General features: G+C 36.8%; 2 protein-coding genes across 3 annotated transcripts; both read left to right on the top strand.

The window, feature by feature from the left end:
- The first annotated feature begins 204 nt into the window (after positions 1-204).
- wars2 (tryptophanyl tRNA synthetase 2, mitochondrial) lies at positions 205-15,337 on the top strand. Of its 2 annotated transcripts, none has more exons than XM_042731381.1 (6): positions 205-352; positions 8,430-8,687; positions 11,176-11,256; positions 12,452-12,534; positions 12,628-12,746; positions 14,716-15,337. In XM_042731381.1, exons 1-6 carry the CDS (start codon positions 269-271, stop codon positions 15,162-15,164), a joined length of 1,074 nt encoding a protein of 357 aa, XP_042587315.1. In that variant the 5' UTR covers positions 205-268; the 3' UTR covers positions 15,165-15,337. The 2 variants fall into 2 exon arrangements, with proteins under 2 accessions (XP_042587315.1, XP_042587313.1); XM_042731379.1 differs by lacking the exon at positions 205-352 and adding an exon at positions 484-819.
- Positions 15,338-18,976: 3,639 nt separating this feature from the next.
- tbx15 (T-box transcription factor 15) lies at positions 18,977-40,604 on the top strand. The gene is made up of 8 exons (XM_042731382.1): positions 18,977-19,513; positions 23,702-23,909; positions 26,612-26,713; positions 29,309-29,480; positions 33,517-33,684; positions 34,346-34,410; positions 35,645-35,742; positions 38,833-40,604. Exons 1-8 carry the CDS (start codon positions 19,312-19,314, stop codon positions 39,657-39,659), a joined length of 1,842 nt encoding a protein of 613 aa, XP_042587316.1. The 5' UTR covers positions 18,977-19,311; the 3' UTR covers positions 39,660-40,604.
- Positions 40,605-72,089: the final 31,485 nt, after the last annotated feature.

A 72,089-nucleotide genomic window follows, 5' to 3' on the forward strand; every position in this document is an offset into this window, starting at 1 on the left:
TAATACCCACAATCCAATGCGCTTTGACGAATGATTCGGTTGAGAACTACAAACACGAATAAAAAGCGTTAAAAAATCTACAGACATGCGGATGCGCGCGACCGACGGTTAAGTAAAGGGGTTTAGATAAAGGGGTTTAAGTTACTAATAATCATTTAACCTGGTAAAATAATATTTATTTAATCTTATCTATGTTATATTTCATCTGCAACAGCAATGCAAACTTTTATAAACATCCGTTTGGTCGTTAACTTTTAAATGCATCATTATGCAGAAAATATATGAGCAGAATTATCTGCATGAAGACCCGCGGACCGCAGATCGACGTGCTACTTCTTTTCTCTCCAGTATGGTAGGAAGTTAAATGAAAGAAATGTGGAGGATGTTAACTGTGACAAGATGATTGTACAGTGACAGGATGCGTGTAATTATGCGACATTAAAGACGCAATTGTATGACGTGATATGTCCTAAAGTTTGCGTACTCTTCTACTACACACTCGAAGTGTGTAGCCTACTTTTTCTTCACTAAAAAGTACATACTTTACGGGCGTAGTAGGCACCTTGGGAAGCAGCATATGATTACTGCGCGTTCTCGTGTTCTCCCTAAAGGGCAGTTCTTTCCAAGTTAAGCTTGAGCTGCTGCCCTGAGTGTGTGTTTTGGCCGTATGTCCCTTATTGGACACCGTACGCGTGTGTTTATGAATAAGTCAAGATGGCGCTCTCCATGAGGTTTAACGTGAAATCTGTCTTTCGTTGTGTTTATAAGTCTAATTCCCACGGAAGACTATTTAAAGCTGGGAAAGCGACGGGAACGACGGTAAGAAAGTCTTCTCTTTTTACCATTTTATAATTTGCCAGTTTGGCAGCTTTACGGAGGATCTGTTACATGGTTCACCTTCAGTGGAAACCTTCTGTAATACATTGAAAGTATCCGACAGCTGTAATGTTCAATCTAAACACATTACAGTAACATTAGTCTTTACAGTATTTTCAGATAAAGGCTAATAGAGTGTAAATAACGGCGTTGTTTAAAAAGAGCCTCTGTAATTGCTTGTGACATTGTTATGAGTGCATAGTTGTTAAAGCTTATTAATGTCAAGAATAGTTTAATGATAGTGGCAGTTTAATTTATTTAGCTGTAACATGCAGTTAAGCGTCTTGACATGGTTATCTGTAAGGAAATTGGGTTCTGCTGTCCTGCAGATTTGAAGCTTTAAAAACGTGGTGATATGTTGTGAGATATACTGTATATGTAATAGGAAAATTCAGCATTGCCATCACACGAATTAACTGCATTTTAAAACATGTTCAAATAGAAAACAGTTGTGAAACAATTTTAAATTATAATAATAGAGTTTTTTTTTCTTTTTTTTTTAAAGAGCTGGAACTTTTTTTGCTCATATCCATAAATCTTTCACTTCTTGTGTGGTAACAATAACAAAATTAAGATTATCTAATTTTATTCTCATTCTGTAAAAAAAAAAACAACAACAGTGGAACTGTTTTAGACATGTTTTGCATTGGAGTTTGATGTGTTTATAAGTTAATGAATTCCATTATTCCAAAGACTAAAGATAATGAGGTTCAGTGTTTGAATAGCAGGATACAGTATGAAAATTGATATGTAATTCAGTTTTAGATTACAGCAGTCTGTAGACTTGTTTTTATAAAATATGTTCTGAGAGGAGTAGAACACAATTCTATAAATTTGATTTCCCTTGTGCTGGATGTTCATCATGAAAGTAGCATTACTATTTCCATGTTAAATCATGAAAACCGTAAAAGAAAAGAATAAAAAATTGTATTTTTAATTTTTTTTTTTTGGATGAAGATTACTTACAGGACTGTCCTTGTCTCTGCGACTTGGCATATGAGTTCTAGAGAATATGATTTTAATCAGATTTCTTTACTTTTGCTAAACAATAATGATTACTAAACAACTAAGATTGCCTCACTTTTTTATTACAATATGTTTAAGCATTTGAATTTTACTGTGTAGATATGTGATTTGCCAGTAGACAGAAATATTTGAATGCTTTTTGAAATGGGTAAGTGACATAGAACATTTCCAGAACTACTTGTTATTATTAATATAACCATTTTAGTAAAAATAAAACCTTTTATATTTGGATTATCCTGGCCCTCATTGCAAAGCTCAGTTGCTCCTTCTTGCTCAATTAGCCATGTCTCCCTGTTATAAACCATCCTAAAATGACACTATTTATAACAGCCATCACAGCCCTTTATACATATTGAAATTCCAGCTTTTAAAGTGAACCAGAATATGTAAAGAAACTGTTAATTAACAGTGCAATTCCCTGAGTGTATGTAATGCTAACTGGACCTGAGCACAGTAAATTATAGCTAGTGAGCCTTTTACAGAGCATGTGAAGCCCACTCTGCCTTGACTTGATTGACAACCCGGTTTTATTTGATGACTTCAGCACACTTGCCGTGTAGGAATGTGCGTCCACCGCTGGCAGCCAGTCTCTGTTTTGTTAACTACAGGCAGTGTGTCGTTTGGGACGCTAAAGTGCAGAGAGCTGCGACTGTGGGAGTGAGGTTACAGAAAGACGTCAAAACCATCCCAGCAGTCCTTTATTACCAGCAGCAACATTTGAAATGAGGTGTTGGTTTTCATTCGTTTTAATTTTCTCCAAATGTCAGGCACTGCGTGCTAATCTGGACGTTCACAATGCTGCTAGGTGTGATTTACGTCAAATCATGGAGCATATTTTTTTGGCAAAGAAAGGGTTATGAAAAGTCATTTAGCTGCAGTGTGAAAAGATGAGCACAGATTTTTCTTTCCAAGTATAAGTGAGAGGGAAATTTGACCTATGGAATCCATGCCTATAAATAAATATTATTGATGAAACGTGTCAAATAGTGGCAAGAGGATAAAAGGAGCATGTTAGATTTTCTCACCACCAAAACCAGCAAGATTCAGCGAGCAAATGCAAAATAAATTCAGCATTAACCTTTCACTCTGTGTTGAAAACTCTTGTTCTGTTTCTGGAGCTGTTGAAATACCCCTGTTGTGTGAGTGTTTTACGCAGTTGTTTAGATGGTTTTAAGCTTTTGTTCCGATCATATCCTGAAACTTCCCTGATTATCCTTCCATACGTTGCAGCATGAGGCAGCAGGATGCAGTGGGCCCTCGCTCCAAGCTGCGTTATAAAACATGACGCTCCCTATCCGGCCCTTAATCGCCTGTGGTCTTAATGGCTGATATCAGTCATCTCAGTCTTGTGTTGCACAAAAAGGAAACGGCTCTTAATTCTCCTTCAGGTCTAAATGCTCTAACTCTCATGTCAGCTAAAACCATTAAACCTACTCCCAGAGCCCCCCGGAGAGGAAACCATAGGAAAGCAGGAGCACATGAGCCGGGCTTGATTGTATTTATTAATTAGACGATTTGTTTTTACATGTCAGCTAGGCACTTTTTCACACTCCGCTGTGTAATTCGGTTCATCATTCTGAAGGATGAACGTAATATATGCTGAATAACTCCTCAAGCGATTATAATTTTTTAGATAATTTAATGTATTTTGGCTCTAAATTCCTGTAGAGTAATGCTGCGCTGTGAAAAATAGTTTTTCAAGTTAAAGTTCCAAGTTTTTTGGAGAAAATAGTTTTATTTTGAATCTTTTCTACTTCAAAATTTTGCATTTAATTCAGTGTGTTTGTGAAATTTACTAGCAGTTTCTGAGTGAATTAGGGCTGCACAATTAATCAAATTTCTAATCACCGATTACAATTATGGATGCCACAATTACATAATTGTTCAAAGCGACAATCAATCGTTCAAAGTCCAGTTATGTTATTCTGGATGCTTAAGATGCGTTTTTTCTTTCTACAGGATTTTCCCATTATTTTAATTTTAGTTTTAGTATAACATTATAATACCATTCATATTTTTACTTTTTTATAATTTAAAGAAGAAACCAATCCGATGTATGGTTGACATTTGAGGCTTAATACTGTAGAAACGCACTAAAGGTTTTTCAGGTAGTGTTTTCAGCTTGTTTACTTACATATAAAAATACGACATGCAGTTGCGTCAAACAATGGTATAAACATCATTCAGTGTAAACTGTGATAATCGTAATTAAAAATCACAATTACAATTTCAAGGGAATAATCGACACTTATGAGTTTTGTCATAATCGTGCAGCCCTAGAGTGAATATTGTTTTAAAGTAAATCCTATCAATCTTTTTTCAGTGTGGAGTTTTGCACCATACCCTGTAGACTTACGGTTACTGAAAATCTGACGTAGTTAATTGAATAGCACCCACTATCTGGTATCAAGCTTCTGGGTTCTGCTCAAAACAACACGCAGCGCTGGAGGAAATTAGAGGGAACAAGGAAAAAACTGTGGCTCAAGAGTTCCTGAGTGTTACCATAATTACACATTGATAAATTTATGAGGTGTGTGCAGGTTATTTCTGCTTCGTTGTGACTTTTATGTGTTTAATTTGTCATTAGTAGGCTAGCGCCTCTGTTTTTTTTCCTGTCAAGGCTCAAAAGGGGATAAGGCAGAAGTGGCTCTGTACTTTATTTGCTTAGTATAGTTTATATAGAGTGTCCAAATATCGCAATATAATTCATGCAAGACATTTATCATTCTGCGTGCCAGGCGTTGGGTTTTGGTTTGAGATTTCGGCAGGCTTTTCTGTGCAGCTTGCAAATAATTATATTTCATGTCAGACTAAGCGTAACCTATCTTTTAATATGTAATGCGATCAGCAGAGGGAGGATTGTAGTGAAACAAAAGCGATTGGTCCTAAACGGTTCACGGTTTGGCCTCCAAGCCGCAGTCCGTAGTGGAGCGGCTGTCCCATCCTGGTTATTTTTGGAGCACGGTGCGGCCCTTTCTGCTGGGAGCGCTGTTTTTGAAGGGACTCCAGCCCCATTAATCAGGCCGGGGACCCCACGGTGTGAGAGGGCCCCCAGCCCTGGCTCTCCACACTGCGTGTTTCTGTTCCTCTCCCTGCGCTCTCCGCACAGTGTGAAGCGTAGAGGAACCTCATCAATCTCACCTGTCCGAAACGTCAACCGCAGATTTAATCAAACGCTCCGTCTCCTGCCCCCCTGCCACCTCCTGTACGCTGCACTCCTCCCCACAAATACCTCTTCTTTTGCCCTGTCTCCTGCTCATTCTTTCACTGCTTTTTTGGCTTTGTCACTCACGCTTTCTCTAATGTGTTTTCCCTTCGAATCGGGTCTTATTCCTGTTTTATTTTCAGCCGTTCGCACTTCGCTTCAAGCTGAGTGTGTTTCGGTACGGCAAAAACACACATTCCCCACCGTCTCAGGCAGGGGAAGGTGCCTATACTTCACCAAAGCAGGGCTTTGTTGGTAGTCCAGCGGAGAGTGGCAGGATTAAGGCATGTGTTTCCTCTGTTCAGCGTGATGTCTGTTTTAATAGGGCGAGTGAGGCGATGCAGATAGACACCATAACAGTAGGTTCTGTGTGTCTGAAGCTTAGTGGGGGACAAATGGACTGGGGCGGGAGGGTCAGAGGTGCCATTCAGATCTGGTCTCACGCTCCCTCTCTGATATCAGCTCCTGTGGAGAGCTTCTCCACATTTACTGAGCTGCTGATGCTTTCCTGCAGAACCATAAAGGGTGGTGAAAGGCAGTGTTGGAAGTGGCATGCAAAGATGGGCGTCTCTCTGCCAGGATGTTCCTGGAGTTAAGCTATGGATGGCTCTATAGAGTCCTTATCGTTTCTTCATGTATAGTACGGATTTTGAGTTTAAAGAGCTCAAATCGAAGAACTTTATTAAATCTGAATGGCCAGTTGTAATTACATGCTCATTGTGTCAGTACCTTACCCAAATTTACATTGAACATCAAATGCCCCTAAAATTAAACTTTGCAATTATTAATTCATTGTTATATATTTATTCTTTTTTTATGGTTTGTAGGTGCCTGCCTAATTTGGCTGGCTCTTACCAAGTGAAAAATATGTAGTTTTTGATTGGATACACAACAACAAAAAATATGAAAAGTGTTTTAAAAGCTGATAAGCTAATTATATTAGTTGCATGTTATCATTTACATTTATCATTGTTTTTTCTCTGCTCTATGTGACCCCATTTATAAACCACTGGCTTAAACAAAAAACATAAGTTCTCACAACAAATACTGTCTGAGCATGGTATTTTGCGAAATGTAAGATATTGTTTTCACATCTAATATGTTTGCAGTGAAGATTAAGTGTTGTTCTGTCTCATGGTGGCCTTGGAGCTGTATTTGACATAACCTAGCTTCTGTTTTTCCATAGCTGTATTGCAATATTTTCACTATGTTAATACAAAAGGGTCAATCCATCTCAAATGGTCAAATGGAGGTTGCCATGTATTTAGTTGTTTCTAGACTTACTTATTAAATCTTACACCAACTGGAACACACACAGATAGTTTTACAATTAAATACTCCTACAAAGTGCCTACATGAGTGTAAGAACAGGGATTGTAGGTGTACTGTGTAACTCTATCAGCTTGTGCACACACACATACGATTTAATGTCTACTCCATATGGTAGACATGGAGGATTTTTTTGCTACTTTGCTGCACTGTTGTATAACAGTGTTGCGTTTGTCAGTGTAAAAAAATAGGAGAGAAGTTGCTGCTCCTGCCAAGTGTCATGAGGAAGTAGTTTGTGCTGGTGCATGGGACAGCTGAGGAGAGCGAGCAAGTCCAAGTGAATCTGAGTAAAAGAAAAACTGAGCAATTACTGCAGGTGAGAATGGAAGAGTGTTGTGTCATTATTTCATTTATAAAATAAAGGATTTTATTTCACTTTATACATTAACTTGGATGCTGTCTAACATCTGTGTGTGACATAAGCATTGCTTATTCTTGACACATTTGCTTTTACAATTTAGGACCTCAACGCTTGTATATTTGAGATTATTTTATGAATTCAAATTTACATTTGAAAACACAGGCCTTTCCATTTGACTACTTAGTAAAGAAGGTGCTTGTATTTTTTGCATTATTTTTTATGGCATCAACACAGCGAAATAAACCCTCATATGTATATACACCGAACATATAAATTAAACATATAAATAAAGATTTTGGATTTATTGTATTATGTATCTGATTAGAAAATGTCCCCATCAATGTTAAAACCATAGCTACACCCTAATAAATAATGAAGAATGACATTGAAATGGGCATTTCTAAGGTTACTATGTAATGTACCTCCTGAATAAAATTCCCCCATCATCACGCCAGTTGCCAAAAAAATTAATATAAAAAATCAGATTTTTCAGACATTCCTTCTTGTCGGTAGATGGGAGGTGCGATAGGTTGATTATTCCTTCGGTAGTTGGGCCTAGTGTTGTTTCAGCTTATGTGTGATTGTCTCAAATGACACCATTACCATGTCTGGATGTTTAATGATCGGCCGGAGGGGAAGAGGGGAACAACGCAAGGTGAGAACACACATGAACCAGGCTCCGTTCTGCCCCAAATCACTTCTGACACCTCAGAGAGGCCCTGTGCATTCGGGCCACTGCACTGCAATTACTCACCCAGTAATGGCATAAATAGCCTGCTCCTTTCCTAAAACTAGCTAATGACTTTGGATCAGTGATTCTATTCCCCTGGCTATAGGCTTCCCTGAAGCCAGACTGATTTCAGATCAGCCATAGATCTCAGATTGTATATGGGCCCCAAAGTAAGACACCTCATACATAGCCATGCAGGTGTTCACAACTCTTTTCATGTGTGTTTTTCCCATTTTGAATGTTATGTAACAAAGTTAACCTTTTTATGAAGTACAAAGATTATTTGGCAGTTGTAGTAAGTTGTTTGGAAGTTGACTATTGGAAATGGAAATTTGGAAGTTTTGAATCAGATGCAAAACTTCCAAACTTCAGAAGTCTCGGCCTGCTAGTAACACAATATTTGTCCAGCAATCAGCGGGCATGAATCTTTTTTTGTTTTTTAATAAAGACTAAGGGGTAGTGGGCTTCCTTCTCAGTCCAAACATTTAAAAATGACCCCTTTGTTTTATTCTTCCCAATCTTTAATATACTTCATAGGTTTATAGCATTGCACTGCTTTCTTCTGTTGCTGTTTAGGGCAGGACCACTACTGTGATTGTTATTCCACGACTGTATCACTCTTAAAAGCTGCTATTGGCTGGCTGTGAACTGTGGAGTGTTTTCATTGGCTATGGTGAAGTTCCGCTCTAGCACTCTCTCACCCGGTAGGGTGCTCTGTTAGTGTGAAACATGCCTTGGATTTATCGCTTCGATAACATTCATAAAACTGTATAGGGTGTCTCCTTTCTAGCTGTATGCATACCACCAACTTTCTTTGCCTTCACTTTTATGCCCTCCTTTGTTTGAATGTGTGTCTTTCTTTTTAACAGATTTGGTCTCAAACTCTCTCTTTTTCTTTACAGAGCCTCCCTAAAGCACAGGTTTTCTCAGGAATCCAGCCCACAGGTGTTCCTCACTTGGGGAACTATCTGGGAGCTCTAGAGAGCTGGGTGGCCCTGCAGGACAAGTATAGCACAGTCATGTATAGCATCGTAGACCTTCATTCCATCACCCAGCCTCAGGACCCTCAGATGCTCCGAGAAAACATCCTGGACATGGCCGCCAGTCTGTTGGCCTGTGGCATAGACCCGACTCGCTCTATCCTTTTCCAGCAGTCTCAAGTGAGTTCTGCTTTGAAGACTTTCTTTTAAGAATGGAACATGTATTAAATCACCTTAATTAAGGATTGTTTACACAAATATGCATATTTGGTCATCATTTAGTCACCCTCATGTTGTTCCAAACCTGTATGACCTTCTTTCTTCTGTTGAACTCATAAGAAAATTTTAATGAACTCTTTTTGGTCACACAATGAAAGTCAGTGGGGTTCAAAGCAACACTTTCAATGTGTGGACAAAAAGGTTTAGGATGACATGAGGGTGAGTAAATGATGAATTTTAATTTTGGGTTGAACTATCACAAAATGCTTCTAGTATTCTAGTTTTAAAGTGTGCACATCTTTATTCAACCTTTCTGCCTAAACAATGTCAAAATATGTGGAAGGTACCTTTCAAATAACTTCAAAAGTCTCATTCTAAATAGCCGTCCGGTTGTTTTATTTGGCTGAACTACTGGCAGTAAGCTAAAACATATTTTTCATTGCCAAATATTTATTTAATGGAAGCTGGCTTTAAATGCTTATTTTACCAAACCGATTCCTATCTCTACAAATTCTCAGGATAGGGGAAAACACACAGATTCGTTTTCACGGTTCACTTCAAAGCGACCACATGAAGCAGAAAGAGGAGGATAATAATAGATTTTACTGTACGCAGCAACTCGCTAGCTGTCCAGCACATTTTCTCTCGAATTGAGCAACTTTTGAAGGGTAACTATAATAAGTGTGGACATGTTCTTCCTCTCAGCCACCTGATATGCTTTCAACAGTGTGTTTGTGTGTGTTGTGCAGCAGAGTGTAAGTGTGTCGGGATTTTGTGTGTTTTCTCACTGAAACTTTGCAGCGAGCATGTGAAAACCTGCACGCACGCACACACACACACACACTCCCCTGATTTTATTCCATTTTAACTTCATGCCACATATCTTGGCAGGACTAAAGACCTCCCATCGAACATACGAGCTCAAGACTGTTCCACATGTGAAAATAATACCCTGGCCCAAGGAAAACACTTGACTTCATTGAAAAAATGGTGACAAGCTAAAATCAATCGGATCTTAAGTATAGTGCTTCGTGTTATAGCTGTATGTGTGTTTGGGACGTATTGCACTAGAAACTTTTTTACCAGAATAACATCCACACATCAGAGAGATTTATATGTATGTTTCTGGCAGACTCGCGTAATTGAACTTTGTGTGTAAATCTAAACAAATATGACCCTTTTTCACACTTTGCACTTCTTTTCAATTTCTTTTCACGTATGTTTCTGAGGAATAATCAGTTTAGGTTTAATGCTCTATTGTTTCACTTACTATTTCTGTGTCTCAGTTGATTGCACAAATCTGACCTATGAAGTCATCTAAGATATCCACCACCACTATATCAGATTTTCTGATACAGATTTTCTCAGTCATCTTCATATCCGCCGTCTTACCCTCACACGTAGATTAGCTAGCTGTAATAAATATCTCTTTCAGCGCTGTGCCATAAAATCACGTTTTATGTTCGTTCCTCTCTGGGTTTACGTCAGATGCCTCGGAATCCTTTTGTGAGTATGAGAGATGGCGGCCGTGTCGCCAGCACTCATAAAGTTTAATTCTCTGAAGCAGAACGATTTTGAGGAGTGTTTTTCTTTTGAATGTGTGTCTGTGTGCGTGCACACTCTCTTGGGAATTGTGCAGATTTCACAATGCCAATCAAATGAGCTCTATCACATGATTTTGTAACAAGAGAAGGACTAGTTTGAGTACTTGTGATATAGTATTGATGTAGAAAGGCCTTCATACTGTGCCAGTCTGCACCTGTTGGGAGGTGAGGAATATCTTGTTCTCTTCACTGCCACACAGGGGCGCTACGAAGATACCTAGTTTATGTGTAAAGTGCTGTCACTCTGCATATCAAGAGATATCAATGATAATTTAATTGCATGATGGTAATATATGTGTCCACAATAAAAAGAGAAACAATATTTTTGTTTTTTTAATGGTGTGCCAAGTTCTTAGACACTTACTTTTTGACTTCATGTTGATCATGAATAATTTTTATTTTTATTAAAGTTTAAAAATATGGTGTAGCACACACATTATCAGTTTTGGGGGAGTTACACTGAATTTTACAATCTAAACTTTCCATGTCATGAAAACATCAAACTATCTGAAGAGACTTATTAATTTTGACACGTTTATGAAGGTATCCAGGGGTTTGCGTATTCCCATGTTTCTGTATGTTTGTCACACCAAATTTAATTTATCGGACAGAGGATTTTCAAATTATTTGTTAATTTGTTAAAAAAGATACCATCAAAATGAATTTTAAATTCAGAAATTAAAAACATACACATCAAAGAAGATGTGTTCAAAGCATTGCATGTATTCACTGTACTTTTAATATATTTCTGAATAAATTGATTGATAAATGAAATGAGAAACGAGCACCATTTACAATTTTTTTTTTTTTTTTTCTGAAAATGTAATCATATAATTACTCTGCAGGTCTCAGAACATGCTGAGCTCTCATGGATCCTTGGCTGCCTTACCAGCATGCCTCGTTTACGACACCTGCCTCAATGGAAGGTAATTACAGCACATTTGTTTTTGCTGTGTTTTATCTGCTTGTGAGAGTATGTTAAAGTACCCCTATTATGGGTGATGAATGGTTCCTATTTTGGTTTAGGGAGTCCCCAACAACAGGTTCACATGCGTGCAAGGTCAAAAAACACTTTCATTGTCTTATAATATGCATTTATTTTGACCTTATTTGCTCGATTTGTTTAACGATTCATTTTTCCAAACCCCTCCTTTGCGTGATGCTAATCTGCTCATAAAGCGCTTGGTCTCATTTTCATTACATCATGCCTGTAATGCCTGATAAAGCAGTTTTGTGAGCGCAGTGCTGCTTTGTGTACAGCATTACCGGGGAGACCACTATTTTTTCCGCTCCAAAAGCTGCACCTAGTGGCAAAGAATGAATTTGCATTTTCATTCAGACCATCTGAAAAGACCAACAAGTGGTCAGGCAATATGCTAATGTTTCATGTTGACGTCAACATGAAACGGCTTGGGATTCGTTTTAAAAACGACTCGTTTCAATGATTCAGAGTCGACTCTTTCTTTTAAGAGACAATAACTTTATACACGGTGCATTTCAGATTTAAAACTTTGCCATATGTTTTCATTCACTTAGAGCTGTGTCACACACTGAATGAGAGGTCATTTTCAAAAATCCATAATAGGGGCACTTTAAATAAAAAGACACATGATATATTAGAGCCCTCTCTAGAAGATGGTAACATGCCAGTCTGATTGCTCAGGCCTGCCTCCCTCTGTTTGCTGTCCATGTGGCACGGCGACAGGCTTTTCCTGTGCCGGTCATGAGGGTGGGCGGACCTGGCAGGGAGAGACAGGGCTTGATAATGACTGTGATTCACCCAGAGAGGACAACCCTTTTATATTGCTGCTGAAGGAGAGCTCGGCCAGAAGCCTCCCACCACTGCAGGGAAAACACCTAGCTGTTTACTCAACAGCTGAGTGCATGTGAAACGTGGCGGAAAGTGGCCTTTAGATGCTGTCTGTGTGCGTTAATGTGGCAAAACTCCTTCATTCAGCCGATGTGGGAAACTGAGAAAGGGCTTGATGTTAGACCTCATTGTAATAAGAAAACAAATAGACAGTTGCAGCCAGATGTAATGAAAGGTGCTTCAGATTCATTTCAAACTTTCCTCTCCATCTGTCCGTCCAGCGGTAAATCCTCTGTTTCTTTTCTTTACAGATGAAGAGCAAGCAGAAGAATGAAGGCAGTGTGGGGCTTTACACGTACCCAGTGTTACAAGCAGCAGACATTCTGCTCTACAAGTACGGCTGGCTGTGCTATTCATGTGTTTTATTCTTAGCGTGGTTATAGTCCAAGCTTTGTGTTTGAGAGAGAGTGATGTTATTGTTGTGCAGATCTACACATGTGCCAGTAGGGGAGGACCAGATCCAGCATTTGGAGCTCGCCCAGGACTTGGCCCGCATCTTTAACAACCAGTACGGAGAGTTCTTCCCAGAGCCTCGTGCCCTGCTCAGTATGTTTGGGAGTTTTCATTTTTACCTCATGACATTAACTTCCTGTTTAAATCAGTCTGTTTTTCTCATAAAGATTCACCTGAGCACAAACCCTGAAAAGTGGAAAAGTAAGACAAATTACTCCGTGTCATTCAGCGAACACACAAATAAGTCAGTGCTCTCAAGTGTTTTCTCCAGCTCCCTGCTTTCCTCGCTGTATGTTACACACACGCACAGCAACGTACCCTTGCGCAAAAAGTTGTGTGCAACACATGGCTGGCATGTTGAATCGTCAGTTTGAGCTTCAGTCTTTCATTCACTGTAATTATCGCCATCATAAAAGCACAATATGAAACCAGTCATGTGTGCGATGGCACTTTGATTAAAGGATTGTTCTCTTCCTCCTCTATCTGAGTGATGGGGTGATAATGGATTTGGGGGGTTTCCCTATAGTGACTTCACAAAGGACCGGTTCACATCACTCTTCTTACATGAGAAGGAAGACTGCGCCTGCATCCTAGAGCCAAAGCTAAAGAAGCCAAACAATATCTGTTGCCTGAAACTAAATCAAAGATCCAACTGTTAGAGCCCATCTGTGTTGTGATTCCACAAAGAAATAATATTTACACAACCCAGTTGCTTTCCAGAGGTTCTTCATTTCAGTCTGATTAGTGTGCAACCAGTGGTCGCTATATGTAATGCTAATTTACTGAAATTTATCTTATAAAAATTGGAAAATTGCATCCTATGATTACTTTTATATTGAAATGGTTAGGCAGTATTGTAAAGGAAGCTTTTAAAAGAAAGTGATATTAAATAGCATGTTTCCTGCACCGTTTTTTTGGCAGTGGTGGAAATGAGCCGGTTCATTTAGTCAACAGTTTAAAAAAAAAAGGCAAATTCTTTACTGAACTAAATCTATCAGAGTGGTTAAGTTTTTATGGGATGTGTCTTAACCAAGGCTGCATTTATTTAACCAAAAACAAATTAAAAAAAATTTATATAGTTTTTATGGGATGTGTCTTATGCTCACCAAGGCTGCATTTATTTGTTCAAAAACACAGTAAAATAAAGTGACGTTTTACTGTTTAAAAGAACTGTTTTCTATTTTAATATATTTTAAAATCTAATATGTTCCTGTGTTGGCAAAGTGGAATTTTCAGCAGTCATTATTCTAGTCTTCAGTGTCACATGATCATTTAGAAATTATATTATTCTTTATTATTCTTCACCTCTTTAATTATCAATCTTATTAATATCAGTGCTTGAAACAGATGTGCTGCTTAATATTTTTGTGGAAACCATGATATTTTTCTTTTCTTTTGAATTTTCTAAACAGCATTTATTTGAAATATAAATATTTTGTAACATTGTAAAACTCCTTACTGTCACTTTTGATGTCCTTATTGAGTAAAACTATTATTTTAACACTTTAACTATGTGACCCTGGACCACAAAACCAGTCATAAGTAGCAAGGGTGTACATTGTATGTGTCAAAATTATCATTTTTTTCTTTATGCCAAAAAATCATTAGGATATACTAACTTAATCATGTTCCATGAAGATATTTAGTAAATTTACTACCTTAAATACATGAAAACCTAATTTTTGATTTGTAATATGCTTGGCTAAGAGCTTCATTTAGACAACCCAAAAATCAACCTACCAAAAAAAACCAAACATTTTATTTTTTTGCACGCTCAGAATCCAGATTTTCAAATAGTTGTATCTCGGCTAAATATTATCCTATCATAACAAACAATACATCAATGGAAAGCATATTTATTCAGCTTTCAGATTGTGTATTCTATAGGGGTCACATATAGTTAACTCTTACCTGTATATAATTATATATAATATTGTAATTATATATTTTATTATATTATAGTTAACTATTAACTATTATAATGGACGTGAATAGGAAACTATAGGAAATACTCACTCGGCATGGATTAAATGTTTAACTTTTCCTATTGTTTAACTCTCAGGTGACACTCGAAAGGTGAAATCTCTGAGGGATCCATCTTCTAAGATGTCCAAGTCAGACCCCCAAAAGTTAGCTACAGTCTTCCTGACCGATACGCCTGATGACATTGTCCTTAAGATTCGCAGAGCTGTGACTGACTTCACTTCTGAAGTGACCTATGAGCCTGAGAGTCGGCCAGGTGTATCAAACCTAGTCTCCATGCACGCGGCTGTGTCTGGACAGAGCGTGGAGGAGGTGGTGAGGCTGGCTGAAGGTATGGACACTGGACAATACAAGAATGTGGTGGCTGAGGCTATTGTACAGAAACTGCAACCCATTCGGCTGGAGATCCAAAGACTGAGGGCCGACAGGGGCTATCTTGAGAGTCTCTTAGCCAAAGGAGCAGAGAAAGCTTGCAGCCTCGCAGCTCCTGTGATGACAGAAGTCAGAAAACTGGTGGGCTTCTATTAAGCCTTTATAAACTGTGAAATGCAATGAACTCTTCTTTGTCTGTGTTAGATTCATTCAGTTTACTAGTGAAAACATTTGGTAAGTAAATTACACCACTGTCACAGATTACTCAGTTTTGTTTGGTTTCATCTTGTATTTTGTCCATTTTTTAAGCAAATAAATATTTTTATTTTTATTTATTGTCATATGAATAACATAAGTTCAAAACCCTTTTCAATCTCACATGTGCCTCAACAAATACATGCTGTGCAGGAAAAACTGCAAGTCTAGCCAACTCCAAGTCTGTTCAAGGCTGCTAGTTGACATATAGTAGGCACCTCATACATGCACTATGCACGAATGGAGCAATTTGTGCTTGTGTAAGGATGTTTTTATTGTATTGTGCTGTTTTTTCCCTTGTAAGAAAGTATCTGTGAGGAGGTGGCAAGATTGTCTGTCCATTAGGAAAAGTAAAATTACAAGGCAGGGCAACTAAATTACATGCATTACCAGAATTCAAAGTTGATTCACTTAGTTATAATGTTACACAAGACTTTATATCCATTTATCCCTGAAAAAAAAAAAAAAAAAGGAATGTAACGCATAAATTCACTTAATATGCTCCTGTCTACCTTTTAAAGAGAAAAAGTGTATTACGGAAAATTCTGAAAAATATAAGTAAATAAATAAATAAAAATAAAAAAAGTCTGCATTAACTAGAATATAAAAATACACAGGCCAGAATTGATTTGTTGTTATATATTTAAAATAATGAGTTATGCACCTAATTTTCATTTGGAAATAATTTCAGATCCTTCGTCTGACGTCTTTCATATATTCACTTAAAAAAAAAAAACATTTCCTGCTTTATGACTTAAGCTTTATAAACTTCTTTGCTCTGAAATAATTCTAAAAGAACTCATCATAAATCATGAAATGAGAAAACATCATTAACTCTACCCGCATTTTCTCTGCATTTTCTTCTTTAAACTGCAATTGAAAAGGTTTCCAGCGTCATTTGCTGCACAAACATGCATTATTCTCCAAGCTGTGTTCTGAATTTAAGGATATATGGGAGGATTAGGTGGGAAGTTTATTCGTTCCACGGGGCAATTAGTGATCAGCCCAGCAAAATGAATCGTTTGTTTAGAGCAGCTTTTTCGCTCTCTGTAATATATGCTGACGGAATGGCGAGGAGCAGTCACTTGTTATTTGACAGTATTTCACGTTACTCTTCGCTTTGATGTGTCATTCATTTTCGCCTTGTTCAAATGCGCTATTTTTAGCAGAAGAGTTCTGTGCCAGGTTTGTACCGTTGGTATAGACTCCATATGTGCTGCAAAATAGAAATAATAGCAAAAGTGCAAGCATGGTTACTTAGCAATATTGAATTACGGGAGAAAAATAATGAGCAAAATGATAACAAAACGTGTCCGACATTTAGTAGGTGTTTTATCATAACAATCCATGGACAGTGTGCTAATCGAATGCAGCGCTCATGATACCAAGCGATGCGCGGTCAAGTGTGTGTTGAGTTAGTTGGGTAATGGCTCATGTGATGTGAATGTTGTGAGCCCTTGAGCTCTTTTTCTGAGGACAGTGGTCATCCTTTTTTCTCTAATTATGCGTTAATAATCATCAAAATATACTACATTCAGTGACCAAGCAATGGAACGGCTGTCAAACCGGCTTAATTGACATTTCCTTGGGAAAAGGATCCCGTGTGTTTGGGAAATGTTCATTCCAGCGAGAGTACAGCAGAGTCCGTCTAATGAGACTTACCGCGAATAGACGATCTCCCTTGAGACCTTCAGTCTGTCCATTTATAATTACACTAAAAACAATGTTTATTTATTTATTTATTTATTTTTGGTGAGACATTCAAAACAGGACTGCGTGTAGCCAAACTATTTTATCCATTCTTTATTTCGGCTAATTAAGAGCATCTTCACTAATAAATCAGTAAACAATTAAATAGCCTAAATAAGTTATGAAAGAGTAAAATATTGTGTTTTCAGAATAACGCACGGTAAGAAATAGGCTATTTAGCTACCAACTACCGAATCCTATTAAAACCACTCTCTAAGGAAATAGGCTATAATTGCTATCACTGAAAACTAAAAAATAGGTTTTACCGTTTCGAAGTGAATTTAGGATTTCACAGATAAAACGGGTTAAACTTAAATAATCAGCTCATTAGTAGCCTTTAATGATATGTGCGCTTCAACAACGTATCTGATAAATAAAATAAATTAATTGAATTTAAATAATAAAGTGTAATTAAAATAAAGTAATAAAGGATAAATATCTTAATCACTTGCAGGAAAAGCCTCAGCAGGGTTTATACTTTAATAGATGGAGGCTCCACTATGAATTTCTGCATTTTATAGGCTACATCAGGCACTCGCGGTAAGGAATTAAAGTCTCAACACTGAAAGTCTTTTTGTGAGTTTCTTTAGCACATTTATAGTACATTTCTTTTAAATTGCTCTATAATTTCTCTATACTATTTCCGTGTTTTAAATAATTATTTACGTTATATTAAATATGTATCGACTTGTTTCCAATGCTGATTGTGCTTTTATTAAATCGGTTTTTACAGTTTATTACTATTTTGTTGTTATTTTATTGTATTTTATTGTTTTGCTATTTGTCGGCAATTAAACTTTAATTATTGTTCGTTATTTTGTTCTACACAATAAGCAAACCATTATAAATAAGCTAAATATTAATTAATTTAGCATAGTCATTGTTTGAGCACTTACCAATTTTAGTAGCCTAATATTTAATATTAATATGCTGTTAATTGTTTGGCAACAATCTTGATTAAAAAGCATGAAACAATTAGCATTGATTTAATGCCCTATTTATTTTTATAGAGATTCTCACGTTAACGTGCCATTCATCTTATTGCTTTTTGTTATATTAGGCTACACTACGAAGATAAAACTTCAGTTTTCCAGTTTTATTCCAATTTGAGCTAACAACAGATTCCGGGAGCCAACAGAACTCGTGTTAATATGGTCTTGACACTTTTATATGAAGCTTAATTACAACAGTATTCCTCTCTGCAAATTTTATAGAAAGCCTACACATGCACTCACTTGTTTTCAATAACTTATTACAGTGAAATTTAACATTTGTTTAACAGTGAACGTAGTCTATTGGTGCTTAAGCTTCACAAGGTGATGATATTTTATTATGCAATCTGTATTCATAAAACGGAGTAGGCTACAAGAAATCTTTAAGGGAAAGCTATATGAAAGCACCATAAAGTCTTAGACCAGTAGGTGTAGCTTTCTTGTTGTATTGATCAAGGTTGATACTAACCAAAATATGCTTTAGTCAAAACGGAAAACGCAATCAAGTTTAACCAGACATGTCATTTACGAGAGAGAGAAAGAGAGAAAAAAGAAAAATAGAAAACATTTTATGCGTGCAAATTGATAAGCAGCAGTTTTAAAGGTCATATAGGTTGCTTAATTTTACAATGACCCACAGGGACGAATGACAAAAACTTAATATTGCTAGTGAAATATTGTTTAAAATTATTTATCGCGTAGCTAATGATACGAACTAAAAGCGGATTGATTTTTTTCGCCAAAGGAACAGAACCAAATGTTTTCAAAACAGATAGCAACTTTATCCGCTTTGTTAACTCGAATGAGGTTAATTCACTGTAAGATGGCCATCTCCAGATCCCAGCTTAGAGTTTCTCCACCATGCTTGTTATTTCCCTCTTCTTCCATTGGACGACATATTTTGGCTCTTTCCTTTCCTGCGTTTCCCATTGGTCGTGCTGGACTTGACAAACACTGAGAGGGTTGCCCCTAACGCTTCGAAAAAAGTTTTCCAGAAGTGAATATCAATCAGAGAGGACTCGACGACAGAAAAAGAGACGTGGAGAAGTTGGACGGAGACTCAAAACATCGAGATATATTAACAAACTATCTTCTCGGACAAGGTATTGAGCCAAAGTCTCTTCGTTGGGGATGGGTGCTTTTATTTTTAAGCCTTTAAAGGGCATAAATTAGACTTGGGTTTGGATTACCGTCGTCACCGGAGACCTAAATCCACCCGTTATAAACATTTTGCGTGTGCGGCATTCCTGCGCCTGCCGCCCGGACGGAGTTTCTATTTATCCTCCGTTGGATTTGCAGTGGGAGAGATGAGTGACAGGAGACGATCCGCTGCTGCTCTGAGTTCACGAGCGCACGCCTTTTCGGTAGAAGCCCTGATCGGGACAAACAAGAAGCGGAAGCTCCGGGGCTGGGAAGAAAAGGAACTGGAGCTGTCTATGGAGAGCCTCGCGAGCAACGGACAATTGGGAGACGGCGAGGATCCTGCTAATTGTCTGGACATCGATCCGGGTTAGTGCGTGGTTACATGGCAAACTGAATTGCCATGCACTCAGTTAACATCCCGTATAACATTTGACCGCATTTGCAGATTACCGTTTTGCCCTGGAATAAAATGTTTCAATTAGGCAATGGGCCTATGCAGTGAGCCCAAATGTCACTTTAATTCAGTAAAGCAATATTATAAATAATACTGAACAACATTTTTTATTGCTAAATTACTCTGCACAAACTTGTTAAAGCTATGATGTTGAGTAAGTGAAATTTAAATTTAAAAGCCTATTTTTTTAGACAAATCCAAAAGAAAGTCTTCAAATAGGTTCAATAATTCATGACAGACAAATAGTGTTGGAAAACCACAGCTTTCATTGTTCTAAAGTACAAAAAATCAAAATACAATAGAAAATTAAAATAAAAAATCAGGAAAAGGAACGGTGTTTTAATTCCGACTAGGAGCAAGTGAATTAATTAAAATTTAGTGGTGGGTTAAATTTAGGGTAATCCATACTTTCAAATCTTGCTCTTGTGTTTTATTAGGTCAAAAGAAGAGTATGCCTTTATACAAATTATTTGGAAATATGAACGCTCAGTTTAAAACTATTCCCTGTAGGTGTCAGTTTGTGCCCCGTCTCCAGATCGCCTAAAAAGATAAGCGCTCTTGTGAGTTCACGCTTGCAGGCGCTCGCGCACATGTGAGTGTGTGTGTGTTTCTTGGTTTCATCGCTGTAGTTCAACTGTTGCAACGTTAGTCATCACTTCATTAGTCTCGCTTCAGAAGCATTTGCCATTAAGCAGACCATTAAGTCCCACACAAGCTGCTGACTGATCATTCTGTACATATTCTGATATAGCCCTCTATTGACTTTGGATTTCAAATATGACTATTCGCCTCATTTTTAAAAATAATGGTGAGCACAGATAGACAGTAGTTAGTTCGGCAATTCTGAAACCGAAGAGCAGCATTTTTCAGAGGAGGACGAAAATTGCGACAGGTGAGTAGGCCTATCCTTATAACAAAAAATAAATAATTGTATTTTTTAAAAAAGGACAACTGTCAGACAGCTTGTAGTAGGTTACTTTTTAATAATGAACAATGTTTAATTTGATTTCTTTGAGATTCCACATTTTGGCCCAACAGGTCACGTAGGCCTCCATGTGCACAGATAACGGATTGCATTCATACTAAAACAACAATAATAGCAGAAATAATGAAACGTCATTTTTTTTCACGTCAAACTGTAGACCATTGGTGCAAATTCTACGGAAATCCCAAAATTTGCGTTAACTTATAAGTAGGCCTATAATAAATGGAGACCTTTAGGTAGCTATTCTGTAATATAATGACACTTATAGGTTGGATGGTAAGTCCAGGTCATATCGATAGCCTACATTTGAAATAAAATATCTGAATTATTTCACAAAGAATGTTAACTTAACTGCTCAATGCTCATGTCTTATTTGGCCAAACAGAGAGTCCATAAATAGAACATCTTTTTTGCTACACGACCCAAAAAAAAGGACAACATTGGATTGTGTTATTTAATTAAGCGGCACAATATTTTAAGTTCATCTAAATAATTGAAGTTAATATTGTTATCTTGTCCCACGCGCATGCATACAGATAAACTTCTCATCTATCAGAGGTTGATATCCTCAGACACGGATGACTCGATTCTGGATTTCCCTTTGGGTGAACACAAACATTTCCACGTCTTTGAACATCTAGAGTTCTCCGTAGATCCCATCTTGATTAAATTACAGAGAAAAATATTTAACCATCCTATAGTATAAACTTTTTTTTCTTATTTATTTTTAAATGCATTTTAGTCTCAGACGTCGGCGTTTTAGCGAAGCAGGTAAAGCGCGAGTCAACAACAGGCTTTTATGTTTTTAATTGTAAATCGTAAAACGTTATCAATTCGAAGTAATATCCATATAATAATATATATATAGCTATAGTAATATTATTATTATTATTAATATTATTAGCTATTATTTTTTTTTTTTACATAATATTTTATATAGGCTAACTAGCCTAGGCATTATTCAGCACATCACTGACAGTTTAATGTAATATGAGTTTAGCTTTGGTCATTGTGCTTTTCGTAGCCGTTTTGCAATAAATAAACAAATTAAATAATGCGCTATTTAGTTTTATTAATCATACTTTAGATAAAACGTGGACAGGGTTTTATGTGTGATACAAAACAAATATTAATAGTAAGAGGTCTATGATGTGTAATAAAAATACATCGGCAAAACTATGATTTGAGTTCTGTAGGCTTTTTGTTCATACTTAATGACGCCTACAAATTCTTCAATAAATATTTAGTAAACAGGCCTATTCCTAAAGTCTGCCCTCATGTTAAGTAAGCGTTTTGTATATTGCGTTCCTTCGGTGTCTTTTAAACCATCATATTTTTACCCCTCGCTTGCATAATTCCCAGAGAGACAGTGTCAAAATGAAAGACGACAGATGTGTACATTTAAAAGGAGTCTTAATCTTTATTTTTATTACCTCCCTCTTACATGAGACTGAATGAAGTCCAGCGGAAACAGGTGGTTCTGTTCCTGCTGGATTGGGTTACGCTGCAATTTCATGCTTAGTTCGCCTCTGTCCCAAGAAAAAATTAGGTCATTCACAACTAATTCAAGCTCTACGGCGAAATGAATTTGTTGATGTGAAAGTAGTGTGCTGCCGTATCAACGGGCAGAAGAAATGAGTCTGCTATTATTAGGCTATAATAACCTACACATTATGTGTTTGTATTGTGTGAACTCAGAGACACTAGATTGACACAGATTCCATTTTTACGCATTCACTATGCAGTCATAAATTACAGAACACGTTTGTTCGAAGTAATCTAAATTAACTCCAGGACAGTTGGCTGATTAGTCAGCATTGTCCATGTTAAAGGTGAAGTTTTTATATTTGTCACTCTCTTATTGTGAAGGGATCCGTTATAGTTTGTAGTGTTCAGCTGACGCTGGTAGTCTGCAGTTTGTTGTGTAATGTCGTAAGTAGTAACTCTGGCAGAGGGTATAGACTTGTGGAATGGCTCAGTGACAGCAGCTCAGAAACGACAGCACATAGACTGGTTTGGATGGAGTTGAGGACATGCCTGAGAGATCGCGTGAAAGAGAAGATGGGCTTCATTACGGTAATTACGCTAATTGAATATCTCACGAGGTTGATGAAAAGTCTGACTCGGGCTCTAGGGCCTCAGAGGGTTCTGTGCGCGGGGTGCTGGTGGTTTGGCCAGGGCTGCTGGCCAGTCTCTGCAGCTTATGGTTGCACAGCATCATTTGCATGACATACACTGCCAAAAGAATCCGGCTCATTTCAATAACCTTTGTAAATTCTGTAGACACCTGAATAATTAAATCTGTATATAATAAAACCACAGAACATCGATTTCTTGTGAGTTTTCTGTTTAACTCATTTTGCATTTTGTCGATGGTAGGGCTTCACATAGCGTAGCCTATCTCTGCTTTTACTTTTGTATTTAATCTCATTAGGCTGATAGGCTACTAACATGCCTAAACATGGTAAATCAAATGAGTTTGATGTGGTAGTTCTAATGATAATTTTGTTTTAAAACGTTAGACTAAAATTAGTTAGCCTAATTAATTTTAAAGGGTTGTTTTTTCTGCATGATTGTCAGCTACCCCCCCCCCCCCCCCCCCCAAAAAAAAAAAAAAAAAAAAAAAAAACATGAAAATAACCAAGAATGAGGGCATAAAGATCAAAAAGAGAATCGAAATAACTTTTTTTTTTATATATATAGACATTTTCGTTTGGGCTATAAATATAATTTATAATCAACTATCTTATATTCGTTCTGTGAATTTTATTTTTGGTGATTAGGCTACTTTTCAGCCAATTTATAGTCATTTGGGGAAAATGTCATTAGTCTGTTAACCCTCCGCATGTCCAATATCATCACACGCCATGTATTTTCAGAAAACACTAATAAATATTCTAGAGCCAAGGTGAATCATATTTTCCGCTTTATTTATTTTGCTGAATTTTTTCATTTAACATTCAAAGGCCGCAATCCATGATGGTCTGAGCGAATCCAAGTCGTTATCTTTTACGGCTGCAGGTGATCTGGTTCTACCGCTCAATATTGTCAACAGGCCTCCCGAGGCCTCCTTCGTGCTGCCGGCGTTTATAATGATTTTATTTATTCGTTGTAGATTCAGAGGCCAGCCCGGGCTCCGACGGCGAGGGTCTGGCGGAGAGGACATCGTGCTCCTTCGGCTCCCCGGCGGACCTGACACCCACTGCCTGCGACCCCTCGCCCTCAGCCTCCATGGAGGAGATCCAGGTGGAGCTGCAGTGCGCTGACCTGTGGAAACGCTTCCATGACATTGGCACAGAAATGATCATCACAAAGGCAGGAAGGTAAACCTTTTATGAAATGTAAAAAATCTAATGTATGGAGGAGAAGTTCAACATATTGGATCAGACAGTGGCAGCATATTTAAAAATATTTTATTCATGTCTCTGGTATAGCCTAGTAGCTATGTTTAACCAAATTTAAACAAACATGATCTTGTGGAATGTGGAATCAAACCTCTTGAAGATATGATAAACAAACCTTGGTCACTATGACGCTCTCTTTTTTGTCGGACTATTAAAAAAATATTGAATAATATGAACGGAACTACTTTGGATGCACCTTCTACGTGATGAACATGTTTTTTGTTTTTTTGTTTTATATTCTGAATTTAAGGTTACAATAAAAGTCTAATTAACTGCTGAAATTATCGAAAATGGCATTTTGATTTAAAAAAGTATTAAAAGTAAAAGTATTTTGCATAATATTTTATTAATATTTATTTTAATAATAATAAACAGTCAATTACACAAAAATGTGATGAGTATTCAGATTTAAATGAGTGTTATTATTATTTTTATTATTATTATTGTAAACCACGTATTTTTACTTTTTATAAGATTGATTTTGACATTCATGACACAAAATGAACAATATTTACCATTTTTAACCTTAAAAACATATTTGAAGAATTTTTTGGTTTGTTTTAATATTAACAGACATTTTCTATTTTCACTCAAATAAAGGTGCAAGGAAAGTATTTTTAGTAGTTTTTTTTTTTTTGTTTGATGTTTGCACCACGTCTTAAAAAAAAACAAGAAAATGTTTTGAAGTATTATTCAGTTGTTTTTTCGAAAATGTATTAAACCATTAAAGATTACACAGATATAACATTTAAATTCTAGTTATTTTATTTATTTAAAACTTTGGTTTATACTTTTTATCATCTCGGACATTTGCCATATACCCATAGGCCTACATACGTAGCATAGGCTACTCTCTTTTTCTTTGAATCTTTTTGACACGCGCAAATAATCTCAAGGTAGGCGATTGTTTGGCAAAGGGATGTGGCTGCGCACGGGGACTGAAAACATGAAAACTCTGTTTTGTGGGCGCTAATGTGTTACACATGGGGGCAGAAGTACCTAATCACAAACCACAACATGGAGAACTACGGCAGGGCTACTTTGCTACTTAGCCTTATAACAGGACAACAACAACTGTTTCTAATTAATACATTTGAAATATGCTTTTCGTTTTCTTGCACTTTTGGGCATCAATTACAGCCCAAACCGAGCATATAACTTAACCTAAACAGCTCACAGTAAGACCTTTCGCCCCTTTTTTTCCTCGACGGGATTGTCAGGTATTTCTGTGCCATTTTTACACTTTTTGATCAAACCAACATGAAAACATGTCTCCATTTATTGGTGTAATTCCTTGTTTTAAAACACAGGGTGAACTTGTACTTAAGAATACTCCCTGATTGCACTGGATGGCTGTAGTAGAGATTATTAATAGAAGTCCATGTTGTAGCTTAGGCAACATTAGGAAGAATAAATGGACCTCGTTATCTGAGTCGTTGCCTGTGAAGAATTATTAGACTGCCTTAAAAAACATAACCGTGTACAAAACTTATTTACCCCCTCACTTTACAGAGACTAAAGCGTTTAAAGTGTTTTGGAAACGATAACGAATAGCTAGGATAATTCAGACAAACACAAAAATAAAAAGCTACAAGAAACCATTTTTATTTCTTAAAAAAATAATATGAATGAAAAAAATTGCATTAGAAAGGTTTGTTCAAACTATTAAAATTTCTCACTCAGTAAATTTTCCTATAGCCTAGCTATTGTTTGGGCCTACAAGCCATGATGTTTTCATCATCAATAGACCCTTTCTTCTGATTCTATGCGCTGCTGCAATAAATCCCGAATGTAGCAATTTTTCGTTGGAACAGTAAACAATTTTGTTTTCTCCAGAACCATTCATCAAACAAAGTAACTCATGTCCAAACTATTTAACAAGTTATACTATAGGCTCTTCATTTGTATGTTTTGTAAAAAATAGAGCCTGAAATAATTACTCTGATTGTAAGGCGAGACTGTATGAATAGCCGCGTGTATTTTATGCCCCTGCTAATAATAACCCTATAAATTTAGAGGTGTAGGGGGTGCGGTGAGCGACCAGACACTTTTCTCTCATTATGAACAAAGAGATTTATGACGTTTAAATGAAAAGACAAAGAAGTTGCTTTTGAAGTGTAAAATTAGGAATTAGCCAAAAATGTCTTGTTAGACATGAGTGACTTTTTGTGTTTCATGTTCAGTTTTAGTTTGTTTGAACTATTTTATAGATTTTGTTTTTGGTTCTTTGATTAATCTGCTTTTCTAGCTTTCATATCTTTTTTTAAAATACCTTTTTATCTTTTTAATTGATCAAAATGTATCTGAGTCCTGCTACTATTTGCTAATGGTCAACAAGACAATCTTAACACTTTCGTAGATGAAAATAATTTATTTGATTAATTTGTTTTGTATGCTTTTGTTGGTGTCAGAGCATTGTATTTTTCAATATAACATACATCACTGTAACGCACTATTCTTATTTAAATGATTAAATTTATTGGCTCCATCTTAATTCACCTTATTTGCATTTTGTGTATCATTTTTTTTTTTTTAGCATTTTTAGATCATCTTACCATATTTGTCAATGCTATCGTTAGACTTGTTAGTTAAACATGCAATCGCAATCTGTTCTGTTTCAGGAGAATGTTCCCTGCTATGAGAGTTAAAATCGTGGGACTGGATCCACATCAGCAGTATTACATCGCCATGGACATTGTACCAGTGGACAACAAGAGATACAGGTAAGCACTGCTCCAGAAAGTTAGCATGTAGTGAGGAAGGAGGAAAATAACAAAATGAACTGGAAATTTGTCTATAAACTGTGAAGCTGATCCCCCTTGAAATGGGGTGGGAGATTTACATGAATAAGCAACACTGACAGCAACCCTGACAGAGTTGCCGTATCAGCATTGAAGGTGGTGTAGTGTGTCCCTGTGATTTTGCTCTCACCATGACAACTTTCCATCACACATGCTTACAGACAAGCTTTATTTGAATGCAGCTAAAGCCTGCATGTACGGATTGCAGTAGTACACTTGTCCTTTCCATAATTACATGTGCAGTCCCAAATTAAGTTGATTTTTATTTAATAGTAATTAATAAAGACCTAATGGTCAACATAGAATTGGTAAGCTCACCTTGTTTCTTCCTGCAATCACTATAGATCCAGAAACGCATCTGATTTTTGTTTGTATTCAGTGAAACTATTTGAGTTGTGTTTATGCTTTAGTTCCACATGCTGATGTCTGAGAACAGAACTGTAAACGGCTGAAATCTGTACTCTGTTTCAGGGGATTAGAAGCAAAAGGAGGATATATTTTTCATTAGTCATACATCAGTGAAACACATTTAAATAAAATGTGTTTCTGTTTTTCAGAACTTAAAAAGTCTGATACAGTTTATGCAGCAACCCAACAATTTCTCATATTTTCCTAATTTTGTATTTTAAATCAACACAAGGAACACTGTGGATGTTACTGTATTAATTACATTGTGATACTGTGGACAACACAATAATCCTTCAGTTCAATTATATTTAGATTAATGTATGCATTTACTGAAAATAAAACCACAGCCATTCGAGGATTGGCCTTGAAGACAACCATTTAGAGCCCCCAAATATCATGGAGGATTTTAGAAGCCAAAAGATCTTGTAAAATTAAATAGGATTTTCTTCCTGGCTGGGGAATTTACCACAAGGCTTTGCAAACGGAGCAAAGAGCTGTCACTGGAATTCCTCATGTGTCTCGAGGGCTCGGGTCTGGAAACGCAGCCTTTATTGGAATTTACTCACTTTACTTAAGCGTACTGCCCTTTTCAAGGGACATAGAGTTTATACTAGACATGGTAAATCTTTCTTTATGTGTTACTTAAATTACTTTGCTCTTTAATGTGGCTATTTGGTATGGCGTATATTTGAGAAAAGAAGTAGGAAAATACGGAGCGGCCCAGATTTGCAGATTTCTCTTGCAAGCGCTCTCTAGCTAATGTATTCACAAATATCCTGTGTGCGCTAGCTGCCTTTCCTCCGTTCCCTTTCCCCATCTAGGTGTTGCCCTGTTTGTCTCTTATTTTTTTCTTTGTCCAGCTGTCAACTTCAGGCATGCCCTTCTTTTTCCTCTTCCGTATTTTTTTTCACACAATAAATGCACATGTTGCTAACTCAACTTGATGTAAACGCAGTGCACATGCTCTGATCCGCACTTCAGAGTATCACTTACTCTGTCAGTAAAGTAACCCAATATATAACTTGGTCTATTTTCTGCTGTGTCGTGTGCATGAGAAAGCACACAGCATATCTGAACTATTCAGAAAAAAATCTTCCTGTTTTGTTTCTGCATTAGACTGTGGGTCCTTACAACCCCATTTTTGCTTCTTTTTTTTTCTATTTCATCTGAATATATGTAACTACTTTTGCATACAGTGTAATGGATGTGTTAAAAATTTGCTGGACAGTCGCTCCACCATCTGTCCAAAAAGGTGTCACATAAAGTTGGATCTTTATTGATTGTGCTAGTGCCAGATGGCAGATTTATGAAAGATGAAAGCGGGCTAATCAAATTTCCAGTCCTTTTTGGTCTTAGGTTTCCCTTGTCTTTAACACTTTCCTTGCTACATAGAGCATAACCCTAAACAGGACTCCAAACAGGAAATTACAAAAATGCCTGGCACTATATGCGCATGTGTGCGAAGGGCGAACAACGTGTGAGTGTTTTTGTTAAAGCACACATTTTATATGGATGAATATGGCATTTATCTATTTAACTTTAGATCAACAGATTAATGTGCATGAACAGATGCATGGCCCGCACATTCATGTCCGCAGTAGTGGGGTGCTCTGGGAGAGAATAAGACAGACACGGAGGATGTTTAATGCTGCCAAGCAATAACAAAAGGGGCCAAATGAGAATTTTGTTCATGTTTGAGAACTGGATGATGACTTTGGCAGAGTCGTCGCAGCTAAGCACTTTCAACTGTGCGCATGGCCAGAACTAAAGGCATCCAGCTGTGCCTCAGGCAGTCAGCTGAGGAAATGCCCTGCAAACAGCTCTTTAGGAGTGCCCACATGTCTCAGAACCTTTTCAATGCTTTCCATTAATTATGTTCATGTAAACATACTTTACCTTTTAGCTCGAGTTAGTATTTTATAATAGTCCAAAAAATAAGGTTCAATAGGAGATTTTGTTTATCTTGAATTTGTATGGTCTGTTAGAAGTGTTTTGAACAATCAAAAGTTGGATGTATGAGTGCATGAGTAATTTTTGGTATTGTTAACAACACTGACTCATAGGCCACAGGAACAGAGCATCATGGCAATTATATTTTCATTTTTGCAGGTATGTGTATCACAGCTCAAAGTGGATGGTGGCAGGAAACGCGGATTCGCCAGTGCCCCCCAGGGCCTACATCCACCCGGATTCACTGGCTTCAGGAGACACCTGGATGAGACAAGTGATCAGCTTTGACAAACTCAAACTCACCAACAATGAGCTGGATGATCAAGGCCATGTGAGTGCACACTTAATTACAGTTAATATAATCCTGATGTCATTGTATATACATACACTAGTGTTCAAAAGCTCATTTTTATTAAATTGTTTTTTAAAGAAATTAATACTTTATTCACTGCTTAATATCTAACACATTAATAAAATTGATAAAATGTGACCATAAAGACATTTATTAGGATTTATATTTCAAATAAATGTTGTTCTTTTGAACTTTCTATTCATTAAACAATCGTGAAAAATATGTATCATGGTTTTCAACACTGATAATAATAAGAAATGTTTCTTGAGCACCAAATCAGCATATTAGAATGATTTCTGAAGGATAATGTAACACTGAAGACTGGAGTAATGAGTGCTGAAAATTTAGCTTGCAATCACAGGAATAAATTACATTTTAAAATATATTATTTTATTATGTAACAATATTTCACATTTGTTTAATAAAAGCAGCTTTGGTGAGCACTAGACTAGACCGTACTTTAAAATTCTACATCCTCAGATTATATATTTGATTACTAACATAAAGTAAAAGCCAGTAACTCATTATACTACAAAAAAACAACAACAACAACAACAAAAAAAAACATTATACAATATTTGCACATTAAATGCATGCGTTTGAGTGAGGAGATGTTGCATACACCTGCTTATCCACATCACTGTTTTCATAACACACACTAGTTGAAAGATTACAGCCCCCCTATCTCCCCAAAAGACATCTGTATATTCTCTCAAGCAAGAAAATCATTATTCAGTGTATTCTCTGAAGAACCGGCAAAACTGGAAAAAGATTGATTTTATTGTACTTGACTGATATTCCCAATGCGTCTATGCTGAACAACAGCTGAATACATATGGAATGTATGCAAATGTTATTGTTTGGAAATCCATGAGTTTTCCCCCTCAACATTTATGAATTGTTTCCAAGTATGTTCTTCGAAACTTTGGTTTTTCTGTCACTGTTGGAGTGTGACTTTCTTGTGCCTGGCTCTGGTCTGAGGCATTGTACTACAGGAGTGAGTGCACAGGGATGATTTTATTACCAGACCATCAGAAGACACTCTCATCCCCAGCATGCTTTGTTAGGTTGTCATGGTTATGTATTGTTCAGTGACAGTGAGAAATGGGGTGATACATCCAGCTCTGTCCAGAATAATGAGACCCACAAGAAAAATGTGCTTAATTTGCTCAGTATGGTTTTAAAGGCTTAGCCCTCATGTTTTCTTTCAATGTTTCCTCATGTTTTGAGCATGACTGTTCGTTCTTTATAAAAACCCAGTGTTTAAATGTAAAAATAAAATTAATAAGTTGATATATTATAATTGATATTATGCACATATGGATATAAGCCTTCTCAAAACCCAGTTGGCAGATATTATTAAAACTCAATCCTTCTGTTTTAAAATAAGGTAGACGTGCGTTCAGATAAGTGATTATTTTGAAGTGTAGTGTAATATTTTTGCTTGGGGTCTCTAAGCTATTGTAACATAATTCTTCATTTAACTGAATGTAATCAATTTTAATATGTAAAATGGAAATTACTCAGTCCAATTAGGACTACATTATTAATTTTCATTGACCACAACCAGATGTGATATCGAATTCCCATCATGCACTGTAGCATGAATAATTCTCACTAAATACTAATTTCATGATAATTCTGTTATTAGTATTGGTGGTGTTGTGTTGGTTGTCCTATTAAGTTATAAATCATGTAATGTTAGCTTTAAATATGTGGTTGTTGAGTGTCACAGTGTATTGTTTGTTGGATGGGTTGAAAATCCTGATTTGAAAAAACGTTTTGTGTGTGCAAGAATGTCGTCCCCACAGCTTCCTACACATTTAATAGCATATGTTCAACAACAACAACAAAGTATATTGGTTAAAAAAAAAGTTAACTCAACATAAATAATTTTTAATTCTAACTAAATATTTTTACATTTGTGCAACAAACATAGATCAAATATATTCTAAAAGTTTTACTCAATTTAATTGTTAAATGTTTTTAAATGTATTTTTTCATGTCTGAATCAGAGCAATAATATTGTTTGATTAATTTGACTATTCGTTTTTAATTGTAGCCTTTTAGAGTAGCATATGACCAGTAGAATAGTGCTGTTGGACCGAGGGCAGGGAGTATAGAGTAACTGCACATGACAGGCTGCGTATTCTTTACAGAGAGATACAGTGTATCAGTATTTTAGATGCAGGTTTGGTGTGGGTAAAATAGTTGCCTTAGGCCACGTCTGCGAACTTTGCTGCTCTACTGGCATCTCCTCTGCATATGGGGCTGTTTTGACTCGAGTCACTGATCCTATCACGCGACTATTCTGACAAATGTAATAACATATGGGTGTTACAACTGCAGCAGGCTGGTGTTTTTTCAGGAAGAGGAGAGGGGACTTTTCTTATACCGCAACCTCGTAAAAAGAGACTTTATTTTTTGTTCGCCTGGAGTGCGAGCGAGGGCCGGAATTGAAGTTAACCCTGGAACGTCCTGTGTGGGACCTTGCCGTCATGGAATACACAAATCTCACGTTCCTCCTTCTGACAAGAAATCATTTAGATTGCAGTTTCATCACAAAGTCAATTGAAATATTACTGGTGTATTATTATGTGGATGCTTCTACTTCAATATTAGAATTATATATGTATTATTGTTTATATATATATATAATTAATTAGATTAAATAAAATAAATGTACGTGTATAAGAGAGAGAGTGCAGGTGTATGTGTGTGTGTTTGTGTTTGTGCATACACATGCACTCTCTCTCTTATATATATATATATATATATATATATATATATATTATATATATATTAGTGCTGTCAAACGATTAATCACATCCAAAATAAAAGTTTTTGTTTAACATAATACATGTGTGTATACCTGTGTTTGACAGCACTAATATATGTATGTATGTATGTATGTATATATATATATATACATATAAATATATATATACATACACACACATAAGTATATAAACTATATGTATACATACATATATAATATTTTCTATATACACACACATATGTATATAAATTATACGTATACATAAATATATAATATTTACTGTATGTATGAGAGTGAAAAGAATGTGAGGTGACATAAAGCCAAGTATGGTGTCCTATACTCAGAATTCGTGCTCTGCATTTAACCCATCCAAAGTGCACACACACAGCAGTGAACACACACCCTGAGCAGTGGGCAGCCATTTATGCTGCGGCGCCCGGGGAGCAGTTGGGGGTTCGGTGCCTTGCTCAAGGGCACCTCAGTCGCGGTATTGCCGGCCCGAGACTTGAACCCACAACCTTAGGGTTAGGAGTCAACCTCTCTAACCATTAGGCCACGACTTCCCCCATATGTGTAATTTTTTCAACTTATATATACATTAACTGCTTTAGTTGTGTGTTTCAGCAAAGTGTATCTTTGGCACTCATAACGTTGCTTTTTTTGTGGCACCTGCAAATTACTTTTTGGCCCCAGACAATGTTCTGAATCCTCAGTATCTCAGATCTGTGGAATTACAGCAGTGTGGCTTTGAACACTTCCTCTCTGCAGTCGGTCTTCATTGAGCTGGTGTTGTCTGGCCTTAGGCAGCACTGGGCTCTCCTGGGCTGTGCATTTGGATTGGATAGGAAGGGGGGAGCTGGAATATTAAATTTTCTGTCATCAAGCTGTTTTGCAAAGGCCTCTCTTCTCTTGCCTGACCTCCTCGGTTGCGGTGGACCCAGGAGACGCACACTGACACTGGGAGTAATTAGAAACAGACCAAGGGCCGGAGGGAAGGCTACAGCCTCTATGCTCTGACGCCAACACATCGGTGTGAGATACTCACCCTCGAGTCAGCCTGATTCATATCTCATCAACATGTGTACACACTGTGATACAACATGTTCTCGTATTGGACCAAGCGGCTTTGATATTCACAGCCTCATTATGCCACAGACATTTAATCCATACAGCTGCAGAAATGTGCTCTTGTGGTTGTGGTGGAGTAGTTGATGATATGACTTTCTTTATTTCTAGATCATCCTGCACTCAATGCACAAATATCAGCCCCGTGTCCACGTGATCCGGAAAGACTTCAGCAGCGAGCTCTCTCCAACCAAACCTGTTCCTACTGGGGAAGGAGTAAAGACATTCAGCTTCCCAGAGACTGTCTTCACCACGGTCACAGCCTACCAGAACCAACAGGTCCATTACTGACTGTCAGTGTACAGCACATAGTTCAGGTGTTAATGAGTCAAAATATATGAAAGTGTCTGAATATGATATTTTCATATACAACTAGGAATGCACTAAAATTCCAGATGAGGTTTTTTGTGTGTAATGGCTTATAAATGATAAATGGTCGATATTAAAATTCTATACTACATTTTGTCTAAATGACAAACACTAAAAACTAAAATCAATTGTTTTATATTATACAAGTGAATGTAGACATTACAGCAGTATAACATTCAGTATTAAAAATGGAAAGTCATTTAGATTTTTGCCAAAAATCACTTTTAGCAGTATAAATTATAAATCATTAGTTATTTTTAAAGATTAACTTTAAAAGAGCATTAGCTAATCTAATTGTAAAAATAGATCAAAATGATTGTGCACACACACACACACACACACACACACACATATATATATATATATATATACCAATAATTGACAGATACCAATAAAAACTACTGTGCAAAAATACTTTGCACCCCAAAATAAAACTATATCATGCATCAGTTTCAAAACCCACAAATTGATTTTTTTTTTATGTTTATTACTAAAGTGATATGATGAAAGTGTCTGAATATGTCAAAATATTATTAAATGAGTCTGTTTTGGACATCTTCTCTTGTAACAGATTACCCGTCTAAAGATCGACCGCAACCCATTTGCCAAAGGATTCCGGGACTCAGGGAGAAACAGGTAGATTTTCAGGAAATCTTACCCTTGCTCCGTATTGTCCATGCTGTGTGCACAAATACACACATATCTCGGCAGTGGCCTTTCAAATGGATATGAACCCCAGGAGATCCCTCCTAATCCCACGTCCCACTACATTAAAATCACTCCCTCGTTCGGCTGCCAAGAAAGCCTAGTCGATCTCCGATAAAGCAATCTGATTGAGGGCAGCAGAAAGAAAAATGTCTCTCTTTCCTTTTCTAGCTTTTTTAACTTCTTTCCCTCAATCTCGCCCACCCTTTCACTCGCCTTTCTTTCTCTCTCGCTGTATTTCCGTGCACTTCATTCGTCTCTATAAGATGCGAGTCAGAACCGTCATATACTGCGAGAAAGTCTGAGACAGACCCTCTGCACATGAAAGCACGCTTCCATATGGAGAGTATTATCGCCACAGATATTTGAGACATCTTTTTTCATTTTTCAAACAATAGACCGCCTGATTTATGAACTAGCGTTAGATTTTCATTGCAGAAAAATAGAGATGAAAAGATTATTCAGGAGTAAGATATATATATATATATATATATATATATATATATATATATATAGAAAATGCTCTTGCCCTCACACATATATCCTTATAAAACTAATGCAAATGAAAGACTTTTTCATACAATAAAACCGTTGATCAGTCACGAAGTAACCACAGGTCCATTAATGCACTGAATCCTTCTCATCCCAGTTTACAAACCACAGATTAAGTTGTAATGTTAGCTTTTGATGATCGGTGGAATCAGTTGTGCTTAACCAAGCTATAAATCAGTATTTTAATGTAAATCACAATCAGTGATGTATTATATTAAAGGAAAATATAAGTCTTTCATTTGGTTAGCAGTGCATCAGTGAGTCATTAGATCGTCTCACTAACAAGCAGAAAGGAGTAGAGAATTACTGCTGCTTAAGTTGCGCGGCGAGGGCCGATGTAGGGAGCGCTGCAAAGAGGAGTAAATCACACAGGAAGGGGAGCCGTGTACAGAGCACAGATGAAACATCACCCAGATTTATGTGCACAGTAAAAACCTGCTCCTTTTTACAGGCTCCAGTTTCCTCAAACTCCACCCCCCAACCCTCCCCCCACCCGCCTCTTATTTTCCCTTTTTGCCACTGCCTCATGTGCATAATCTGACTGGCTCACCTGTTTTCTCTGCCATCTCACGTCTCTTCTTCCTGGGTTTCTCTGTCACTGTCCCTCGTGCAGGACTGGGTTGGAGGCAATAATGGAGACGTATGCTTTCTGGAGACCTCCAGTGAGGACGCTGACGTTTGAAGACTTCACAAACATGCAGAAACAGCAAGGTATGCAGAGATGTTTTTAACATGCCTACTTGAATAACGGAGGCTTTGGATTTTTAAAATATTGCTTCATAAATCATTTTTTAAGTTACTGTGTGGCCACAATAATCACATACCACAGTGGATTTATGAATGACTCTAAGCCTGTAGGGAGCTCTGCAATGGGTGGGACAAGTTGGACAATCTTGTGTTTTTGTGTCCAAGAGTGAGGTTGTCTATATGCCTGTTTGACAGATCAAATAATATTTCCCTTCTTCAACCCCTTAAAGGAACAGTTAGCCCTAAAATTAAACCACATTCTAGCTTTATGTGAGAAAGAGTCCAAAAATCATTAGTTAAAGAATAAATATACATTTATACAACTCATTGATTCAGTATTCTGGTAAAGATTATCAGTGAATAACAACATACATTTCAGTCTGTTTCTCCAACAACGTGATTATATGATTTCATATACCACACAAGATGTATAGACCACTTTTATGGTACATTTATGGTACTTTGCATTTGTTTTGAAACAGCATTAGGGTGAATAAATGATGACAGATTTAGTTTTCAAAATTAACTGGTGAATTTTGCTAAAACCATCTCTTTAGCTCAGTCTCTTACTCATAGCTAATGTTATGACCCAGATGATCAAATGTTGATGTAACTACTTTTTTCCCCCCGTCATAAGGTCAGAGTAATGTGAGCATGGTATTTTGTCTGAGTAGACATCTGTTTGTCATCACAAACTTCACGAAACAGATTAAATGTTAATTAAAGTTCTCGCACGGCTGACAAAACGTTGTGTTCTCTCCCTCCGCCCCTGCCCTCTCAGCCCCAAACTGACTGCCCTCAAGAACTACATGCAGATCTATTGGAGTAATTAGTTGTTCTCAAAGCACCACTGAAGTCTCTCTCACCCCAGCTTGACAACAGGGGGAAAACATGACATCATCGTGAGGTCTCCTTTCCCTCAGCCAACAGAACAGAACCACGTCGAGCGAACCAGAACTCAGCTGTATTATCGAACGCATATGGAGCTGGCCCAAGCCTTAGCCAAGAGAGTTCTGAATTATTTTGTTTCTTTAATTCCCATTCCGAGGCGCAGAGCAGACTAGATTTTCAAAACAACAAGCTGAGTGCTGGCCAACTTCTCATTAATAAAGAAATATGTGGTAGATATCCCACCGCTATCATTCAGTTCCAAGTGTTTGACTTATACGCTGAGCATATGTGCCAGTGAATTTTTCCCTCTGTGAACATATGCCCAAATGCTGCCTATCATACTGAGAGAAGACGGCCAGTGCTCTGTTGACCAGACATGCGTGTTATGAAACTCAAGCCACATTTGCATTCAACATTTGTCACATTATCCCTGAGATGGTTGTAGCTGACAAGACATGTAATGGGCTTTTCACACTGTGCTTAACCTCTGGTTATTGTCTCCTTAAACCAGCTTTCAAACCCATGTAAACCAATGTCTCACACAGAGGTAACCCCATATTTTGGAAATGCATACAGTGTGAAACAAAGCTGTGCTAGAATGTAATGGCCAATTGTTTCACAACAAACAACCAATCATAAACTGAACAGCGCTTGTCGTATTACATATTGATGCGCTGTAAACAGGCACGAGAACTTTCATGCACTGTATTTTGTTTCAGTGTTGAGGTAAAAGTCAAAATGTCAAACAGTGATGGAAAATGTTTTTGAGTGAAGAAGAGAGCATTTTATTCGTATACTTACAGTCCGAAAAGTATATTGAATACAAACTGTACTCAGTATAAGCCCAGCTGATATGCAAGAGCAAAACAAGCCATTATTAAACAGGCTGCATATTCTGTTAAATCATAAATGTTACTGCAAATCTGCAAAGAACAATGTTAACCCGTGGTTTACAAATGTACACTTTTAAAAGTCAGTACATTTTTGTTTTTGAAAGAAGCATTTATTTATGCAAAATAAAAACTGTAATATTGTTAATTATCATTATTATTACCATTTATAATATATATTTTTTTTATTTTAATATATTTTAAGATGTAATTTATTCCTGTAATAACAAAGCTGAATTTTTAGCAGTCATTACTCCAGTCTTCAATGTCGTAAGATCCTTCAGAAATTATTCTGTTTTCCTGCTCAAGACAAATGTCTTATTATTATCGTTAATGCTGAAAACAGTTGCGCTGTTTAATATTTTTGTGGAAACCATTATACTTTTTTCAGAATTCTTTGATTAGACATTAATTTAATGTGTCCTTGCTAAATAATTATTATATTTTTTATATATTATATTTTTATTAAATTACTAAAAAACATCATAATAAAATTACCCAGACTTTTGAGTGGTAGTATATAATGAGAATCCTTGAAATCTGAATTCCTCACTCAGGGTATCAGATTGAAAATTGTAGGAAATAGAAAAAAAAATAACCTAGGGTTCTGTTAGTTTGGTTTTTAGAATGGTCAACTGTTAACAATTTTAATTATAAACCTTTTATTACAGACCAGAATTTATAGACCTTAAGAGAAAAAAAACGCTCAAAAAATCTGTCATCATTCACTCACCCTAATGTTGTTCCAAAAAAGATATTTTGAAGAACTTTTTCTGTCCATACAGTGAAAGTCAGTTGGTTCCAAAATTGGTCCCCACTGACTTTCAGTGTATGGAGAAAAAACCACTGACATTTCAAAATATGTTATTTTGTGTTTCACAGAGGAAATAAAATCATACAGGATTGGAAAGACATGAGTCAATCCCTTTAGGAAAGCTCAGCAACTTTTGGAGAATGTAGAATAGCACTGTGGAGATGAGCGCTCCATTATGGGTTAATTGGTGGCACTTGTTGCCAGGTTTGAACAGGCCTCTCTTGTAACCAGATGAAATGCTCTCCCTAAGGAGCCATGGTGACTGCTCGTGGTCCACGGGAAGAAATAAGAGATACACTCTTGGTGTGATTGTTGGACAGTGTGTGTGTTTTTAGAGCTGGCTCTGTCTCACCGTTCTCCTCTTGTGTGTGCACTTATTCTTCATGTATAGGAACGTGTATCCACAGTGTGTCTTTGGGGTTTGGATGTTTCTGAATGTTTGCTGACTCTGTTTTTCAGGAGGGAGCACTGGCACCTCTCCCACTACCTCCAGCACTGGCACTCCATCTCCCTCCGGTGCGACGCACCTCCTCTCCCCTTCCTGCTCCCCTCCTACTTTCCATCTGGCACCCAACACCTTCAATGTGGGCTGCAGGGAGAGCCAGCTGTGTAACCTGGGCTTGTCTGAGTACCCCGCATGTGCCAGGAGCAACATGGCCGCCCTGCAGGGCTACGGAGGATTGGCCGACAGCTCCTATGGCCGCCTCCAGACCACAGGAGGCGCTGTAACCTCTGCCCAGGCCTCCGATTCCTTCCTGCCTCAGAGGACTTCCTCTCTCATCGCTGCTGGAATGCAGGGAGGGGCTCACGCCTCATTGGCTGCTGGTAACGGCAGCAGCGGAGGCAAGATGGATGCATATGGAAGTCAGCTGGCCTCTTTTCCCGCGTCCCAACTGCAGTACGTCATGCAGGCAGGGGCAAGCTCCGCCTCTGGGTCATCTGCTTCCTCCAGCTCCTCCTCTTCCTCCGCCCACATGTTCTCTGGGAGCCATCATCATGTGCAGCAGAGCACATATAACGCCTTTTCCCTTCACAATCCCTACAACCTGTACGGATACAACTTCCCGGCCTCACCGCGCCTGGCGGCCAGCCCGGAGAAACCTCAGGGTGGCTTACTGTGCTCCTCCTCCTCCGCTGGAGCATTTGCCGAACGTCAGTACCTGTCCAACAGCGGCATGGACAGTATGCACATGATCGGCAACCCTGCCGGCAGCCAACAGGGGGCTGGCAGCTGTGATGGCCGCCAGTATGGCTCCTCTTCACAGATGTCCATGCACATGGTTTGAAGCCATTGAAAATAAACCAAAAACAGATCAAAACACCAAACACGAACAGCTGCTGCAGTTTTTTGCTCAGCATTACTGGGTTTTCAGAGTTTTATTATTCAAAATGTCTGACACATTGGCGTGAGCAGTTTGCCATTGTGATGTCGGTGACACCATCTGTTCAGTGTGGACTTATTACACAAATGCCTTATCAATCGTCAGACTAAAATGGAGCTGAAGTGTTACTTGCTATCAAAACTAATGGATATACAAGCATAAATGACCCTTCCAACCTGACTGTTCGATCTCAACAATGTGCAAAACTGAAGTAAATCAACTGAGGTCTGATTTTTAGAAAATGGATTCTGATGAGGATTCATATTTGGTGCAATAATGACAGCAATAATGGCCCCTTAAATATCCCACAAGAACAAGAGACATCAGCCAGAACATAAACAAAATGCCCTCAAATGAGCGAATAAGTGTTGTCAGTATTACGTTTTCATTGTTGATAGTATATGATGCTTGTTGTGGGGTCGTGATGCGATGTTGTAAGCTCACTGACTCTTTCAGAGATCAGGGGTCTCAGGATGGCAAAGTAAAATCCTCCTGTAATAACAGGGTCTCTGTATGGTTCTGACAATCTGTACTGAAATGCTAACCTTTGCCTATTGGTTTGGAAAATGCTTAACCATATCCTGAGTGGAACATAACATTTGAGCGATAGTGAATGCACGCAAAGCAAATAGGTTTTAAATTGTTGTGTGGATAAAAACCATAGAAAGACAAGGTATAGGCTTTGGAGTGTTTGTAAATGAATATATTTAAATGCTAAGCAATTATATGGCCAGTGTATGTTAAATTTAAATAGTGTGGGAGTAATGAGCAATAATGTTTTAGGCTTTTAAGACTGTAAATACAAGTGCCAAGCACATAAATCTCATTAAATAAACATTATAAGCCCTCTGTATGTTTCTTGAAAAAAAAAATCAAGCATGTTTTGTTGCTTTTGGTTTTGGTTTTGAAATGGCATCATGCAGTATACATTATGATGGCTCTCAAATAAGAAATGATAATAGATTTGACCTCACAAACATTTATGTATGTATTTGAATAGTTCAATGATTTTCTTTTTTTCTTTTCTTTTTTTTTTTAAGTTGAACTATACACACAATTTCATACAGAAAGCATGAGGATTTAAGTCCAAAAACTTAAGAAAGTAGTTTTTACTAATCAAATGCAATCTATCTCATGCCCTATTATTTTCCCCTCTGTTATAATCATGGGCTTGAGATAAAAAGAAAGCAAAAATTATTATTTGAAAGTCAATATGTGTAAAAATAAATGTGTAAAAATAAAGGATTGATCCTGCTGTTCTCTTTGAAATAAAGAAGAAAGAGACGACCATGTGGATCAAATTCATCCTTTTCACTGTGGTGATGCATATAAATATGCCACCTGTTTAAAGAGAGAATGAGGGCAAGAGGGATTGGGAAGAGAGGAATCTGTTAGACGCTGGATGTGGGTCATTTTTACATTTCTGGTTTTAATATGTCTGCTCTTAATACGTTTACAGTATGTATTTATGATCACTTCTCTCATGTCTGGGCTTTGGTCCTCATTATCCCAGCACAGATTTCATTGATTTAAAAGCACAATCAGCATCTATTACATGGATGTCTTCAGAAGTGAGTAATTTTTTTCTCTTTCTCTCTGTTCCTCTTTATTTTTCTTCTTTCTCAGATCACTTCCCATCATGTGCTCGGTTCCAACCATGAAATATCATATCTGAATCCTCATCAGAAAGTAAACGGGGTAGAAGACCGTGGAGACATCTCCCTGTATTAGAAACACCTGTTTTTCAAGTGCAGCTCTAGTAATGACTGGATATGCAATTGAAGAGTGCATGATTTCATAATTTGGCACATCTCCATCTATCTGGACATTATTTCCAATAATTATGTGCATTTATTTGTCTGGTACTTTGAAACAAAGCTCTGCTAAAATTTCAAATCAGCTTGTCCTCTACAAAAATGAACCATTGCCTATCACACCCAGAATAGACAGGTAAATTCAGGAAATCTGAATGTTGAAATATACTGAATAGATTCCACATTATTTACCAAACCCACATCGTTGTGCTACAACAAAGATCTACTGTCTGGTTTTCAGGAAATACTCATAGATTCTCTTTTATATTCGCTTTCTTTTAAACATATTTGAATTATTATTTATTAATAAATTTTAGCAAGGCATCTCTCAAAATACAATATGTAAATTGAAAACTTGCCTATAGATGTGTATATATAGTGACTACAAACCACATAACTAGAGAAGGCTCTGCTCATCAAACAGGACCTTGAGTGACAGCTTAGAGAGTGTCAGATCTGTGTATAATGATTGATCTTTTTTATGGGGATCCAGATTTTAACCTTTAACAAAATGCTATGCCATCCCATCAGTCTGAGCAAAACCAGAACGCATGCAGACACTTCAGTCTTAGAAGACCGAGTAATAAAAACAATGAGAAAATCAGAAGTGTTTCTTCTGACAATCCACACAGCTGGTTTAAAGTATGGCTATGTAAGACAAGATTTTTGGTAAACTATTGCCCTCTTGTGTTTCTCTTCCACATGATTCTACCAGCACTGAACTTGTTGTCTGAGTAAATAACTCAGAATTCATTTTGAATGCAGTACAAATCAAGTCAATTGTAATGCTCAGATTACGTTTCCAGTGTATGCACTTTGCCCCTTTTTTTAGCATATGAATTTTCGATTGTTTTCTAACTGTAAATTTTTACATGAATATTGGCGAAAGGTTTATCTAATCAGAATTTATTGTTTGACATTTACAGAATCTCCGGTGAATCCCTCCACCGCAATACGAGTAATTAGAACAGGGATCTCCAACCCTGCTCCTGGAGAGCTACCATCCTGCAGACTTCAGTTGCAATCCTGCTCCAACACACCTGTCTGTAATTATCAAGTATCCCTGAACATCTTGATTAGCTCATTCAGGTGTGTTTGATTGGGGTTGGAGCTGAAATCTGCTCAGGACAGTAGATCTCCAGGAGCAGGGTTGGAGACCCCTGAATGGAGACCCCTGAATTAGAATCTAATTTCAGATAGTCAGATTCAAAACCAGTCAAAGTATTTTGTTTGTACACGTACTTGAGTTTTACACACCCGCGCGTAAGGTGACATACGTAATTAGAGAGTCAACAGAGCAAGAGATGTTTTCACTTAAAGGGGTCATCGGATGCCCATTTTCCACAGGTTGATATGATTCTTTAGGGTCTTAATGAAAAGTCTGTAACATAGTTTGGTTAAAATTTCTCAATGGTAGTATAAAAAACTAATTTTTTACCCTGTCAAAAACAGCTCTTTTCAGAGCAAGCCGTTTTGTAGCATTTCCTTTAAATGTTAATGAGTTCTGCTGACCCCGTCCCTCTTTTCTGAGCTGCTCTCTGGGGGACTGTTTACTTTAGCCGCATTCATCGTGAAACTTGCTAATTAGGACATTATTAGGATAGGCGATTTGCAAAGATTCATTAAAAAACCTTATACTCACTTTTTCTGTAGGTGAAGCTGGACAATGAATGATTCACGTGAAGATAGATAGATTTAGGTAGATCGGGGGCACATTCCCTTCAGAAACAAATTATGTAATCCACTGCATCTTCAGCGGCTCAGATGTCGGGAGTAAATGACGACTGCTATGTTCATTATTACATCCAACAAAAAAACATCTCAATCGTTTAGGAGACATTCTTGTCTACATCTGCTCCGTCGGTGAAACAATGGCGGACTGATGAAAGCTCAGGGCGGGTCTAAGGTAAGACACCAGTCCAGTCTGTGCTGAAACACAACTGTCAATCAAACTATCATGGGAGGGGCCTGTCTGTGTGATGTCAAACAGACAGGCATCTGAGATCAGCTTGATTTGAGAAAGGGGAAATGATTTAACGAGATTAAAAAAAAAAAACACTGAGTGGTTGTGTACACACACTGCCAACACACAGTTAAGTTCAAACAAATTTGACCCCTTTAAAATATATTAGGTAAGTCCTTTTTTTTGCATGTTGTCTTCTGAGTTTATTTAAGTCTAAGTTTAAACCCAGCTCAAGCGTCCAGCATCATGCTATGTTTTTGTTGGTAGCTTTTGACTGTTTCATAACAACTCCCCATGTAGCTACATGACACATTATTGTCAATTCTGACATTTTAAAGAAATTTTAAAGACATATGTAGTCAAATTTAATATTAAACAATGTTTCTTATCTTAATGTATCACGCTAAAGGCCCAGATTTAAAATGCACAGGAATTTGACATGTTTTTAGCAGATGCTAACATTATACAAGTGTAGCATTTTAAAACTGATCTAAACCATTAATAGTTTCTTATATTTAAAAGCCGTAGACATGCAGGTCAAAAGGAAGTGTTTGAACCTTTTTTTTTACTTGAGCGAGGAAAATAGATGTTTGAGATGCCAACACCCTCTCAAAGCAAGTGGTTCTGATGAAACGATAAGTCCAGATGGAAACAGCTGAGCCTAGGGCCAGACCCCTTTTCCTGTGGTTCAGTACCTGTGGAGTACAGAGACACCCCACTGAGGCACTTCCTCCTCTAATGAGAGAAGTCCAGCCTGGACTGGTCCCATGGATCTTGCTGGTGACCTTGCTGAAGCAGACACTGAATCAAGCATCCCCAAAACCAGACGTGAAGTAAGAAGAGTGTGGCTGAAACCTCAAACTCTGTCAAAAAACATAACTTTTAGAAACCGGCTCTGTGGTGTGTGTTTTCCAAAGCATCCTTAGTCATCTATGGTCGCAAGTTCTGTTGTTACAACATAGTTCAGTGATTCTGGGTTTCCCGAAACCATAGTTCCAATGAACATTTGAAAACAGTATTGCAATGTTATGTGGTTAGAACTAAAGCCCTTGACCTGTGGTTAGATGTTTATATATATATATATAAACATTATGTAGAAATTTTTTCTACAATTTCTCAAGAGCCGTGTTTGAAGAGTGTAAATGTGCACTAGTACACTGGGTGAAACATGGAGTATGACATATGTGGAAAGAAACCCATGACTAAATCAACCATCTGGAAAGCAAACAACAGAGAACAATTGCAAAGTAGTTCTCATATGCCATGTACATTATTTACTGCAGTAATCTGACATTCATTTGATCTCGAACCAATTAATTAACACAAGTTATTACTCCCCCATCTGTGTGAGGATGTCATTAACAACAGTTCTGTTAGAATGCTGGAGTGATGGCAATTTTTTTGTAGGCCAACCCAAGAAGTTCACATTGCCCTTTTTCTGTTGGCTTTGTGATTAGTGCAGAAAATAAGCTCTTTGACCAACAAAAGTTTATAATTCTTACATGTTTAGTTCATCACAGCTTTTATGAAAATTTAAGCCTAAATACAGTCACCAGAAGTAAAAAAAAAAAAAAAAAAAAAAAAACCCCACCAAACTACACCAAAGTCATTTGACTTTAACTTCACCACCATTAGGCTTCCAAAAACTATTTCAGTTTTTCCCTTGAAAATTTGAATTAGAATAGTTTGAATAGTGAGACTATAAACACAATAAGGCTGTAATAGCGGACTAATGAGTAGATGAGTTTACTTGTTCGGCATGATGTTGTTTAATGTCGTCAACAACCTTTGTACACACATTAGGCCACTTGTTCAAGACTGGTGAAAAGGTAATAAAAAAATTTACAAAGGGGTATTACTGATGTATTTTATGTTGTAGAATAAAATGTGAAAATATCTAGAGCCTGCGTAAGCCACAGACCTTTTTTCAGTCATTTAACCAAGAAATCCAGGGACCATCCGTGCCTTGCCTGTACTTTATGAGCAGTAGGCCTGTTCACCTACTTGAAAACAGACCTTTATGTAGACTGAATCAATCTTAAATAGTTAACTCATAAAGGTGTTCAGCATTATTAAAAAATAGAGGGTGCAACTATACCCCCATTTGCTCAACAGCTTGTTTCCTATGTAAATCTGTGGTGAAAAATGCAGCGTGACCTAATTGTGTGTGATATGTGCAGATATGAGACTGCCCTGCTTGTTAAAATCATTAGACTGTTAAAATTAAAATGTTTCTAAGAAACACATAAGATCCCTGGGTTCAACAAAGCAGTCATTGAAAAATGTGCTAAAATGAAACAACGTTGAGCCAAATTCTTAAATAAATCACCATCCAATTAAAGTATAAATCCAATCAATGTAAATTCTGTCATCATTTACTTACCAACATGTCTTTCTTTCTTCTGTAGAACACATAAGATATTTTGAAGAATGTTTGAACTGTCCATAAAAGAAGATGATTCAGTGTTGTTTTGGACCCCGCATTGAACAGTCAACACATTCTTCCAAATTTCTTTATTCAAAACAGACACAGCATAACTAAACAGTGGAAAAGACACCCTGGTCAATGTAGCTAGGTAGAGCAATATTGCATGCTATTTTTAATGATCATTTTACTGGGGCAATAAATATGTTTAAGTCATGTTTACTGTAATCGTGATTGACTAGACATTGCCTTTGTGAAATTATATTGCAAGGCTAAAGTATTTATAGTGTAAAGTTTTGACTTGTAGAAATTGTTTTGGGTGTATTATCAGTGCGGCGATGACTGAGTAAATCATGCCATAAATAATACTGGCCTGTAAAAACACCACACAGCTTTAGGCACGCTTTTCTCCTCTCTATAAACCAACGCGTCTCCTCAGTCCTTGACTAGGCCTCTGTGCCACATCCTGCAGTTCGATTTGTTCCGCTCATTATTTTCCCAGGAAGTTTGTTTAACGGTCGATAGACGGACAGCACGAACAGCCATCATTCAGGCTGCTTGAAAATGCAGAGCTAATCCAGAACCCCCCCAACAGTTCAATATTCTGGGAAATATTCTGCCAACACACATGCGTACAATAAATCACCTTTATAATGCTTGTCACATAAAATGTTACTATGATGGCTGGCTTAAGATTGTATTTGTAGAGTTGGGCCTAACAGAGGCCGTGCCAGTGCCTCACAATCTATGTTAGCCGCTCATCAATCTATGTGTCGAGGCATGTAGATATGTGTTGGGTGCGTGTCTGAATGCAGGTTTGACGAACAGCCGCTGCATTCTTCTCCAGCCCTCACCTGGGCCATCTGTTTCATGGAAATTTCAAGCCGGCCTTTCCAAACAGCTCCACGTTAATCGCCTTTCAAAGCAGTTAGTTGGGTAAAAATGGCGTTCTAATATGGTCACAAAATGCTATTGTCGTACAGCTAATCCATAGTAGCGGACCTGGTGAAAACTTTCTGGCAGTGCAAGCCTACAGGCTTCATTGCTTTACCCTTATTTCGCTCTACCGGTGGAATTTGGCATCAGCACACCCTTTTAGACCTCAAATCTGGGGTGTTTTTGTGTGTAATGGCACTTTTATTCCCTGATTGCAAGATAAATCTCTTGTAAGTCCATGAAATGTATGCAGTTGTTAGGGTGCGCAATTGCTACATGAAAATACCTCTGTGCCTGTGTGTGTTCCTGTGCCCTTATGTTTGGCAAAACCATGTGCCTCTGTAATTCAGGATAGTTTGCGTTTAACCCTTTAACACCTCATTCGCCACAGCAGCAGCGAGCAGGAGGATGACTGGAATTAGTGACCAGCTTTTGTTCACAGTCTCAGAGGCTTTTAAAGGAAACAATAAACGTTATAGCTAGATTAGCATCCTTATGTTACACTTTTGTTCTGTTGGTCTGGAAAGCAGGTGCTGAAAGAGATCGGTTATAAATGCACGAACAGAGATCTTTTCCATTGTGGATTAAATTTTGAATGTAATAATTGAGATGAAGCACTCCATTATAGTCACTTAAACTATTCAGTGCGTGTGGATGTCTGCTAATATGTTTTACTAGCAAGTGAACTAGAGTTTGAAAGAGGAAACAAATCTTAATATAGGAATGGCATGAAGTTTAAGTTCATATGTCCCAGAACAACTGTACCCTAGACCTTTTTTTCCATCTCTGTGACCACACTTCTCCTCCCAAGCCTTCTTCAGACAGAGGGTTTGCTCGGTAATCCCAAACACCTGCTCCATACAAAGGAATGCCAAGTTAAATTTACTGCAGTAAGGAGAGCCCCAGTGAGAGATGGTCTTTTAATTGAAGGGACTTCTCTCTTCCACTAAAACAAACACTTACTTTTTTTCAGTTATTACTGCCTGTGCATGTTCAAAATGCTTGTTTCTGAGCTGGTGTTGGGTATACACAACGCTAATGGAATGCAAACAGAGATGGAGATTATAAATTTATTGCATAAAAATAACAACAATGATAATATTAAAAGGGTAGGACTTTACAATTAGGTCACATATATCGCAACAGTCACACTAGATTTGTTGTAGTATTTATTAATCTTTGTTAAAATTAGTTAATGAAATGCTACTTATTTTGAGTTCATGTTGATCCATGAAATAATATTAACAGATACAACTTTAGATTTTAATAGTGAATGAAATTAACATGAACTAATATTAATAAATGCTTCAGAAGTATTTTACTTTGTTAGTTCATGTTGGCTTATGTTAACAAATGGAACCTTATTGTAAAGTCTTACTATTAAAAGAAACTATGGAAATTGCAGCCAGTTGTTGTAATAGCGTTATTAACAGCGGCTCATTTATCTTGACTACATTGAACCATTTCACTTTTGAAAATGTTATTTAATGTAATTAACCTTTCATCTTTGTTAATCAGCATCATTCTAATAAATTTCTGTAGTATTGATTAAAACAATACTTAAGACCTTAGTCTGCATATGCAAAATGGTATATAACCATGATAATTGTTATATGTTTTGAAACCATGTTGATGTGGGAAAATACATATTTATGAAAGAAATGTGTGTGACCCTGTAACTGTACCCCAGTTTTGTTTGCAAATAAATAAATAAATAAATAAAATAAAAATGAAATAATAAATAACAATAATATTTCAGTTGTTCATATAACTCTCAACATATTTCATGTTATAATCACAACTATAAGTAATAATCAGATTTTGGAGGCTAAGCAAATCATTTAACCCAATGTAATTTGGAATATAATAGTATAATATAACTAAAAGTAATGTACAATTCACTGTACAATCTGCCTATTGCATTTTTTTTATATTGCTGAGAAGTGGTAAAGTTTAGGGTAGAGTTGATATTTTGGACTCCGTAACAACTATACAAATATATTTATGGTATAAATATAATGCATTATTTGTAAATATATATATGTATAGATTTAGATTTCTAAATCTGTAATTTTTTTATTTTTTTAAATATTTTTTTTTTATAGCTGTCAGTATGTCCATATCGTACAAACTCTAGAAGGCGCAGGCTGATGGGTCATTAACATAAACTGATGATATTCACAGCTTTAAAGGGTTACTCCATCCCAAACTGAAAATTTTGTCATTAATCACTTACCCCCATGTCGTCCAAAAACCTTTAAAAGCTTTGTTCGTCTTCGGAACACAATTTAAGATATTTTGGATGAAAACAGGGAGGCTTGAGACTGTCCCATAGACTGCCAAATAAATAACAGTGTCAAGGTCCAGGAAAGAATGAAGAGCATCATCAGAATAGACCATCTGCCATCAGTGATTCAACTTAAATTGTGTTCCGAAGACGAACAAAGCTTTTACGGGTTTGGAACGACATGGGGGTAAGTGATTAATGACAAAATTATCATTTTGGGATGGAGTATCTCTTTAAACTTACTTGCCACAAGCTGATTGGTTCATGTTGCATGCGCAGCATTGAGGTTGCTGCTTTACATAAAATGGCTGGTTAGCATTCACTAGAGCGGTCCTCCACCTTCCCCAGCTCCACCTGTATAGATGCTAGGGGTTATAATATTCAACTTGTGCATCAGCACTATGTCTAAAACACTAAATACATTGGCATTGTCATATCCATTACAATGCTAAAATCTTCTGAGAGTTGTCATGATAGAATTAAATCTGTAGAGTGTTACTTTTTATGCGGTACTATTTTCACTACTTTTTACCCCGCAAGGATCAACTTCAATTCTGCACTGTTCTCTTACAAACTGTCTGAACCACTACAAAATTAAGTTTTCATGTAGAGACTGTCTGTGTCCAGTTCAGTCTACATATGTGGTGTGTAACTGCATGCGGTCCAGATTTTCACTGCCGTGCCTCAGTCCTAATCCATTTAAAGCCAATTACAAGGCTATTACAGCAATCACCCTCCCAAAAATGACAATGGAGTTGGTGTGGTAGAGAATGAGAACAATGGCAGCCATTTGCCCTAGAGCTGGTCTGTCCAGCTTCTGCAAAACCAGCTTTGTGTTGACGGGATGTCTCGATTCGCGCAGGTGATGATGGATACAATTAGCGTTGAGCTTAGACGAGAGTATTTAGGTGTTGACTGACATCATCTGAGCCTGGAGTGTTAGTTTAAGTCTTTTGAGCTCAGCATTTTGGGGCCATTTTCAGGTCTGGTGACTGCTTTTCGACAGATTTTAACATTTTAACTAGATTGCTTTAGACTTGAGAAGAATATGAGATGTGCGACCTGGGTTTATGAGTCTACCTCACTGAGTTGTATCTATATGAAAACAAATAAATCACATTTTCCACTTTTTATTGTCCTGTTACTGTTAGATTATATTTATTGCATGCTAAAAGTGTATAAAGCAGGTATTTGCTGATGTTTAAAATCCACTTTTCTGCTCCATGAATTGTCAAGGCTTGTCTTACAATGAAACATGGCTTGATGTATAGTCCTTGTTAAGAGATCAGAAACTGGTTTATTATTGTATGTTTGTCAGGACGTGATTGAGAAAGAGAGAGAAAGATGCAGGCAGGAAGTTTGTGTGTGACCTTTGCACGTGTGTTGTGGCAAGATGTGTGTGCATTTGTCATACATATGGTACACACACAACACCAGGCATTCACAGCATCACACAGCACACGTTTATTTAATTAGGCAGGAAGCAGCCCCTGTGACATTCTCCTGCTTATTTATGATGTGTCGCGTCCAATACAGAGGACAAAGAACTGATGAGGTGGAAGCCCCCCATTTTAGAGTTTGTTACAAATTTATTCCAAGCCATAATTCTTCATAGCATTTATGTCCCACTTCAACTTGAAGGAAGCTGCAATTAGTCCAGTCCCTAGACTACCTCTGCGTGAGAGGAAACAGTTTCTTTGTAAAGTCTGTCCACAGAAACAAAATGGCTCTGTTGGATTCTTGTTTTATTTGATTGCATATATTGACAATGCATGTTTTTTTTTTTAAATTTTTGATTTTTCCAAGGCTGTGCTTGCTCAGTTCTTTGGCTTCTACATTGGATGTGACATGTCACAAATAAGCAGAAAAATGTCACTTGGGCTGCCTAATTAAAAATATTTTAATATGTATGTATACAGTATATGTATTTTCATTTCATTTATCATAAATAATAATTTTACACACACAGGCTCATATATACACACTCACCAAGGTTGCATTTATTTGATTAAAAATATAGTAAACCAGTAATATTTTACAATATATTTATTGGAATTTAAAACAACTGGTTTCTATTTTGATACACTACATTTTAAAATGTAATTTATTCCTGTGATGCAAAGCTGAATTTTCAGCAGGAATTACTCCAGTCTTCAGTGTCACATGATCCTTAAGAAACCATTCAAATGTAATATGATGATTTGGTGCTCAAGGAACATTACTTATTATTTTCAATGTTGAAAACAGTTGTGCGGCTTAATAATGGCTGTGGAAACCATAATAATTGTTTTTTTCAGGATTCTTTGATGAATAGACATTTTGTGTTTATTTGAAATAGTGGTCTTTTGTAACATTGTAAATGTCTTTTGCTGATGTCAGTCTATATATTGCTTTTTATTTTAGTTTTTGAAAATCATTTCCCTTTATATATAATTATATATATTTGACCATGTTCTTGACTAAATATGTTTATGATTTGTATATATATATATATATATATATTTGACCATGTTCTTGACTAAATATGTTTATGATTTGTATATGCGATTACGTACATGCGAAGGCCTATTTAATTACCATGATCTGTGTTGGAGAGTTTGTGTGTGTGTTTGGCAGCAGTGGGGGACATTTGTTGAGTGGAAAATGTCCTCTTAAGCTCCTCTACTCACCTTTCGCAGTGGCAACATTTAGCACTGTATATACCCCCTTCCCCCAGCTCTATCCCCCCTTTTCCTTTTCTCAGCATCCAACCATCACCCATGTTTCCATATTAAGTTTTCACAACCTGTTTTAGAAGCAATAAGAGGATGAAGTGATTTTAAAGAAGTAATTCCCTTCAACAGATGGTCAGACACAACCAAATGAAGTGGGGGCCGGAGGTGGTGGCTGGTGGATCGGGTTGTCGGGGTGGAGTTTTGCGGAGTTTGAGCAAGGGGTCGAATGTGACAAAATGTAAAATGGAATTCACCAGCACCTCCATTCCAGAATAGGCCCAAGCTGAGAGCATGCGAGAGGTACAATGGCATGTCCTTCGCAGGCCTCGCAAGTTTGGCTGACAGCTGCGATGTTTATAGGCCGGCTTCGATGACAGTCAGGAGGGGATGGCTCGGCTCTTTTCAGACAGGAATTAGGTTTGTCATCAGATTCTAAAATCCAGCTGATTTATGACATTTCCACTCTTGGATTCCCTGTAGTCTGCCCCCCAACCCTGAAACTCTCCCCCACTTTGGGTCGATGACATTTGACTTTCATCAGAAAGATCAGTTTCCTCTTATTTGAGTCATTTTATTGTCTAACTGGAAGAATAATCCTTGTGAACGCTAACCTTTTTGTGGAAAGAAAAAATATCTAGTAAGAAGTGACTATTAAGAAAATAAGGTAAATTAAAACATGTAATGCTATATTTGATGGTGTCATGACATAAAGATCAGTGTATCAATTTTCAGTAAGACATTGCTAGTGTAGTAAATTTCACAAACAATTACAAAAAAAAAGTAAAAAACAAAATTAAACATGAGTTTTTGAAACAGAAAAATGTTAGTATTTTCTTGTGAAATGTAGCTTTGAAAAATCATTTTAAGTGTAAATATTGCTGTTATTAATAATAATTATTTTACCAAGTAATAATAATAATTACTACTATTAATATAGAATTAAAATAATACAGCTGTAATGTATCTTTAAGTACACATTTTGTTAATTATATAATGCAAATAATAATTACTTTTAATGACAAATTGTTATAGACTCATTACTCTAGTTTAATTTAGCCTTTTTAAATATATATATATATATATATATATATATATATATATATATATATATATATATATATATATATATATATATATATATATATATAAAACATTTTAGACACTAGCAGCATTTTATTAGCCATTACAGAACATATATAATTATTTTGACAGGTCTGTTGATTGATGTGCAATTTATGTTACATTTTGTTCCACGTTTTCTTCATTAAACTCCGTTTCACATCAATCTGAAGCATCACTTCAAGCCAGCAGATCAGGGTCTTATATGGTAATACAGGGTATATTGTGATTTCAAACGCTACACACCCAGGTCCCCCGACGGCTATTCAACTCCAAACCAGCAATGTTCTTCTGCAGCACAGAAAGACAATTGACGGTGGAAGCTACTACATTAAAATATATGCACAGAGTCAGACGTTCCCACCACTGCACTGAGATCATGACCTGCAGGCACAGAGCAGACATTTATGAGGCAAAAGTCTTTATGACCTTTGGCCCATGCAGTGCCCAGACCACAACCACCAGCAGAAACACTCACCACAGCCTAGTTCACAACAGGACAAAGTTAAAGAACAGTGGTTTGTCACAGCCCTGCTTTGCACTCTTTGACTCAAACATTATTCACACAATATATAATTTTAATAAAGAACCTGTTTGCTATAATTAATTAAGGAGATAAATAAATGCAAAGTATGATATTGGTGAACAGTATGGGAGAGTTCTGCTATGTGGAGGGTTTTTTAAGCCACATACTGACAGACCTCCAAGCTCTATGCTTATGCTTCTGAAAGGCCTGAGTTTTAGAGCAAAATAAACCACAGAGTGAAGAACTTAAATGGAGACAGGAAAATCCGTTTATATTTGTACACTCCTAAAAATAAAGGTTCCAAAAGGTTCTTGCACAGCGATGCCACAGAAGAACCATTTCAGTGAACAATTCTTAGAAAAAATATGGTGTTCTTTCATTTTAATAATCTAAAGTACTTATTTTTCTTTTAAAGAACCTTTGTGGAATGGAACGGTTCCATGGATGCTAAAGGTTCTTCTTGGACCCATCAATGCCAATAAAGAAGCTTTATTTTTAAGAGTGTAAGGGTCAGTGGCACTAGTAGACCCCTGTGTGCTCTTATCTATAAATGTTAGCACAAGCTTTCATGGTATTGCTGTATTTCAAAAAAGAAATCAAGCCGAGTGATGTTTCCTCACGTCTTAAAAAAACGACAACCAGTTATGTGACACGTCCCCTCCTCCTTACCGACTGGATTTATACGCTCCTCCTTGAGTGAGGTGCGTCAGACATGAGGAACGCATACACCAGCTGCAAACACTGGTACATGCACAGGTCCTTCTTGCACCTTCCGTGAAGCTGGCTCTATTGTTCCACCTGCCCCCCAGCACTGCTCAGCACCCTGTCCTGCTCTGTGCTGTTAACTGAGACTATTTCACAAGCTGTAAATTCTGAGCAGATAAATAAATCATAAGGCTGGACGGCTGAAGGGGGGTTGTAAATGGATCTGCAGACTTTCACTCCAGGGGTCATCACTGCTATTCCAAAGATGAGTCTTGGAGAACGCACTCAACCCTCTGCAGCAGTTATGCTGGAGGAATCCTGGGCAGACTCAGCAACCTTTATAATGGCATTCTGGAGAGTATTAAATGCTAGATTGTAAGAGGAAGCCCTGCTTTGATCTGTGAAAACAACTTGCTTCACCATGCATAAACAAATTGATCATCATTCATGACCTTTTAAAATGGGTCATATGATGCTGCTAAAAATAACATTATTTTGTGTATTTGGTGTAAGGCAATGTCTTTATGCAGTTTAAGGTTCAAAAAACATTATTTTCCACATACTGCACATTATAGTTTCTCCTCTATGCCCTGCCTTTCTGAAACGCGTCGATTTTTACAAAGCTCATCGCTCTGAAAAGCGAGGTGTGCTCTGATTGGCCAGCTATTCAGTGCGTTGTGATTGGCCGAATGCCTCAAGCGTGTGACGGAAATGTTACACCCCTTACCATACTATGCTGTCTCCCAGGCCAGCAGCATGAGACTCAGTCCAGCAGTTTTGCTCATGCACATCCCATCATTGTTTCCCTTTTATCAGTTCAGTTAATGTACTGTTAGGAGTAACTGAATAACTCGGGATATTGGTTTATTTCGCATCAGAGGGAGTGTAAGGCACGTTTATAAACTGAATAACTTAAGTAATTTATGGATTAGTGCGTACTGGAGACACGAACCGTTTCAAAAGTTTCAGATAGATTTGGTGAACTGGTTCGACCAAGATCCGGTTAAAAAAAAAGATTTGTTTGTGATCCGGACATCACTAGACGGGACAAAACAAATAAAACCCATTACAAACTATTGTTGCATCCAGTGGGGACATAATTACTGATTATAATGACTGTTTTTTAATGCGTTGCGTATCACACTGCATAAACATAAAACAATGTCTGCATTTGTGATCTGAGAAACAGCAAACAACAAGCCTACTCTACACTGCTCAAAACTCGTTTGAATCATCATTGGCACATTATTTAAATATAAAAACGTACTTACAGGCTGTGAGTCAGAAGCGTCAGACTGCCCTTGCAAAGTTTGAACTGCCCAGCTTTATAGAAACAGCCGTTGTGCCACAGAGGCATTGCAGGCAACTGGTTCAGGAAACAGTCCTCATCCTCCATAAAATGTGCAGCACACATCTGAATATTTGGGTTGGACTGTTGGAACAATGTTGAAACACAACTTAACCACTGATTTCTAGTCATATCCTCTTTTGGAAGGCCAAACAAAGTAGTTTCACTTCAACGAAATACAGAGCGACTCCACAACATGGCAGCAGCGGCAACAGAGAGAATAAACGTTGCGCCTTTTTTCTTTGCGTGAACATTTGGGCGGCGATATGCAAATCTTTCCACATTGTGACATAGACATGTGGGGGCGTGTTAGAATGACCATTTTAGGGGGTGAAGTTGACTCTTACCTTTTACAAAAAATATCTCTTTGCATTTGAGACTTTAGTCTTTGCAACTTTACAGATCTTGTTTATGCACTTAGAGTGTGTAACACTCCAAAGAGAAAGGAAAAATTTTAATTATATGACCCCTTTAAATATGTTTACCATGATTAATTATGAATTTAGACCAGTTCATTATGTGATATGTTTAAACATTAAAAAAATAAAACACATACTATTTTTAACAGTTATTTTGTATTAACTACAGAGGGTTTTTCTCTTAAAGGGAAAATTCACCCAAAAATTTACATTTTATCTTCATTTACTCACCCACATGTCGTTCCAAACCTGTATGAGTTTCTTTCTTATGCTGAACATAAAAGAAGGTATTTTGAAGAATGCTGGTAATCAAACAGTTGATGGTCCCCATTGACTTCCATAGTATTTCTTTCCCTACTGTGGAAGACAGTGGGGATCAACAATTTTTTATTTGGTCAAAAATTTCAAAATATCTTTTTTTGTGTTCAACATAAGAGAGAAACTTTTACATGTTTGTAATGACATGTAGGTGAGTAAATAATGACAAATTTTTCCTTTTTGGGTGGACTATTCCTTTAATGAATTGTACAAAATATGATAAAGCTAACTTTTACATAGGTTGCTGACATGATTACACTCTTTTAGTAAAGCTATAAAAGCACAGATGTCCCTTGAATGGGGCCCATACATGCTTGGTGAAATGTTGTCCCTAAAACCCCAGTGGTGCAATAATATAACCCTGCTGCCCACCCATCCCAGGCCTCTCTCACTGATCCATCATGAGCTGACAGTGCGTGTCCATGGCTGTATTTCTGCTCCATAAATAGAGCTGTGGGCCTCTCTTTTTTTGGGCCCACAGCAATGGTCTGCCATCCCTGTCATGTGGCCTATGTGATGGCTTGTGAACACATCTTCGCCACTGACCTGTGAGCAGTCCAAACCCATGACTGGCTTATTTTAGGCCCGCTCCTCTCTTCCACCTCCCTGTCCCACTCACTTCCCTCTCTCTCCTGTCTCTGTTCTTTTCACAGGCAGCCTCGCTCTCTCTCATCAATCACTAGCCTGTTGGAGGTGAAAAAAATAAACAATACCCCCCTAGGACGCAAGGGGCGATTTTCGAGTGGTGGCAACAACTTTGCAACTTTTCAAAAATATTCTTTCCTCGGCAGGGGGTTCATCCAATGAATCTACCAGCCGCTAAAAGTTCACACTCAGTGGAGACTGTCAGTAACCCTCACCAGACCAGAGCAGTGACATTCCCACCAACAATTAGTACTTAATAAATCAAGTCCTCATTTTAACACCTCTGTTTCATGGGCTGGTGGACAAACAGGAGGCTTCTCAATGCAACAAACGTTTCATCTTCAGCAGGATGATCAACATATCTTTAACGAAAATCAATTCATTCTGTGTTAATTGTTTGTTTTCTTTGTGCAAATATAGCTTAACTTGTTGGCTTAATAAGTTGCATAACTTGAAGCCAACTGCAACAAGAGTACAGTCAACCAGAAAATGCTTAGAATGAACGCAACGTGTAAGTCAAAGATGAATTGTGGTAATTGTCCTGTTACAATGCAAGGTCTTCAAACGTGCCAGCTGATGTTGGAACAAACTGGCATGGGATGTGGGGATTATCATAGCTGGGCTTGAGTGAACTGGCCACCTGTGTTCTCTGTCACAAGAGAATGCGACTGACCCTCGCTGCGTATGCGGCCACATACAGTGTGTAACTGTGGTTGTGTACAGCATTGTGCTGAGAAGCAGGTGTTACTCATTACATTCAGCTTGACAAATTGCTATATTCTCATCTGCTGTACTATGTGCGGTGCCCTGCGGTGAACCTATATGATCTGAGACTTATTTTCTGCATCATTATGTCACAAAGCTGGCCTGTAATTTTTTAAATCGCATTAGTAATGGATAGACTGTAGAGATAACATTACGGGTATGCAGAGCTTCGATGTTCCCTGAAGCAGAGCAGAGCTTAATTAAATCCAAACAGCATAATTAAAACTCTATTGGCTTCTGATGAGCACTACGGTACTGAGTAAGGAGGCCACGACACAGTGTGACCATCGCTGTACTTGAGAGCAGGCTAATGTAATCTAATATTGGAGGATATCTTTCTCTCTGTCCTGGTGCCACATTTCTGATAGTTTACACCACACATGTGTCACCAGGTCGTTACATTTATTTCAGACAGCATCAGCCTGATGACACTGTTTAATTAATACGTTTTGTAGCTCTGAATACCAAAATATGTTTGGAAAAGATTATGAAGACGGCTAGCCAGAAACGTTCAGTTTCGTCGGTCGGACATTGAGTAAACAAAGCAATCAGTTCATACTATCAGGAACAGAGGCCTAGAGAGCTTCAACCTGAGAAATACAACTCCTGTCCTCAGCCGTTCTAATATGACCTTTCTGCAGTCACTGGTACAGACAGTTCTGGCCGGCCATTTGATATGCAGATACCTAGTAAGATGTACACTGTGACATCTGGTTAGGGATTTAGCGCTGCATGCGGACAGTCTCTGTCTGAAGTGGAGATGAGTTTAGGGTCAGTAATTACTGTGCTTCAGTGTTGGTGATGAGTGATGAGGGAGATGAGTATCGGCCAGCAGAGCTGCTGACCTGAGGTCACAGTCATCAGCGTGAAGTGATGGACAGAAGTGAGCTGATAGTGAGGGTCAGTCTAGGGTTTATTGGTCATATATTGATCAGTAATCTACGTTATTAGTAATCATATGGGATGACCAACATGACAGTGTTATATATATATATATATATATATATATATATATATATATATATATATATATATATATATATATATATATATATATATAATATATATATATATATATTATATATATATAAGCTCTTTGGTCACATTAGTATTTCTAATTCTAAAATGTGATTATCATTATTATCCATGAATTTTCGAATACACTGATTTTGAAACTAATCATTTGCAAATGACTCTAATATTAAATGTATATTCTGAGAAAATTACAATGTTTTCTGACCTTAGATGCATTTAGATTGGTCAGCTGGCCAAACCTGTTGTGATTGGCACAAAGATGAGTCCTTGAGCCAGTTAGCCAGCACTACCATTGACAAAGCACCTTTACATAAAACAATAATATAGTGCTCCAATCTGTTCTTATAATAAAGACATAATACAAAAACACTTATGCAAGCGAATCGTGCCCACAGCTAAAGTTTAGCTGCTAAACTGTGAACACTAGGTGGATACGTTAGCCGAGTGCTAACGTGACTAACTGATTAAAACAATACAGTTTGTAACCCAAAATATGTCTACTGTAATGTTTGAAGAACGACAGACAAAAGACGCTTGGTCTTAACTTTTAATCAGAACACAGAACAGTTGTATCACAGGAGCACCAGCCGAAATCCCTCATCTCTCCCGCATTAACCCTGTAACTGCCAGTGCAGCACAATAAACAGCAGTTTCACAATTATTATAAAGTCTGTGTGCTACACTACATTCTTTATTATTAAACAAAGTAATTAGAACAACGTCAGTCTACAATAATCGACATATTCTTAGTTTCACTGCGAATTTTTTTAGAACTACTTCAGTAAGACAGTAATATCGTGCTTTACCTGGAAACCTAAAGCTGCACTAGGTATACATCACATATTGGCACAAAAAAATTATATTTTGAGCACTCAATTGAAAATGTACACCTAACGTATCAATCGTACTACTTACAGGTCGTGGTTCAGAGAGCTTGTTAGTCCAAATTAAGAAGATTAGAAGCCAACGAAGATAAAAGCCCAGATTAGAGAAGCAGTTCTTGATAAAATGACAAGCACACAACAAAAGGCTCAAATTATATTTCTGTGGTATCCTTGAACACCGCGTCTTCTCAACATGATGTAAACGCACTTATAGCAAAAGTGTTTGTGGGCAGATCAGACTCTGTTCATATTTCGCGGGCAAGGCAGGGATTATGCGAATGTGTTACCCAGTAACGTACACCGGTAACAGGCAAAAGAGTCGAAAATATAACGACACGTTACGGCGATTCCGAACTGACTCTCTCTTTTGAGAGACAATATCTTTATTTATCATGCACTTTTTTGATTAACAACTTTGCAGATTGTTTTCATTTAAGGATAGCTACGTTATAAACTGCAAAAAACAGATTTTTCAAAAACCCATCTGACCTGCTCTTTAAACAGGTTTTTGACAGTTTTCTAAAATATTAGTCTTTTCTCTTTATTATGACAGGTGGTCTAATAAATTTGTTAATCTCAACAAATAAATTGATTAGAGTGTATTTATTGATTTACTGTATTTAAATATATGTGTTTATATATAACACATCTCTTTGCTTTCTCTTTGCTGTCACTTTTCATCTATTTAATGCATACTTGCTGAATAAAACCATTTATTTCTTTCAAAAAACAAAACTTTGTAATGGTTGCACACACACACACACATAACCATTAAATTTATTAATTTTTTTTTTTTTTTGGAAAGAAAATAATGTTTTCATCACATTTTAACAATTACACAACAAATATAAAAAAATCAAAAAAAAAATAAAAAAAAAATTTACAAAATACAACAAAAATACTGTGCAGCACAACTCATAAACATTTTATTCATCAAAGAAAAAATGCGGTTTCCACAGAAATATTAAGAAACACAACTGTTTTCAACATTGATAAGAAAGGATCATTTCTGAAGGATCATGTGAGACTGAAGATGGGAGTAATGGCTGCTGAAAAATCAGCTTTACCACCACAGAATTAAATTACATTTTAAAATATATTAAAATAGAAGACAATACACATATGTGACCCTGGTCCACAAAACCAGCCATAAGGGTCAATTTTCCGAAACTGAGATTTTATACATCATCTGAAAGCTGAATAAATAAGCTTTCCATTGATGTATGTTTTGTTAGGATAGGATATTTGGCCGAGATATAACTATTTATAAATCTGGAATCTGAGGGTTCAAAAAAATCTAAATATTGAGAAAATCGCCTTTAAAGTTGTCCAAATGAAGTTCCTAGCAAAGCATATTACTAATCATAAAATCAGTTTTAATATATTTACAGTAAGACATTTACAAAATATCTTCATAGAACATAATCTTTACTTAATATCTTATTGATTTTTGGCATAAAAGAAAAATAAATACTTTTACCCATACACTGTATTTTTTGCTATTGCTATAAATATACCCCAAAAGACTTAAGACTGGTTTTGTGGTCCAGGGTCACAAATATGCAATGTTATGGAAACATCAGGGACTTATCGACCCTGAATGGTAGTGTATATGTAGGCTGCGGCATTTCAAGTAAAAATGTTCCCACATATTTGACCCAAATGATGGTTTCTCTAATTGTATATATATTAGAGGAACCATAATTTGGGCCAAATAAATACCTCAGCCTACCTATATTGATATTAATGCTTTTGGCAGATGCTTTTATCAAAAAATTATAAAAATTTTGCATGTAGCACAGATTTGTGACATCAGCTGAATTTACAGTAGGTTCTAAGTCACTTCTCATTTTACTGTTGCTCTGCATGACTGCATGAACCCTTTAGCTGTCAGTGCTTCATTTACTGGCATCTCTTACTAAATTCTTTTCAGCATGGATTAAGAATGTTCTTTTAGGTGGTCATATCTCCCAGCCCCTTCAATACTAATCTTATGTATTGAATATTTACCCAATCTATGGTTACATTCCACCATCTATTTTCCTATTGTGAATCTCCTTACAGTTTCAGCAGGCTACAAGTTACAGCGGCGAGAGCTTTTCACATTAAAGGGTCCGGGTGTATGGATGGTCTAAAAGCAGAGACAGAAGCTTCTCTCGGCATGTGAGAGGGCAGCCACCACATGTACGTGGTCTAGATTTCATCACATCACATGAAGATTCCACATCGCGCACATCGATCTCTTGCCTGCATGATTTGTTATGGAACTCTGGCTTCAGAACAAAGGGGTGGGAGGCAGCCTGATGGCAGGGGTCATCATTTTCTGTGTGTGTGGTGTCAGGAACAAAGGGTGGAAGCACTCTTCACTCCTGCAGGTTGGTAATGTTTGTTTACCACTGCAGTGGCATGAAGGAATATGTTCAGTTTGTTCCAACACCATAAATCATCTCTTGCACTCATGTAGAAACGGACATCTTTAAGGTCAGTTCACATCAAGAACAATAGCTATAAAGATAACTACTACAGCTATTAAGAATAACGCATGTTATGATTATTATAAGCATGCATTGTACTTGAGTAATCTGTCACCTTAAATGCTTGAGGATGGATTTTTGATTGACTGTCAATGTTTTTATCATTCATCAGCTGGAAAAATTCAGTCTGAAAGTGATTTCAGTGATATCATTCCTCTGTGCTGTTATGGTTGTGGTCTGGATTTTGCTATTCTTTTAAATTTATAGCATTAGAGCGCTATTATCATAGTTTTCGTCCTTTGGTATGAATGGGCGTTTAAACATTTTTAATAATTTTCTCCTTTTACTACTTACGCTTGAGACAACTGTGTTGCAAATAATAATGGCTAGTAATTATTTCAGCGATATATTAGTGTCTAGTTTCAGTTTCACCTTTATCGTAGCATTTGAAAACCCACTTAAGAAAGTGGAAAAAGTATCCGTAAATTGACAAGTTTGCACATTCCTCTCATCAGTCAAAGTAAGATGGACATACATGGACCTGCAAGAGGACTATTTTTTCCATTTGGCAGACAGGATATTTTTTACATTTACAGTCTGAGATTAAATCTTTTATAGTAAATAGTTGGAATTGTGTGTGTTGTATTTGGCAGTGCCCTGTTGTTTATAAAAAACTGTGTGAGCAGTGGGTTCACACTTTAGGTGATAACTACACTGGGCCTTTATGAAGCATGAGGGCTGGCCAAGGAATGATGGTTTATTTTGGAGGCTAAAACTGAACCTAACTTCATGCGCAAAGTTGTCAGGATTTGCAACTTGTATACTGGGTTTGAGCCATTTGTATCTGCATGATGTCTTCTTGTTTGGATCTGTCAGCATGAGCAGCCCTCTTTAAATAGCAATATGTATTTGAAGTCAGAGGTATTTGATCGTTTTCACTCACAAACCAAGCCTAATTTTTATTTCATTTTTTTTTTTGAAGATGCTTTAGGACCACATAACAAGAATGAGGTTGCTGGCACTAGGTCAAAAACCCTTTGTTAAAATTTGACACTTTAAGTTCTCCTTGTTTCCAAACTTGATATTTTTTGAATCTCCTCCTGCCAATTCAGAACAAGTCAATTGAACTTTGACCCCTGCGGCAGCCTCCTCCACTTTTCTTTGAAGAGTGGCGCTGAAAGGCGATGGATGTTTTTAGAGAAAGTCTCTGATAAGAACTGACAGGTCAATAAAAACAGAAATATTATCAGCTCCATCATTAACCGCTAGCTCGGCAGCTGCCAAAATATCCCCCAATGCTCTGGCTGGTTCCTGTCCAGACGGTTACGTCTTTCCGTAAAGGTGCTAATTTTACGGTATTGGACCTCTCAAAGCCACAGATATGCTAAATGCTTTTGACGCCAGTTCTTTTTCCAGTTGTTTTTGCAGTGGCTCAGATTTATTACAGATCCTGTTTCTGGTCAACCATATATGTTAATGTATAGCCGCAAGAAGTCTCACTAATAATCTGATTCAGAGTTGATCATAACTGTAAAAAAAAAGTTGTCTCATTTCCATATATGGTAAAATATGTTTTTTGATATTACTATTTTATATCACGTAATTTTAAATATATATTTTAAATTTATAAACGATTTTAATAAATATTGTAATATTAGTAGGTTTGTATGTATTTCATGAACTTTTTTTATGGTAAAACATTGTTAAATACCTACTGTACACAAACACCTTTAAGATAACACATAACATAACATGATAGTCACACAACCAAAACATTAAAACACTAAAATTAACACAACGAATATCAAAAACTGGATTAAACATGCCTTAAAAAACTGGATTAAACATGCCTTAAAAATATACACTAATGTTCATGCAGAACATTCTGAGAGGCCCCGTTTCCTTTCCCAAAAAAAAAATAAAATAATAAAATATATATATACATATATATAATATACATATATATATATATATATATATATATATATATACACACACACTGCCAGTCAAAATTTTTTTAACACACACACACACACACACACACTGCCAGTCAAAAGTTTGGGATCAGAACGATTTTTAATGTTTTTTATAGGAGTTTCTTATGCCCATCAAGGCTGCATTTATTTGATCAAAAATACAGGAAAAAGTTTAATATTGTGAAATATTTATTATGATGTAAAATAATGTTTTTCTATTTTAATATACATTAAAATCTAATTTATTCCTGTGATGTAAAGCTGAATTTTCAGCATCATTACTTCAGTCTTCAGTGTCACATGATCCTTCAGAAATCATTCTAATATGATGATTTATTATCAGTGCTGGAAACTGTTGTGCTGCTTAATATTTATTTGGAACCTGTGATACCTTTTTTCAGGATTCTTAGTTGAATTAAAAGATAAAAAGTAGAGCATTTATTTAAAATAGATATCTTTTCTAACAATATACACTACAGTTCAAAAGTTTGGGGTTAGTGAATTTTTATTTTATTAAAAATTTTATTCAACAAGCATGCGTTAAATTGATAAGAAGTGATGATAAAGATTTATATTGTAAGAAAATATTTATATTTTGAATAAATAAAAAACTATCAAACCTATCACTCATCAAAAAAAACTGAAAAAAAGTATCGCCGTTTCCAAAAAAATATTTGGCAGCACAACTGCTGCCAACATTGATAATTCTAATAATAAATCAGTATATTAGAATGATTTCTTAATGATTGTGTGACACTTTATACTGGAGTAATGGCTGATGGAAAAATCAGCTTTGCATCACAGAAATAAATTATATTTAAAAAGATATTAAAATAGAAACCATTATTTTATATTTTAATAACATTTTGCAAGATTACTGTTTTTTTTTTTTTTTTTTTTTTTCATAAAATTGAACACTTTATACTTTTTTCGAAACATTAAAGTCATATTAAAAAGTCTTACTGATCCCAAACTTTTGACGGGTAGTGTATATATATATATATATATATATCTATATATATATATATATATATATATATATATAGATATATATATATATATATATATATATATATATATATATATATATAATATGTGTGTGTATATATATATGAAGAGTCCTATATGTTGGCAGATATCCACACCTGAATGATTTGACTTTGACAGTGAAGTTGACTTTACAATGTTAAAACCACAGGTTGCTTGTACAGATACTCTCCTCTGCAGTGTGTCTTTCACCAATAATGTCTGTTTATAGTATCCTCAGAGCTCTCTCTCCCAGAAGAGAGGAATGATCTGCTGTTTGTGATGTGTGTTTGATGTTCTATTTCAGCATTGACTTCTGTCACATTAATCAGAGTGCTGGACATATTCAGCCATTCCTATCGCTCTTACACGCCCACAGACGATTTATTGGAGAAAAAAAAACTCGGCTATATTTGCAGCTCAACCTTTGCTCTTATACCCGCCAGCTGACGTCAGTTAATTATTCATCCCCTGAATCTAATACATTTTCTCAGTGCCAAGTCATCTCGCTGTGTTCTCTTACTCGTGTGGGGAGAATCAAGACTGTCATGCCCAACCCCCCACAACCCCACCCGCAAAACTAGCCAGTCACTGTGGAAAATCAGCCGTCCCTCCATCTGCTCATGTTATCCTAGCAACCAAAGTTTGGTTGCCAAGGTACAGGTCCCTCCATATGAACATGTCAGTCAAAGTATCACAACCTATTTTTTGCTGTGTCGCAACTGGTTTATATACATTTATTTATACATATTACACATATTAAAAAAGAAAATAAAATCTAATATTTAATTGATATAAATATAACTGATAAAATAAATTATTATAATATATTTATATTTATATGAATATTTATTTTGAGAGTTTGTTTTGCACCTGTGACAAGTGTAAGGGTTTCTTTGTCTGTTTACAACCATTGCATGCTATTTATAGACACATGAATAACAAAACAAGCTCCATACGCAAACTCTGCAATTAAGAAGCATGACTGGTGCTAGATGAACAAGTCCAGTCATATCAAGTGTATTGGCATTATAGTGTGTTAATTGCATTTCTTAGTAAAATAACCTTCAGTAAAATAACCTTCGCCGCTCTTCATGGCAGATAACTGCATCTGCCTGCATAAATATGAAATTTAGCTGTAGAAATCGACGCATAAGACTTTAGGAGACATGGCTAAAGCACACAAAGCCTGTGGAACAGAGGAAAGTCATCCTAACCCTGGATAATTCCCAAATGAAGTGTGAGAAAGGGGGAAAATAAGTATGACTTTGTAATGTTATGAATGACACGGTTTATACAGGGATAAATATCACATTTCAACAGAAATATTACTGCATATGAAATGCTTGCTGCATTTGTCGTATTTTTCACGCTGACTTACACAACTGTATTTAAAATGGAAATTGTTATGGTAGGATTTCAGATTTTTTGATCACCTTACTGACCTTCAGTTAAGTTTATGTATGCACATAAGCTGAGTGTGAGACTGTTTGGATAAAGTTTAACAAAAGGAAGCCCTTTTTCTCACATATTTATTTTACTTTGCTGACAAGCACTATAAAGTTTTGACTGTGGCATTAGTTTGTTTTTTCTGTAAAAATTGCAAACCCTTTATTACAGTCTAGTTTTCATTATTGCATGTTTTATTTTATTTGAAGTCACTTTGCATATAAAGTCTGAAGTATTGACCTATGACCCTGTCTTCAGGCTGTCACATGCAAGTCTTTTTTTCAGCTAGAATGTTTCACTTCTTGTTAAGTGTGTGTTAATTTTATCCAGCACTGCCACTGTATTTCATTATGAAAATAACTTTTTGGAATAAAACTCCATCATCGTTTAGCACAGATGTAATTCTAGTGCATAAAGATGTTTATCAGAGTGCATGGGGAGCACATGAGTCTGTAACTGATCAGAGATTTGTGGCTTTGGGGCTTGCTAAGGTACACTGTACTGGAGTTTAAGTGGATATGTTGTCATGTTGAGAAACCGAACCACGCTCAATGTACACTTGTGAACCTGTCAGCCCAGCAATGTCCAGGAGGAGGAGGGGGATTAGTTCTATTAGTTCTGGACAGCATAGACACATTCACATTCGTGAGGAGTCACTGAGGTCTTTTCTGCTAATTATAGGCTGAAATCTGACAGAGAAAAATTAGAGGGAATAGGGACAGCTGCACTGTACTCTCGCACAATGGTGGGTGCAGAGAAAAATAGGGAGATGAGGGGTGATAGATAAAGAGGGGAGGTTGATTTTGGTCTAAATCCTCTAACCTCTTCTGACGGGAAAACAAAATTCAATCATCTTGGTGTCCTTCTTTCTGTTTCACCCCTTCAGAACTCTCTTCTCAGCTTATAAGGAGGTCAGGAGTTAGTCCCACGGGGTGGCCTCTGACTTCCCAGGATTCCCTGTTTTTCACTGAAGTCACCGTCCTAAGCTGGGCTTAACTTCAGGAAGGGAACATAACTCTGTGACGTATGTATTCTCCGTCCAGTTCAGCCCATGTTAAACCTTATCAAACTGAAGAATAATAAACATTTCTCTCTGGTTTATTTTCTACCACAGGGAAAAAACTATAGGAAATATTGACGGAAGACAATTCTTGAATGAAAACTGGTCATTTACTCACCCTCATGTCATTCCAAACCTGTGTGAGTGTTTATCTTCTTTGGAGCACATTTTGAAAAATGTGTCTACTGTTTTTGTCCCATTAAATGTCAATAGGGTCCAAAACAGCAACACCGGACTGGATATATTTCAGTGTTTCACAGAAGAAAGTCATACAGGTTTGGAACAAGATGAGTGGGTAAATGATGACCGAATTTTTATTTTTAGGTGATCTTTCCCTTAAAATATTTTCAGAAATCTCTAGTAACAATTTACATTAGATATGAACTACTAGAAGGAGGTGTATGATCACCTGCAAGCGAAAGTTTGGAGGCCTTGCGGTATGCTGTGAATATTATCCTTCATGACGTGCCAGTGTGCAAAATGTTTTCCCAATGTCAGTGAAATATTGTAAGATCATTATCTTGTTACAACGCCACTGTGAGAATGTCACTGCATCAGCCTAATGTGACGCTCATCTATCCTGCAGATTCAGAGAGGCAGCAGAAGCCAACTTGAGATGTTTTTCCTTTCTGTGACTGACAGGTTTCGTGCAATCCATGCGGATTCACACCGGAGATCCACAGTAACCATGGGGGCCCCCGCGTGATCTGAACCGACCTTGCCAAACTCATCTGCCGAGTTCGCTGCTCTCAGCCCGCAACAGGTGTACTTAACACCCCGTACCCCGTGAGCTTAAATCGACTTTTACTTTATTTCACCACACTTTGAGCTAACTATAGAAGTATTCATAAATGGCAGTTTATCCTATATTTTTTTCCCTTCTGAATGAGAGTAATTCATATTTACATAAAGGATATGCATACTTCAGAATTAAGTATTTCTCTGAAAAATACAAAGACATGCTAAGAAATGCAAAGTAACGGGAGCTCGTTTCATTCACACTTTGCACTTTTGTACTAGATTATGAGAGATTTTTTTTTTTTCAGTAAGCAAGTGTTTTGTGTGAAAGGAAAACTCAAAACTCCCTCTGCTGGCACAGAATGTAAAAGCACTGTGAAAGGCCTTCGTAAAACCATTTAGACCAAAAGGACATATACAGTATGTATGTTCTTTCATGTTTTATTAAACTAAATTTTAAATTATAGGTTGCACAAGAAGTACAGTACAACACACTCACATCATCTAAATCTGAGTCCCTTTTCAGTACAGCTATTATCATAGCTTTGAATTTAGTATAATAATAAAATTAAATCTTATATATAATATACAACCTCTCTTTTTGGTCATGAACTTTCACCATTTAAAGCCTGTAATAAGGGTTGAGTTTCCAGTGTGTCCAGTGTTTGGCACTGCTGTCCATCTATCCATCCCTCTGAGGCCTGTGAGATGGAAATGTGCTCTATAATATAACTTTGATATATGACACATCACGTGGTGGGATGTAAAGTCTGCTATAACATTCATTCAGAGTATTATAATTCCAATTTAGAGTGATACTTTGGGGTTTGGGCTTTGTTCTTACGCAAGTTTATTTCTTATTTGCGGTGGTGAGAGGCACAGTATGGTCAATGTGAGGCCCTCATCACTTTTACAAACCAGTCTTCCTGCTTTTCTCATTTTTTAAAAGGAAATGAATTTTTCTGTGGGCTGGATGACATAATAGGGACACACGCAAATCTGTGGCCATCTGTGAAACAAATAATCATTTTATAAAAGAAGAGCCCTTCAAATGAAAGGGCTCGCTGGTGTAAACCTTGTCATTAATGATGCTCCTCTATGCTTGTATTTAGTTTCTTCATACTTGCTCTGTTCAAAAACCTAGTGAGCTGCCTATGTAGACAGCATTTTAGGGCATCATTGATGCACTTATATGTATAGAGGAACAGATAATATAATCCCAGAATGCATTGTGACAGGATCAGTGAGAAGTTTGTGGATGAAGTTGGAGAAATGCCATTTAATGGTTTGGGGCATTGATTTGATCAAAAATGATAGTAAAGACATTTATAATGTGAAATATAATATTAGTAATATATGTAAGTAATAAAATGTTCTTTTGAACTTTCTGTTAAAGTATCACTGTTTCCGCAACAATATTAAGCAGCGCAACTTTTTCAACATTGATAATAATAATAAATGTTTCTTGAAATCTATATTAAATGATTTCTGAAGGATTATGTGACACTGAAGACTGGAGTAATGAGTGCTGAAAATTCAGCTTTGCTATCAGAGGAATACATTAAATTTTTAAACATACTGAAATAGCTGTTATTTTAAATTGAAAAAATTTTAGGCATAAGGGTTCCATTTACTGTAATCTTATGTAATAGTATCAGACCTAGTATCATAAGAGACTTTGTATTACACAACTTTAAAACTGTTGTGTATATATACCATATAAAAGTATCAATAGAAATAGTTTAATATACTGTAATTAAAAACAGTCCTTTTAAATCCAATATTTGTGTGTGATATATATATATATATATATATATTTATGTATATATATATATATATATATATATATGTTCCAAATTAGTTGTTTAGTTCTATTTTCATTATCATGTGGCCTCAGTATACAGTTTCATATGTAGGCAGCAAGGCCTACAGTACATATGAATATTCAAATTATGCATTAAGTATATTCAAAAACCTTTTTTGATATAAGATGACTTATTTCAGTTTTAAAGTGCATAGGGGATGAATCCTCAAGCTGGTGAGCATTAGAGTTGTCCTGAAGGCTCAAATGAATTCCAAAAGGGAATTTCCTTTGATGTGTCTGAGCACCTGCTGGTCATATCAGCTCCTAGCCTGAAACACTTGGGCCTATTTTCATCTCAAAGAACACTTCATGCTTCAGTCTTCAGTATCACAGCCATATACTGTACGTTTTGAACTACAGCCTTCTCTGATTTGATAGTTTCTATTAAGCAGGTATTCAGAATTATTGTTATTGGTGCATGTCTGGGCCGGGGCAGGTGGAGGTCACCTCCCTACAGCAGAGGGTCTGCAGGGTCACCGGAGCTAATTCAGGGAAGATGAGTCTGTGCTCTGAGAATGCTTTAGCTCCCTGCGGACAGCTGCCACTCTTTTCCTTGTCCGTACCCCAGGGCTGTGTTAACGAGAGGGATGACCGCTAGCTCTGTTAGTGTCTGTTCTGAGTTAATGAGGTCAGTCACTGAATGTTTGGGGTTTGTGCGTGTGTCCTGACCCTCTAAATTCTCTCTGTCTCTGCTACTACATCCTGCTGCCCAGATCATGGCATGGGGAATTACATATTAAAATTGCGATTTAGGAACCCCAAGTACTTTTAAAATATAATTTTAAACAGATTTACACATATTATTTTATGATTGGTATTTACTGACAGTCCAAAGGCAGTCTTTTGTGGGTCTTTTTCTTTTCTGCCATCTCTCCTGCAACACATTAAGTGTGTTTTCTGCTAGGGGTGGAACGGTTCAACTTCTCACGGTTTTATAGTCACGGTTTCGGTATGTGCTATGTTTATGGAAAAACTATACTTTCAAAAAAAATAAAGAAAAAAAGTAGCAAAAGCTATTCAATCAAGAGCAGTGAGGGATTTATTTATTGTTGGTTTTCGATTAATATTAAGACTTCAAGAGAATGCACTGATCCAGTGCACTGATCCAGTACGTTCAGCCGGCTATGTCTGCTATAGGATACTTACCAAGACGGGCATTTTGACATAATTTTTGTGTGAATTTGTCCACTCAAACACAATACTCCAGAGAGAGCTTAATATTTTCGCGTGTTCTGAGACGCGGGTTTGCGCGCTTCGGATGAGCGCATGCACAAATCTTCTCACTGCTCGCGCAAGCTCGCGTCCTCTGGCTCTAAAATGTTTAAACTGGCAAAGCTTAAATGAGTTTAGTTTAAACACAGATATCAACGTGTGCTGTTCAGGACTCACCTATCAGCACCCGGGTGATGACGAAATACTGCTCATATTCCAGCACACGGCATTCGCATTGAACAGGAGTAAATGGTTTGTCCACGTTTTTTTTTAGGATGTAGGATTGTTTTAAACATTTTTTAAACCCCAAACACCAACAATTTAACATACAAATAAAAAATATAAAATCTATTAAATTCTTTTTCTTTCTTTTTTTTTATGGTGATTTTAATACATTCTAATTAGAAAGCTAAGAAATGTTAAATTCTCCAGAATTTTCCTGTATAAGCCTAATACTTTTATATAAAATGTATATTGTATTAAAATTATAATTTGCTCTTTTCCTTTAAAACCTTTATTTTAAAACATGCTTTAAAATATAATTTGTTGATTATTTGATATTTTTAATGACATCAATCACTGTACCCAATACTGCTTTTATTACTATCATGCCAAGCATTTTAGAAAACAAT

This window comes from Cyprinus carpio, chromosome B9 (assembly GCF_018340385.1).
Source record: "Cyprinus carpio isolate SPL01 chromosome B9, ASM1834038v1, whole genome shotgun sequence".
Classification (NCBI taxonomy): domain Eukaryota; kingdom Metazoa; phylum Chordata; class Actinopteri; order Cypriniformes; family Cyprinidae; genus Cyprinus; species Cyprinus carpio.

Coding starts and splice junctions, on each gene's coding strand:
- wars2 (XM_042731379.1), top strand. CDS start 715: ATGGCGCTCTCCATGAGGTTTAACGTGAAATCTGTCTTTCGTTGTGTT. Junction 820..8,429: donor GGAAAGCGACGGGAACGACG/GTAAGAAAGTCT, acceptor TTTTCTTTACAG/AGCCTCCCTAAAGCACAGGT. Junction 12,535..12,627: donor GCAGACATTCTGCTCTACAA/GTACGGCTGGCT, acceptor ATTGTTGTGCAG/ATCTACACATGTGCCAGTAG.
- tbx15 (XM_042731382.1), top strand. CDS start 19,312: ATGAGTGACAGGAGACGATCCGCTGCTGCTCTGAGTTCACGAGCGCAC. Junction 29,481..33,516: donor AGCTGGATGATCAAGGCCAT/GTGAGTGCACAC, acceptor CTTTATTTCTAG/ATCATCCTGCACTCAATGCA. Junction 33,685..34,345: donor CAGCCTACCAGAACCAACAG/GTCCATTACTGA, acceptor CTCTTGTAACAG/ATTACCCGTCTAAAGATCGA.